This window comes from Micropterus dolomieu, linkage group LG01, assembly GCF_021292245.1.
Source record: "Micropterus dolomieu isolate WLL.071019.BEF.003 ecotype Adirondacks linkage group LG01, ASM2129224v1, whole genome shotgun sequence".
NCBI lineage: Eukaryota > Metazoa > Chordata > Actinopteri > Centrarchiformes > Centrarchidae > Micropterus > Micropterus dolomieu.
The window spans coordinates 31,541,425-31,613,513 of record NC_060150.1 but is presented as its reverse complement, the minus strand read 5'-3'; the positions used below and the strand labels follow the sequence as shown (position 1 = coordinate 31,613,513).

At 40.0% G+C, this 72,089-nt stretch overlaps 4 protein-coding genes across 6 annotated transcripts in view; 1 reads left to right on the top strand and 3 right to left on the bottom strand.

Annotated features, from left to right (window-relative positions):
* ctnnd2a (catenin (cadherin-associated protein), delta 2a) overlaps positions 1-20,984 on the bottom strand; it is a 280,580-nt gene extending 259,596 nt beyond the window's left edge. Inside the window, exon 1 of the mRNA XM_046065452.1 lies at positions 20,722-20,984. The gene's annotated coding sequence lies outside the window, so the exon portion shown is untranslated. The remainder of the gene's footprint in view (positions 1-20,721) is intronic.
* A 15,622-nt stretch (positions 20,985-36,606) lies between these two features.
* Positions 36,607-46,165, bottom strand: zc2hc1a (zinc finger, C2HC-type containing 1A). Of its 2 annotated transcripts, XM_046065228.1 has the most exons (10): positions 46,049-46,159; positions 45,239-45,312; positions 43,879-43,995; positions 43,027-43,053; positions 41,637-41,778; positions 41,023-41,165; positions 39,996-40,101; positions 39,762-39,831; positions 39,121-39,225; positions 36,607-38,478 (listed from the first exon to the last, which is right to left on the bottom strand). In XM_046065228.1, the coding sequence occupies exons 1-10, from the start codon at positions 46,065-46,067 to the stop codon at positions 38,343-38,345; spliced, it is 939 nt and encodes a 312-aa protein (XP_045921184.1). In that variant the 5' UTR covers positions 46,068-46,159; the 3' UTR covers positions 36,607-38,342. The 2 variants fall into 2 exon arrangements, with proteins under 2 accessions (XP_045921184.1, XP_045921191.1); XM_046065235.1 differs by lacking the exon at positions 43,027-43,053 and having other exon boundaries at positions 46,049-46,165.
* A 4,750-nt stretch (positions 46,166-50,915) lies between these two features.
* pkia (cAMP-dependent protein kinase inhibitor alpha) lies at positions 50,916-54,733 on the top strand. Its single transcript, XM_046060937.1, has 2 exons — positions 50,916-51,066; positions 54,376-54,733. Exons 1-2 carry the CDS (start codon positions 50,916-50,918, stop codon positions 54,450-54,452), a joined length of 228 nt encoding a protein of 75 aa, XP_045916893.1. The 3' UTR covers positions 54,453-54,733.
* A 3,479-nt stretch (positions 54,734-58,212) lies between these two features.
* On the bottom strand, positions 58,213-65,181 carry bco1 (beta-carotene oxygenase 1). Of its 2 annotated transcripts, XM_046066222.1 has the most exons (11): positions 64,773-65,181; positions 64,543-64,671; positions 64,228-64,357; positions 63,767-63,914; positions 63,515-63,665; positions 62,687-62,907; positions 62,236-62,493; positions 62,035-62,140; positions 61,830-61,924; positions 60,283-60,394; positions 58,213-58,679 (listed from the first exon to the last, which is right to left on the bottom strand). In XM_046066222.1, exons 1-11 carry the CDS (start codon positions 64,834-64,836, stop codon positions 58,507-58,509), a joined length of 1,587 nt encoding a protein of 528 aa, XP_045922178.1. In that variant the 5' UTR covers positions 64,837-65,181; the 3' UTR covers positions 58,213-58,506. The 2 variants fall into 2 exon arrangements, 1 of the variants encoding a protein (XP_045922178.1); XR_006827761.1 differs by lacking the exon at positions 61,830-61,924 and having other exon boundaries at positions 58,541-58,679.
* Positions 65,182-72,089: the final 6,908 nt, after the last annotated feature.

Here is a 72,089-nt window from a genome sequence, read left to right as displayed (position 1 = left end):
TATATTTTTGGCATATTTGCTAAAACGGTCATTACATGACACAGATAATCTGTGGAAAAAAATCAGATTCCTTTAACTCCTCCTAGTGCTCCTAATGCCAATTTACAAGAATCCACCGCGCCCGAGTTAAAATAACCAATCAGAGCTAGAAGCAGTCTCTAATGCAGTGTCAGTCACTACTCGTGCAAACGCTGCACAGGCCCCTCCTCGTGCATATATGAACACGTCCTGGCTCCAAGCAGAGCTTCGGGCTCACTATGTCCAATGCCATTCATATTGATATTGACGAGTGGCAAAGAGGTGTGACAACAAACAAGTGCATGGTGTACTAGCCTCTCATCCCTGCTGTTTAGAAGTTGTCACAGCTGCCTCTGAAGCCTGGGGTGCTCTGCCCTGGGCTGCAAAGCGTTGGTGGAGTCAATGAGATAGGGACCGGTGTCTTGGCAAGACTTTTTTGCCATAGAAAGCGAGCCCTAGATAAGAATACAAGGGATATATAAGGGACAAGGTTTTGCCAGAAAACAGGCTCCTTCTGCTGCCGAACGAACCTGTGGGTTTGGTGGGAAGGGCTTAGCGGAGTGATGCGAGCAGCAGAGAGAGACGCGGAAGGTTTTGAATTGTATGTTCAGTTGTTACCGACTGCTGCTTTAATTCTTCAAAAAGTGCAAATAAAAAGAATATAAATTGTTAGACATGCCGTGAAGGCAATTTAAATAGATATAAATATAGGGGAGAGCAGGGTGATTTGAGCCCGTGGGGAAGTTGAGCCACCCCTTGTTTTTTGGCAACCATAGGCAAAATTGGTCATGCGACCACACATTTTTGAAGAGTCATCCATTTTACTCATCCTGTAATGGAGAGAGGCCCATGGAATAAGTCCTAAGCACATTTAAGATAAAAACTTTTTTTTTTCGTTCAAAGTGATTTTTTTATGTTCAAGGAGTCCTGATTCTTGTGTCTGAACAATTACAGACAGGTTTGAGAAAATCTTATGCATGCGTTTGCTTTACGAAGTTACAATATGAGGCTATATGTTTAGCATGACATTACCCTTAAACTGCTGGATGACACAAATTTGTTAAAATGGCAGGATGGGGTAATTTTAGCCAAAAGACCTGGGGGAAGTTGAACCAGATAATTGACTGTAATTTTACGTTGCATTCTTATGCATCACCGAAATGATGTGACATTATGCATTTTAGACCAGAAACCATCATGTCATGCTTCTATAAATGGAACACAGAGAGGCGTCGATTCCTATTGTGGGTTTGGACAGAGTAGTGGGAGAAGTACAGAATGGGAAGTCCATTCATCAGGTGGCAATGGTGATGATAAACAGCATGACTTTAAAGCAATACATTAAAATGAAACAACTTGCCGACATATCAAAGTGCAATTGAATGTTGAGTCCACTTTTTTGGAAAGCCGTATTTTGAAAACAGTTTATTTTAGATCCAAATTGATTATTGCCAGGGATGCACCAAAAAAATCCTAAAATATATGTACATATTTTAGTTGGAGGTTATTACTGTCATGTCCTCACTTTAAAGACACCGCAAGTAAAAACTGGTTCAACTCAACCCGCTCTCCCCAACAGGTACATCTATGTGAACAGTTGACACCCAGGCGCATAAGCCCCCACAGGGAGGTAAAGGCACACATGGAAGGCTTGGATGTTATTTTCATGCTGTTCCAGCTGCTCAGAGCTGAAAGTTTTCCTGCTGGTAGTGTTTGATCCCACTGAGATCCCGTATCTGTCAGAGGAAGGGAGATACCGCTGGGGCCGTGCAGCTTCAGTCAAATGCATGATGTCATCCTCTCGCTCTACTCTCCCTCTCCTTCTCTCTCACCATCCCTCTCTCCCTATCTCCATTTGCTGGTCTCCATCACTCCTTTTCCTTCCCTCTCCCATCTCTTTCTTCATTTCTTTCATGTGCTGTTGTGATGTGCCTGCCCTCGGAGACAATCATCTTCTGTACAAAGAACAGTTCTGCTGCAAGTGCAGAATTTGAATTTCTTTTGCAGTTTTGTCATGTAAATCAATGGGCATCAAAGTTCTAATTTGTTTCCTAGCTCTATAACATCTTTTTGTTTGCTGCTGCACCCGTCATGTAGCATCTGCCCCATCGTTACCAGTAATATAATAACAGGATTCTAACATGTGAATGTGCAGGTGTGCATGTGTATGCAGTGTTCAAATGTGGGAGGCAGCTGTGTGTGTGAAAGAATTGTCGCTGTGCTGGCATTTCTGTTCTAATGTTGTTGTCCTATTCTCCTCCTTATCAGCCACAGAACACATTCCTCCAGACAAACGCATGAACGCATGTCTGTGTGTGTGTGTGTTAATTTGTGTGCGCACGCGCCATTTTAAGCCATAATTGCGACTGTTTGTTTGGCAATGCCTGAATAAGTGCGCAACATCATGTGCAACTATGTGTGAGTCTGTCAGAGAGACAGTGAAATAGGGGGAGATAGGACAGCAGAGAGAGTGAGAGACAGAGAAAGATAAAGGCATTCAGTGCTCACTCTCTCTGGGTCCAAAGCCCTTGGGTGTCACAGAAGAGTTCCACTGTGTTAATCTCTGTGTAATAACTGAATCACAGAGAAAACAATAGAGCTCTCTGTCCCTTTTCACAAGCCAAAAGGCCTTCAGGCAGCTGGTTAGTCTGTCTAACTGTGTGAGTACAGAATGTGTGTATGTGTGTGCGCACACATACACACGCATGAAAACTGAAAGCCAGACATAGAGTGCTCTGTCTGATCTGTATAAAGTGAGCGAGGTTAGGAGATGTTTCTGTCTGAATCCTCAGTCGTGCTTTCTAAACAGGTTTCTGCGAAAACAAACACATGCAAACACAGGCGGGCCGGAACATTCAATTCATTTCAAATCCAATGCATTGTGAAGCAATAAGAAAAAAACAGAGAGACGATCAGAGCGTATTGTTCACAATGTGACTTTCTGAGATGCTCTGTCAAGTCCAATCCCTGCTGCTCCATAGTTACTCATTAAAAAGCATTCAGGATATTTTTTCTCTTTCTTTCCATCCATTCCTCAGAGGTGTGATCAGCCTTCTTAGTAACTGCTATTGCTGCAGGAGACATATGGGACCTCAGTGAGCTGTTAACCTCCTGGCTTGGCTGTGCCCTCTACCAGTGAATGTGTGTGTGTATGTGTGCGAGTGTGCGTGCATGCTCGCGCGCGCGCGTGTGTGTGTGTGTGTGTGTGTGTGTGTGTGTGATAGATGGACAGAGACAGACAGAATACACTGCTTGGTTTGGGGGGAGAGAGAAAGGAAAAAGTAAAGCACCATTAACTGATTGTTTGCCAGTGCACTTCACATTGAAGCTATTGTACAGCTTGGTCTCCTACCTGAACATGAGAACCAAGCTATCAAGATTATTTGAGGGTTGTTTAAGCCTGATACAGTGAGTCTTTTCCAGTGCTTCTCCTAAAAGCATCAAGAGTTTTAACACAAAGATCAACAAAACATTCCGCCCCCGTGTGATGACCTTGTTATACTTCAGACGATAAGCACAGTGAGTCTTGTCGCATTTGGTGAACAATGGTTTCCAAGGAAACAGACAACAAATCAGGCAGGCAAGAAAATAGAGCCAATGCATGAATTAAGGGAATACATGATCTTTGGGCGTTTCTATGGCTGCCATTTTATCATTATGCTTATAAGTGGAGGAAGCAAGTGTGTGTATACGTGTGAGAGGAGTTGCGCTGTGTTTTTGTTCTGTCCTCTGCCCAGCGTCAACTCACACTGAAAGCGTTTCAGAAGTGTTTCAGCAGCAGAGCATTTAGCCTGGCCTATGTTGTTGGCTTGTTGTTTATTTATTTATTTATTTTCTTGTGCTTCTAGTAATGATCACAGCTCTGTGAACCGGTTTTGTTCCGTTCTTTGAACCGGCTTCGTATCCCACATGGAGCATTTCAGAATAAAAGCTTTTTGCCAGCCTGATTTTGCTTACTTGTTTTTGTGCTTCTACCATGGTATGTATGCTACACAGTTAAATTTCTCTTGTTTTATCTGTCTTAACTGTGTTTATTGTTGATATTCGAGACTTCGAGGGAATTTTATTTTGAAAATCGTCCAGATTCTTTATTCCGTCTCTGTGTCTGACTTCCTGCCAGGTTCATCTGCTCTATGCTGCTTGACATGGTTTCCGTCAAAAAATAGATTGGCAGCATACTCTCTCCAGAGCTGAGCAGATGTTTCTGGGACGCGCTGCAGCCCTTCAGATGTGAGCACAAGCATTGACTAGAATGGCCGTGATCAGCTCCGGCAGCCGCAGATCAGATTGGACTATTGGCATGAGTCCGGGGTCAAGTAAACTTGGTATAAATTACTTGGTAGCAGGTGGGCCCCGTGATGAAGCTCTGCCCCCACTGTGAGGAGTGTCTAGCTCTGCTCCTACTTATACTGCTTTGCTAAGAGGAAAATTATGACATTTTTTTAATATGAAGAATAAATCAAAGTCTGCAGCTACTTATACTACTTATTTGTCCAGCTAAATGTTTAATGCAATTCTCCAAAAAGACCATCAATATCAAAACACTATTTTTAACCACCAACAGTAAGTCAGTCTGTCACATGAACTAAACTATTCAGACTGTGAGAGTGAGAACTGGCTAGCTACCATCAGAAAGCTGTTTGGTTGATGGGAGAGATCCAAATTTCGGAGATCCAGATTGCCAAACTGCCTTTCAGCCATTTGTCCTTGTTTTTGCTCTTTCTCGTCAACAGTGCAAAACTGCAGTTGCAAAGCACCTCTGCACAGAGAAGAAGAAGTGGAAGAAGAAGAGAAAATGACACTGCATTCTCCTCTGTTTCCCTTCATAAAAACACTGCATCACACCCACAAGCACACAATTAGGCACTGACTACATGACTGTTAGACTGACTACATGACTACAGAAATGCGTCTCTCAGTCGTAAAGGCAGCTAGAATAATCAATAGCAAAAATTAACACCGTTTTGATCACCCAACCTCTACCATTTATACTTTATGTTCATTTGAGCAGTTATAAATATCAAACCATTTACCTAGGTCTGGATCAATTGTGATTGGCTGAATGCAGTTCATTATGTGAAATTAGACACCTCTGAATGAATGCACTTCAATAACCAAATGGATTTTGTTGTCTACCATGTTGCCTTTTCCTGTACACAGCTTGGCAACAGGAAAATACTACGCAAATAGCAACACACAATGACTATGGATGCAATTTAGAGTTAAATTCATCTGATTAACCTTCTATGTACTCCTCCACACTGGTACCCTGTCATTTAATGAAATTATTGATTTTGCTTTTTAACACAGGTCTGCCTCAGAGATTTGATTACAGGTAACTCTGTTATTTTCAGGCTTCTGGCATTTCCTCACCAGTATGTATGACAGACCGCTACTATAAAAATTCATATTTCCCCTTCAGCAGGTCATAATGATCCCACTTTAATGATAGATCAGCCCTTCCTCACTAGGCCACAGGTAATGAGATCTTGCCTCTCTGGGTATTCCTACACATGCCTTTGTCACATGAATGAATAAATGTAAAACAATGAATATGAATGAACATGAAAAATAAAACCCAGCCAGGCCGTGAGAAGTAGACACAACACACACAGATTAAGATTAATTCTAAAAGAAAAAAATATACTAAAAAAATATACATTTGTTAGTATTGTCAGTATGACAACATGATCCGAAAATTCTAAACTAAAGCCACTTCACCAAACTTGTACTGCATACAGAATCTACAGCCATGTTAGTGTATTATTGATCAAACAGAATAAGTACTTATTCACGCTGTACTTTGATGTACAACTCGAAAAAATCTAATCCCCTCCCTCTACTTGCCTATTATATCACTCCTTCCCTACAATGGGCCACTGATCTCTATGCTGTCATAGCAGCCAAACAACCTGGCTAATAGTTACCAAGGCTTCTCTACAACTGGACCTGAATGGCACCCCTGGCTCTTGCTGGTAACCTGCTGACCCTCAATTTACCCTGAGTGTATGTGACAAAGACAAAAAACAAGAGAGCGGGTGTATGATTTCTCAAGTGATTATGGTATTCGCACCGGGATACATTCGCTGTGTGTGTGCATGTTGCCGTGTGTCTGTGCATCACATGTACACCTACAGCATGTGCATGAGCCAGACACAGCATGGAGCCGCGTCCACTAAGCCTCCACCAGTCAGCCGACAAAGACTGTCCACCGCTGGGCATGAGGCTGAGGGCGGTCAGCCTCCACTGGAGAAGCCGGTGGAGACCTCTGTACTCTCACTGGCCTCCTGCTGTCTTAGTGAATGTGCCATAATGGGAGAAAGAGTAATGCTGCCTGACTAACCAATTTGCTGCGTAATGTGTTTGCAGAACATCTTACGCTGTATACAAAACAGAAAAGTCTGTTACATATCTGTGTGGTTGCATCTTATGTGTGCATGTACCTGTGTCTCAATCACAAAATTGGCTTCACTGACCCATCAAAATCATTCTAGATGGGGGGGGAAAGAAATTGACTCCTTCGAAAACAGGGTTTATTGCAATACTCTCCTGGTGGAAGACATGGAAATGATGTAACGCTTTGAAACACTTGACGGGATCTAAAAACGTCCGCTCCTTGCTCGCCCCCACCCCCATCATAACAGTTTAAGGCTTGGCGTGCTGGCGGGCTAAGAACCTCCAAAAGATCAAAGTCAGACACCTCACTGTGCCTTTGGTTTCATTAGACCTTGTGATCCCACATTTTTCAACAGTTCAACAAACTTGTCACGCATCAGTTAAGAAGAGGTTGAAATCAGCGTTCCATTTCTTAACCTTAGCAGAATAAAACTGATTACAACTTTCATTTCTTATTTTGGAAAGAAGACAGCTTTTCCTTATAAATAAACACTTGGTGGACTGTGTAACAAAAAGTAAAGACAAAGGGGTGCGGGTGAATTGAGAGACACTCTTTCATTTGAAAGAAAGGGGTTCAAGCGCCCAAAGAAGATTGGGCGCTTGAACCCCTTTTGATCAAACGCACTATGAAGTGCTGAATGCCTCCCAGCTTATGGTGACACTGTTGTGTAGCTGATTCTTCCCTCTGAACTTTTTGATGGGGAGTATAGTAAAATGCTGGTGAAAAAAAGTTCCATCTTAGAGCTGTTCCTAACCCAGCTTACAATGGGATTCATAAATGGCAAATGCCCTAACATAGAAATCACTTCTATGTCATTTAAATATGACCTTTTGAATCTGGAAACACTAATATTGACCGTCTACCAGAAATAAAGGTGCAGATAAGGTAACTTGCCTGCAGTAAATGTAATCCCCAGCTTTTCTTGCTGCGTCTGTGAAATCAATATCATTTTATTTTATATATTGGAGAGACCCATATGTAGTCCATTTCAGTATAAAAAGCTTTTTGAGCCGAAGGTTCCTTTGTAGAGACAAACTGGGAAAGCATCTTCCATCATTCCATGTCTGCAGTGCAGGTCAAATTAGTTGAATTATTATCAGGTAAGCAAACTGGTAGCAGTGCAGCAGGGAGCTACTAACTCAATCCTCCCACCTCCACCGATTTCTGGCAATGGCTCACTCTGTTTCCTGCAGTGTCTGTGTGTGTGTTTGTGTGTATGTTTGTGTGTGTGTGTACAATTCCCTGGCTGCAAAGTGGATTTTTGTTGCAACTATAGTGTATATAATCAATTGTTTGTCTCTTGGTTTTAAAATATGTGTCGTCTTGTCTATCAGCAGTCCACAGAGAGAAAGCGAGGGGGGAAAAGAGAGCTGAGAGTGACAGAAATGGTGCGTGTGTGTGTGTGATTTCTGTGCATTTCTGGAATTCTGCGAGTCTCTTTTTCTCAGTCCCTTTCAAAGGCCTCTCTCTGACACATAAAGACTTTCACTCCAAATCTCTGGCACAAGCCCAAACCCAGCAGATTTCGAGCCTAATTGGCCTAAACAACAGCGAGGGGTATCTTGTCTTTGCAAATGACTGTAGCACTTTGTAAAGAATGTGCGAGCAGCCTTTGTTTGGTGTGTTTAAAACCTTCCCTAAATATAACTGAACCTCAAAATTAGCAAAGTAACGTGCAGGTATGATACATATTGTATAACCCAAGATAAATTAAGCGTTATGACAAAATAAATGGCTGCTAAAGTTGAAGCTCAGATGGCATTTTGTCATCATCTGTTTTTTTTTAATTGGAGCATTGTCAGTATCCAACGTGTAACCAGTTTTTTTTTCAGTCACCCTGTCTGCGTGTGAAGCCAGTTGTTGTTAAAATTTCACGTGCGTACCAGCGAACAGCCCTATTCTGTTTTTGGTATACAGTACCACACATATCTCCAACAGATTCCAGCCATAAGTGGTATACACAACAGTAAGGTGTGGCTATGCTTTGCAAACATTTAATGAAAAGCCTATGGGTCACTTTATTATTTTTCTTACCCATTTCATGATTGAAAACTTTCCAAAACACAATCTGTTTTCCACTCCGTTTCTCACAAGCAAGACAGAGCCAAGCTGATGTACTACTGTGGTGCCAGTGTGTACATAACACCGTTAGAAATTCATGAGCCGCACAATATAGTTAATTTATATGCGGAGAGTTGCTTGATGAATTATACATAGCAGATGCAACCCACAGAAGACAGATGAGTGAAATTAATGTGCGCTTGCACTTCTAGATACTAGCCATAGTTGGGATCTCGATGGTATACCCATGTATCACGTACATATCACAGATAATTAAGAAGTAACATCAAATGCTACTTATGAGGCAATTTGATGCCAAATGAGAATCCACAGAATTTCCTTTGCTAAAAAAATATCAGAATTCTGTACTTCCCAATAAAACACTGGGGGAAAACAAGGTTTCAGAGTGTATTTGACTGCAGTCTGGTGTGGTGAGTATGTTCTACACTGAGCCGCCAATCAACTTTGAGGCTCAATAAGACATTGTGCAATACATTGAAACCCCTGCTTAAGGACAGCTATAGGAAGAGACACGGCTGGTTTAGGGATGTTATTCTCCTGTTTGCCTGTGAACATTTAAAGCAACCCCACTGCAAACTAGAGAAAATTACAGGGGGGAGTTTTTAATAAGTAATTCCTTTAAAATAGTAATTCAACCCTAACATTACTAATTAGTGTGCTCAAAATAATTATTGTGTTCTCTTCATACATTAGAATTACTTAAAGCTAGGGTAGGCAACATTGGAGAACTAGTAAAAGAAGGCTAGATTTTGAAAGTATCCAACCTAAAAATCTTCCCTTCAGGCCTCCGTCCAAGGTGCATTTTCATGCACAGTGAGTGCACGGCCAGAGTGCATGCAGGTGGGCAGTTAGAAAGGCAGATCAATCTGGCCGAATGAAATGGCTCATGGGCTCATTACAGTCCTACAACAGCCACAGATAGTGTTGTTTTTTGTTTATTTTTTTCTACCTCAGTTTTAATTTGTCCCACATTAAATTGTTCTTGTTCCCTTGACAATTAATATGCACCTGTAAACTTATTACAGTTTTATTTTTTGTTCTTGAACTGAGATACATGGATATATTTTGGCTGTTAAACACATTAGGTTGTAGCATCCCTTGGAAAAGGCAAATTCCTGATTTTTCATAAAACAGAAAGGGAAGGGACAAATTATGCGATTTGTGGAAACAGTTAAATTATTTAAAAGGTAAAAATAACTAAACTGAGAGACCGAAAAAACCATACGAAGCACATGATTAGTAATTTAAAGGGATCATTTGTAATTTGCGGGCACAAATTACAAAACTGATGGGACATTTCTCAAAGGTTTCTGCCCTGACACCTCACAGTCTGAAAAAATGGTAAAATAAGAATATCACTTTATTCCTCCATCATCTGGTTGGTTGAATTTCATTGCAGAGAACATCCAGCATCCACTGCATGCATACTTACAGTTTTTTAGCATGAAGCATTCCTCTTCCTGAAGTCTGTGATATATAATTCATAGCCCACCACTGGCTTCACAACAAAACATACACCTTCATCTTCATCGTTCTTTACTCCTGAATAACTTCATGTTTATGTCGCTCTCTAGAGCACAACAGTCCATGGGAGTTCCACTTATATTTTAATCTGAAAACACCCAAAAGAAGAAACCTGTTCTGTTAAAAGAAAGCATTTTGTTGTCAGGCATGCTGTGTAACAAAGGATGCCTCAGGAGGAACTGGGCATAAATAAAAATGCTGAATATCAGGATAGAGCATAATACAGCTTGCAGTGACACAAGCTTTACTCGGAACAAGCACAATGTGTAGCTAGACTGAAAACCTGCCTTTGTTAACTCAGGGACTGTGAAATGAAATCGAATAATGTGGACAGCGGGAGCTGAGGCTCGACTGTGGATGTAGCTCTCCAGTGTCAACACACATCAATAAACAACCTAATAAAAAGCCCCATGGTCAAAACATTATTTCAGCTGCCGTTCCTCTTTCAGACGTGCTGAAAACACTCACAGCTAAATCCTCACACAGTTTCTTCCTTACAAATTGTATTATGTGGTCTGTGTCCTACAGGTGGTTGCTTCTGATCTCTGACGTCACTCTCTTTCTGTAGCCATACCTTCTTCTTTCTTTTTCCATTGATCGAGGTGGACACAAATCCGCACACACATAAACCCTACACACCACGGCAATAAAATAAAGTGGCTCGATCCATAAACGGGCCACATTGGTCTAATCTCTATCTCTTACTGAGTGTGTCTCTCCCATCATTTCCATCAGACCCTTTTCTACAGATATGAGACAGCGTCTGATTGACAGGTGGAAGTAGCCACAGCAAAACATGGTTGATAAAGATCAGTGTGTGCTGCTGATGGGCTGTCTGTTGATCCGACCACAGGCATTGGGTATGGCATTTATACCACTTGGCTGGCCTCAAGCTTTTAAGATAGAAATACTACTGTGTGTGTGTGTGTGTGTGTGTGTGTGTGTGTGTGTGTGTGTGTGTGTGTATGTGTTGATAGGGGATCCATACTTACCCAAGATCTAGTGAATGAGAAAAGTTCAGATATTGTCTTTAAGTATCCTTTGGGCTCTGCACAGGCACAATCACCTCACCGATATCACTGATGCTCAATAGATGGGTTATCAGGGATGTTCTGAGCGGTTTTAATCACCCGCTGCAGAGCGCCCCTGTCCTGGGCCGTGCACATCCCATAACAATTTGTGTTGTTTTCAGTCAAGATGCTTTCCTCTTAAAAGGTTCAGATTCTTTAGAAACCCATCCCTTTGATTAGTGATTCTTTTCTCTTTTAATAATCAAAAACTGCCAGTGGCTATGGAGACAATACCCTTAAAAGGGCTTTTGACTTATTGACTACTGACTCTTTGATCTCAAAATTCATGTTTAAGCGTGCAAACAGGCTGTGCATTGTACTCTACTGGTGGTGGGTTCTTAAAATGCACTGTTCCTCTGACCCATTGCATGTCCTCTACATTATAGGCTAAAATGGAGAAAACTAGAGAACCAGCTTCTATAGATTATTTCAACGATTCATCGATGCGTCGTTTAAGAAGAACTTCTGCTTGACGGCAGCGGTGTTGACACTGTAATTCAAGAAAATACACGTGAAATGGGAAATGGGAAATGGGAAATGAGTGATCCTGCACACGAAACAGCTGTTGTTTGTTATTATTGTTATTAGCAATTATAAAGACAAATTATAAAGACAAAGAATATGGGTGAAAGGATGGATTAGCACACGCAGGTAGCAGGGATTGTCTGAGCTACAGAGAGAGCTGGAGGTGAGTAAAGGTGTAGCCCCCGACACCCAGTTAACTCATGACTGTGATGTTACAACTCACGGCCCAAAAAGGAGAACAGCAAACGCACGTGTGTACATTTTCAGCTGAGGACTGCGGCTTACTTTGGCTAGCCTTCAACTCAACAATCAATCATGATTTCAGTTAAATGCTAAAGTTGCTGTTACTGTTACCTTGTCTGTGGTCCACTGGCAGAACACCGGCTGCTTTTGGTTCAGGTGCCGTCATGCTGTTGCCGAGGCGACATAAGTTTCGTTTTACGGTGGACGGACGGCAAGATTACAGAGTTGTTGTTTTCTTTAGCTTGAAATAATCACATACTTTGGACACTTTCACACAAAAGAATTTGCATCGATGCATTTTAGTAATCAAGACACCAAGCCATCTGCGAAGTAACATGAGGAAGCGTTCTGTATTCAACACGAAAGATGGGAAAATCATGAATAATGGTAAGGCTTATGCAAGTGCCTTACAGTAACTTTAACCCGCCACTCAAGTGAAGCAGCAGAGACACTGCAAATGAAGAACATCATGGGGTTTCAGTAATGCGGCTAAGGATTAGGTTATGCAGGTTGTGCTCAAATTAATTAGAACATTTGCGTGTTAGTTCCCATTTGTTCAAACTTGTATTTTATTTTAAAAGTGATTATCCTGATTTGTAATGTGTGAACCCTCAAACGCAAGCGCGCACACGCACGCACACACACACACACACACACACACACACACACACACACACACACACACACACAAACAGCAGCAATCAAAACTGCAGTTGCAACAAGTGTCCAAAATGAAGCAGCTATTATTTTTGTTGCCTGTAGATGGTTTAGGATTAAACTGCAGGATTAAAAAGTCTGCGACTGGATGACAATAGCTGGACTTGATTTCAGGTGGTGAAGCACATGGCATCATGTGCCCTTGTGTACAAAGAGAAGAGCAATGATGTGTGCGGTAAAAGAAGGGAAAAGTAATAAACATACACACAGTTGCTCACCCTCACATACACATCTAGGTGCAGGTGTTCATTTCCCATTAAACACGTTATTTTCCACTTGACCAGCCAGCAAGATAATACTACGTTGCTGTGCAGAGAGACTATAGATGAAGCCGACAACAATAAACCTCCCTTCTTCCGGCCACGTAACATGTCATTATGCCAAAGCTTTTTTTCTCTCTCTCGCACTTTCACTTCAGCTTAAACATTTTCTCCTGTGAGGCAACTTGCAATGTCCTCACACCTGCTTATTTTTAGAAATAAGACCAAACTGGAGACTGTCTAATTACTTTCTTGCACATATAGATTTCACCGAAAAGGCCGTCGCGAAAGTTCAGCCAGGAAAAAGGGCAAATTCAATGTCTTAGCCAATAACAGTGGGAAAAAAAGAACAAATAGGTGTTGAAGCAATGGTGCAAACAACAGCATTAACACAAAGTCCCGCACGCCCTTGTACACACACATGCACTCAAAAGCACACGCGTACATAGACTTCCCAACCTGTGGACACGAATATGTGGATTCTGATGACAAACCCCCATACATGCAGTAAAGGTCAAAATCACACACATAGACACCAACGGATGAACAAACAGGCACACTTGCACACTCAGTCCTACACGCACAAGCCAACTCTGGGCTTCATTTTCGCCCAGGGAAATCAAGATGATCTGTGCTCCAACTATGGCTTCTCTTTGATGCTCAATTAACTCAGGCAGACCTGGCTAGCTGAGCCAATTATTAATTCAGCTTAGCAAGTACATTGTGGCTGGCACAGAAGTGATGTCATGGCTAGGCAACCACAGACACACTGCTCTCACTGTAGGGCCTGCACTAAATAAATACCATTAGGTTTTAATATGCATAATTTGAATTTTTGACAATGGCAAATATAGCATGGTGCAATTCTGTGGTTTCCCTCATCACGGTCTGCAATTTGTTCTTCGCACCTTTCTGTCACTTCCTGCTATTTAATGATTCCTTGCCTGGGGTTCTACCTGCTTATAAGCCATTCTTACTCCCCAACAAGCTCTGTTGCTAAGCTCTTCCCACCTCTGTCTTTACTTAATTTATCTCCCCCCAACTTTTTCACATTTTACCCCTTCCTTCATCCCCTCTTCTCTCACATGCATCCTCTCTCTTCAGTTTAAAAAAATCATTTATTTCCTTTCTCTTCATTTTGTCTCTTCCTTTCTTCCCTCATGCCTTTCTTTGTTTTCCCCTGCACTAAAGACTGAAGGGAAGGAGGGTTGATAATGGAGCAGAGGAGGTGGGGGGGGGGCAGTGGGTGACAGAGGGAGTCCCATCTGCAGTGAGCTCATTAGAAGACGGGAGGAGAATCGGCGGCAGAAACACACTAGTAAGCATCCACACACCCCTCTCTAAATCTCTCTCTCTCTCCCTCCCTCCCTCTCTCTCTCTTTCACATATTGCTGCCTTGCTGGACTCATTCCAACAGTAACACATCGCTACTTCCTCTCTCTCTCCCTGTCTGCTTCCTGCTGCGCTCCTCAAAGTCCTGCTCTCATTAATCACTACAATATACAATACACAGCAATTGGTGAATGGTTTTACCTTTTATCACCTTCCAGTACTTTGAGGCCATATATTTTTTACTACATGTGGCATCAGTGGAAATCGAGCTATAAATCCAAAGCATTGTTAAAGCTGGATGACTTTTCTTCTTCTCTTTCTTTTTCTGTGAAAGAAAGGGAAGTGTGACACATTACTGATAGGGAGATTTAATGCTCAAGGACACTAAGGAAGGCTAAATCTCTAACTGGTGCCTGAGCTTGACCCTACTTTTGTAGATGATGCCATGAACCTTCCTGACAGATGATTGGAAGAATTCTCAGCAGTGCCTTCAGTCTAAAAACCTGCCTCCCAAAGTGGGGAAAAAGAACCACCTACTTCTAAGTCATCGTACAGTCACTTTATTTGTCCAAATTATACTGCCATTTGGAGCCACTGTAATGTAAAGTCGCCAATTGCAGGTGTAAAGAGGCAAACCATGCCCGTTGCACACTGTCCACTCCTTAGGATACATTAATGGAGCTGGAAAGCATGAAAATAGGGGGTGGTGTCATATCAGCAGAAAGCCTGGCTATATCATCTTAAGTCTTTTGTGTAGCATTCCAAGCACTATTCCCATATTGTCCATCTTCTTGTAATTTAACAGTATTTTTTTCAACTGATCCCCGAACAGGGAAATTTCTCACTGCGTCCCCTTCTTTACAAAGAGTCCAAAAGGTCAGCGATAAACCAACATCCTTTGAGCTGTGAGGTATTCTGTGGGTTGTAATCTGACATTAAAACGATCCACTTGCCGGGTTTGGCTATTAACTCTGAAGGCAAGTATTCCTATTCCTACTTGAAGGCTCCGGGTCGGATTTTCCGCGAAATCCAGTGACTGACACCTGCGTGCGCGCTCCTGAGGATCTCGCTTTGTCTACTGACTTTGCACTCAGCAGTGACGACACTGCAACTTACGACATGGAGTCTGCTAACACTAAGAAACGACCTGCTCCCAGCACAACACAGACTCCAACACAAACTCCACATAAGGATAAAAAACAATAAAAGTTTTATCTGCTGAAGCTCATCAGGCCTAATGTGAATCAGATCAAAAACACGGATCAACATCGGCAGGGCTTTTGAATCATGGAGAAACCTCCGCTTTATTTTGGGTATAAAAACAGACCCAGAGTTGGCTTTCATCCTATTGGACAGGTAAGCTAACATTACTACAAAGCATGTAAAATATATTTTGATTTTGTGCTTCAGTTGGCTCAAGTTAGATAGTGTTAGCTCGCCGGCTAACGCCGAGCAGTTGCTAATGTTGTCCAGTGCAAAGTTATATCGCTTTCACATTACTTATCCAACTAATGTTTGTTTTTATTTACTCTTTTGTACAGCACTTTGTGATTTTATCTGAGAAAAGCGCTTTATAAATAAACTTTACTTACTTACATGTTACTTTCCTCTGTACCACTGTTATGTCAAAGTGTCAAAGCCTGCAAGAAATGATGTAATGGTAAAAAGCTAATGTGGAGCGATTTGTTTACTATCCCATAGTGATGCAGCCACGAGCAGCCAGCAAACGCTACAGTAGCTCGGACCTGCCGCTGTTTGCTTCATAACGTTCAATTTAGATTTATTGCCTTTTACTGATACTCAGGTACACAGCTTCTCCACCTCTCAGTCGCTGTAACTAACATGACCCACATAATATACAACCCAGAGGAAGAGCCATCCACTAACACTACAGTAAATGTACTTACTGCGGTCTAACTGCTATAAAGTGTGACACAATCTCGTTATAATATTCAGTCCAGCTCACTAACAGTTTCATTATCATCCAAAACATGTAGCTGTGCTGAAATTGCTGAGCCTCCGGTGACAGATACACAGATAGTAAAGACAGTTACTGAAAGCAGCAGGCGAGCTAACGATGTAGCACGTTGGCTAAATGCAGTGTAACGTTATCATGTAACGAGCATGGATTAGTTCAACATCAAGCTGATAAAAATATTACTGTAAAGTTGTAGTGGGAGTTTAGCTGAGTTTCCAGCATGTTGTGTGAAGCTGGCTCCCTACCTGTCTATAGCCGCTCTCACTTTGCCTTTTTTCGGGAGTACTGTGCCAATATGCCAGTGTCTCGCTGCGCTGAATGAAAGGTACGGCGCCAGTGTCGATCCACCTCTGAGACGGTAACGATGAAGTAACAGAGCCTGAACATGTCTGGAGAAAAGCCACAGCCTGCATGCTGGTGTTCCTGTGTTTACTGCATGATTTCTGTATGAAAGCGGTTGTGTTTCGGATTCTGCTCGCTCATGAGTTCAAGCGAGCACGCGTACAAGGACACGCCTGGTTGCAATCTTAAAACCGCACCGCTAGTGGCCGCTGAAAACTACATAATGCCCCTTTAATATGCAATGAGATCAACTAATCAAGAGGTCCACTGGAATGTTGTGTCCCAATATATTAAGGCGCAGTGTTGGCTAGTAATGTGATTATTTTTCATTAAGAACAAGCAAAGTAATTTAATTTAGTAATTACATTACAGTTACTAATCCCAGTAATGCTCCATTATCTCAACATTTTGTGGGTTGGCATGTTGCTGTCCTAGCAGGAGTTTGATGGAGAGTTGCTTATACAGTAGTTTCCAAACTGTGCGTTCAGGGGACAGACTAGACCGCGATGTGTTAGCTTGGCACAGGGCTGGAAGTAGAGGGAGGGGACTAGCCTCTAAAAAGAAGAGGAATGCAGCTCCTACAGCTCCAAACTTGTGTAATTTATATGCTCTTGCTGCTGGGCAGCTGTGGCTCAGAAGGTAGACCAAGTCGTCCACTCATTGTATAAAAAAAAGGCTTGTTGACCAACTCAGTGCAGCATCACCGGCAGGGGTGAATCATATTCATGATGGGACAAGCTGCTAATGTATTTCATTCTCACTCATTTCATTGACACACTGATTTATAATTGTAAAGAAGGCAATGCCAATTTCACTATTTCATGATTTGGACATGTGAGGACAAGGCATAACATCTAGAATATTATCATGGCCATATCCCCATAAGATAGCCATATTGGGTGCACTGCACAGCACCCGTGAGAGAAAGAAGAGTGATATTACAGGTTTAATGGTCCATAACATGTATGTAATCTTGTAACAGTTTCACAGTAATGGGGATATTGTAAAAGTGTCCATTAGCAGTGGCACATCAGTGTTTTTATGTCATTAAACAAGCTCATAAGCATCTAGTTACTAACATTGGCATCAAGTCAGCTGATTGATGAGCACACAGAGGCTGTCAATTAGCTCCTCCATTGTGCCCATGAATAAGCAATCAATGCAATCGGCACATGTCAGCCAGTTGCCCGAGGCCCATTCACATTGCATTTTAGTGAATCTATAGAAGAAAAGATGAACAACATATCAGATAACAGAGCTCACGGACATCAAAGTGTTAAATCAAAGCATTCATTTTCATCTTAATGGTGCTTCATGTTCCACAATTGTCTCTACTCATAGTAGTAATAGATAGAAAGGACATGAATAGACCTACATACTTTACTGATACTTCTCCATAAAAGAAAACAGCTATTTCTATGTGTTCAAGGAGAAAAGGTCATAACAAGAGCTTAATTTGAAATCAGAAAATAACTAGACTGCTAATAAAAGATACATAGTTAATACAACAATAGTTTTTTCTCCACCTCATGTTGACAAATGAACAGCATCAGATGTTGCCTCTGGGCTTGTGTCATGCCTCAAAGAGGTACCATATTTGCCACCGTGCCTCAGAGCTCCTCTAGAGGAAAGCCATTTGTTCATTCTCAGCAATTGTGTAAAATAATATTTAGATTCTTAAAAACAAATGACAACAATACACTACTGGGAAGACATACTGTACTCTCGCATCTTTAAGGAACATGTCTGAATAAAAAGGTATTATTACAGGAATGTGGGATGTTATCTTGAGTCTGTGTTAATATAATAAAGGTACAGAGTGACACTATGGGGAAGAACTTTTTGGCCATTGAAGGTCAAAGGTCAGGTTTAAGCATAAAACAGAACCCATGGCCCTGGTAGAGATTCTTCTTGTCTTGCTTAGTGACAGGTGCTCCAGGTACTGCTAGTGCAGGAGCCTCCCTGCTCACTGCGCTCTCTTACATGTCACATGAATTATGAAAAGTCCGGGAACAAGTGAAAGTAGAAGGGATTGAAATAGTCTCGTCCCATTGAAAGATTTCTGTGTTGTTATCAAGCGTATGATGAAAATCAAATTTGACTTAAGAATCAAATCAAATTTCATTTTTGACATGGATATTTTACTATTCTCAACGTCAATGGCGAGATGGTTTTGATGCCAAAACCATCTTTCAGCACACAATTGGCCAAACACCCAAACATCAAAGCAAAGATTCAGCGGGGAATTCCTACCCCTCTTGATCTCAATCTTTGCTCATTTCAAGTGTAGAATTGGCCTCAGGTACAGCATGGTAAGTATTTTTTATGTATCCAATATGTCTCTCATACACTGCAACATGGATAACAAAGTTTGACAGTCACAGAATGGTATTTGATCTGTAACACCGTCAGTGCACTACACCCCACTATCACTTTCTAATGAAAATTTAATTCACAACAGTTACAGAATTTTCAAATCCTCCCTGACCCTGGTCTGCTACCCGGAGGATAACTATAATTCAAATTCTCCCCTCCCTTCATCAGCTCTATAAGGCAATCCCGGGCAAGCTCATTCCAGCAGCTCTTTGGACTGTCGTCAGCACTCCATCCTGTGGATGCCTGCCAGCAGCCCCTCCGTCCGATCAATAGGCACCGGCGGCTAGCTTTCCCCCTTTGCTCTCTCTGCCTCTCTCGGCTACCACAGTATAAAGACTGGGCTGTTCTGTTCTGCCGGCGCAGCACAGTGATTAGGCATTAGGCCTACGCTGCTGTGTGAATTAGCTTAATCTGTGTCCGCGATGAAGGACGAAGCTTTTCATGCCCACTGGAGACATTCACTGGACATAAAAGAAGCTAATCTTTAGGAAATTTAGGGAGGGAATGGTGTGCGTGTGTGTGTGTGTACAGTGTATGTGTGTGAGAGATGGAGACACAGTTCCCACAGTGATAGGTCTTTTGTAATGCTGCTTATCCTTCCAATAAAATAAATCTATTGAATTTCTTGAAGACATGTGCCTCATGGGCAAGGAGAGTGGTGTCCTGTCATCACTTTAAGTACTAGAAAAAGTGAATAACGTGCTGGTTGAAACAGATGGAGCAGTGGCTGTCTGTGGAGGACATTGGAGGGAGAAAAAAAATCTATATCCCCTATATTCCTGTACCAGGGGTCAATATGAGGGGAATTAGAGGGGATTCTATTCTCCTTCTTACACGGCTGCTTACGACACAGAGGAAGCTGGCTAACCTGCAAATCTCAAAGCAAAGTTGTATAGTTTCAAAGCAGCACGGACCATAAGACTAAGGGTTTAATGTGATACAGACCTGAGAATGCACTAATATTCTTTCCCTCTCTTTACAACTGTGTCTCAGCTGTCCATCATGCACCTGTGCTGACATGCAGTAGGCTGAACATGTATCCAAAGCATGCCTAAAAGCAGCCCAGCCCTCCTCCTCCTCCTCTCCTCCACATCATCTGCTGGATATATTGTACGCCCTTGACAAACTGCCAGCACACAACCCCCCCTCCTGAAAATGTCTATTGATCAAAGCACAAGTACAGCTGTGGGAAAGGTATGGAGTCTAACCCATACTCTTATCCTTGTGTCACCTCTCATGCCCCAGAACCTTACAGACAAAATCCCATGAAATTTAAGGAGTATCAGCGGACAATGACATTTATAAGCAATATACCATGCCAGGATACCTGAAGCAGAAGAGTTTGGTCCAGCAATAAATCATATACCATATTATATACCATGACATCATGTCCAGATATCTTGGATATAAAAATCTTGAATATAAAAACAACTTAACTTTTGGCTGTGAATGGAGTTGTTAAAACAAAATAAACATCATCTGGAAAGGAAGAGCAACTACACTCATTCCGTTTACAAGGTGCTTTTCACACGTTTAAAGCACTTTTACGCACAAGCAATGGTGAATTTGGTTCAGCAGCCAGCTGGGGCCAAATATCTGTTGTGTGTTGGGTGATCTTGTCACAGTCGAACACTTGTTTCTGAGAGGAGCTTCGCAGTATGCTCGGTATCATAAGCAGGACATCTTCCCAAAATCATCCAGCATGCATGATCCAGAAGTCATGTTCAGATTTCCTGCGCAACTCCACATTGCAAGACCTCTCCCACTTAACACACAGGCATTTGAAGACCTGTCACCCAATCCCTGTCTGCCCAATCTTATTAAGTCTACAGCAAAGAAAATAACGCGATGACTTACCGAAATGAGATCCTGGCCGCTGTCAGCGACCGGCTTCTCCTCGTATCCCTTCTGCCCCTGGTCCGCCTACTTTCAAGTCAATCCGCAGCGTGTTTAGATCAGATCAGAGCGGAGCGGTGCGCCTTTTCGCTGTGTCCTGCGTCCAGAGTTGCCGGGGATGGAGCGACCATTTGCCGGGATGCTGGGGCGGGGGTGCGAGGCTGAGGCATCCGCAGGGAGGAGGAGAAAGATTGTGGATGAGACAGGGGAGGAAGAGGCGAGGCGCTGGGTACGAAAGCTAGAAAGGAAGAAAGAGAGAGAGAGAGAAAAAGAGAGAGGGGAGAGCAGCAAATCACTGCAGCGACGGTGAGGCAACACCACCGGAGAGGAGGCAGACAGCGGCTCTCTGTCTCGCTCTCTCACGCACTGCACGTGCAAGCGCACGCGCAGGATCGCCATCATACAAGGGTATGGAGCGCCATCTTTGGGTGGTGTGTCGTACGAAGAGGTTGGTATACAGTATCTCCTACATTTAAAGTGTGTCATTTGTGCACATTCCCATAGTGATGTCTTTGCTTTTTTGACATCCTGGGAGTGTCAGTGTTGCTGCACAGGTCGCTCACGGGGCTTATTGCACCCCCAGTTTTTCCTGTTTCACACCTTACCCCTAGAAGGTGTTGAGTTTCACAGCACACACTATTAGAAAGTCACCCATGGTACCAACCCCCCTTTCACACACACAAGCATCCATTTAGTCCCTTAAGATCTACCCAACCCTTTACCATGACCATAACCACTACATCCATAGCCGACCTAACCCAAGCTCCTACCCTTAACCTTTAACCAAACCCAAGTCATTATCAAAGTCATAGTCAAACCTAATTTACCTTCTATGTGCATTTTGCTCCCAAGTGAGGGCTGAGTCCCCATTTGTGACTGTGTGAACAAATCCCCTGAATACCATCCCCACCCATGTTGTTGTAACCTACCACCCCCCCTTCTGCACACATACACACCTCCATGGCAACTACATCCCTACTGGGTTATGATGATTATAATATCACCTGACCTGCACTCCATCATCTTTCCAGCCCCCTATTCCCCCTGGCTTCCCTCACATACACCTGGTATCCCAAGGTCAAGAATTGCTGAGGGTGTCAGATATGTGGCTACATGTTCTGCACACTAAGTTCTGCTAGCTTGAACGGACTGAGAATTTCCTAAGTCAAATGTGTCTCTCCTTGTACACATTAAAACATGTTCATTATGTTGAAATATGACCATTGTGCACACTGTCTCTTCTGTCTCCTTTTTTAACCCGACTGTCTCAAGATGATCTTTTCTTCTTACATTAATTCTATTTTTACGCAATTCTTAACAACGCAATCTGAATTGCTGAATTGTTCTGTGGCATTAAGTGACTGAAATGCTTGTTTGGATGTAATATTTAAATTAATATCTCAAAATGAATGTTACTGATGTTATTATGTCCATGAAGCACCATAGCACCATTAAAGATTGGATTTAGTAATCCAAGTAAGACCTTTTCATTTATTCAATGTGATCAATTTATTTCAGAAAATGCAGTGTAATATGTGGAAAAATATTTGTATTCTTTTTTCCATTTTTATTTTCATCTGTAAAGCAGAAATTGCATTTGTACTACGCAAAATTGGTTTGTTGTGTTGGATCAGATGTTACTATAGTTGTGGGATGCAGAGGTAAAAAACAAAACAAAAAAACAATAATGAGCTGTGGGACACTGCGCAAGCAACCTTCTTTAATGACCATATTTGTACAGACTAAATATGAAAATAGAATAACATGAAATTGCACTAATTTGGGTTTAAAATTAGTAACTCCAGTATCTTCTGTCAGAGGTTCACTGTGTTAGATCCACAGTACTGTTGTTGTACCATGTGTCACCTATCAACAAGTGTGCATTGCCTAAGTTAATCAGATGGTTGAGCTAGCAGGGGTAAATCACCTGTTTCACGTTTTACATTCTGTGATTTACAGTTCAGGTGTAAATATGTGTTTATTTTAAATTTGGCAAACACACACTACATGTTTTATTCTCAGTTTTAATAACAATAGTAATCTAACCTATAGCATTTTCATGAAAGAAACAGCTGTGTGTTTGGAATAAACATTATAATTACTGAGAGCAGCTCCGCAAGAAAAGAAAAGTGTCACATATAGAAGCTCAAATATCACTAGAACCTTTTTGTATTTACTGCACATAAAGGTATATATTTTGAATGGCAATAGAATGACTGAACACACACACACACACACACACACACAGGAATGGCATCCCCATGGGGTAGATGTATTTCTACAATAATTTTACTATAATACGTGACCAGATTCCGAGTTTGTCTGCTTTGCAAAGTAACTTGCCGCAGTCAACAATGCACTCAAAGTCAAGCATCTTTGACCAAAGGTTGATTTGGATTTGGACAAAAAAATATTTTTACAGTTACAATTGTTGCCATAATAAACAGTAGCCCTAGGTTTTGAAATTCTAGTTTCTTAGTCCACTAAACATGTAGAATGAAAGGACAAATGCTTTAAAAATGCTCACAAAATTAAAGCAGATTCAATTAATATTGATGACCCGAAAAGGCAGTTAAATTAGTGTTTAATTGATTTAAAATACTGGCGTAAATAAAGGCTTATATTTTTTCCAAAAGTATGGATGAACTTTACCAGTTGAAACTGTGGCTCTAAACAATAATAGATTGAATTATGTTATTAGGTTTCTTGATAGCATTATAAACCATTCCGAAATACTAATATCCTCAGTTTGTGACCAGAAAGAATGACCAGCAGAATACATTTGGGTGGGAATAGTGAAAGAGCATTACGGCTGACACTGTTGCAGACTGGCTGCTGGAGAAAGCCCAGCAATCAAGATTCTCATTAATTATTATCACCATTCATCTGTCTTTCAGTTTCATTCATTTACGGCAGGAGGTTCTGCAGTCTGCTTTCAATGCCTGACTGAATTGTCTTTCTCTTTGTTTTGTTTTTCCCTCCTCTGTAATGTCACATGGAATTGTTAGTGTTTGTTGTTTTCATCTTACACATATGGACAAAACAGACATATTTCACTTTTCCATTCCATTATCCCATAACAGCATTGCAGCATTACAGCCAAAAGGGAATTTGAATGTAAATAAATAAATATATATATATATATATACCAAAATCTCTCCCATATTGCCATTGCATTGAGTTTATTCTTTTGCATATCTCTGCCTGCTAGTTACCAGCCTGTTTTACAGAATTGATTTCTTACAAGATTGATAACAATTGAATAACAGTTTTACTTTTTGTTATTCTGTTTATTGTTGTCTTACAATAAATGTACCTTCTTTAAATTTCTCAATGTGTCTTTTTTTTGTTCTTTTCTCCCAGTCTCTGTACATGTGATGTGCCAGGGTGTGCGTGCACATGCATGTTTGAAGAATAGCCACTAGATGGTGCCACTAAGCTGAGATACAACTTGTTATGCAAATCAGTTGATAAAGAAATCCAGTTTTGAAGGCACCGGCATTACATTTTAGCATATTTTCTAATCAAAATTAATACTAAATATTCGTTTATTCGGTGGGTAGTGTAAAAGCTGGCTATTTTTTGTTTTCCTATTTGTAGAAGTCTCAGAAACAGATGAAAAATCCTTTTCATCATTAAGAATATAAACAGAGAAAACGCAGACATAAACCTAACCAATCCCGCAGTGTCCACTTGCATTTAATTTTCTTCTCAGTCTTGAATGTGCACAATTGTGAGTGTGTGTGTGCACTGAAGACCTGAAGGTCATGCTATGATGAATTATAAATAGACCCTTACAAATGTGTTCCGTACTGTAATAAAAAAAAAACAGTTGTGATAAAGTCTCTCCTTTAGATGTTTTATTTAAAATATTATTTTTTCTCCCTTTGGGCTGCCTCATTGTACAGTTACTTCATTGGCATGTTTGTGATGATTTAAGCATATGCAACGGAAACTTGTGAAAATGGACACTTTTCAGACATTTAAGTGGGGATTGCATGAATGTGGAAAAACCTAAGCAAAATGGAAAGTCTGTGAAAACATTCTACACAGAGATTTCTTTTATAAAACAAAGTGTGGTAAAGTCCATTTGCTACACTTCATTTAGCAATGGGTTTGTGAAAATAGACAAAACAAGCCGCAGCACAAAACTCTCTTTTATTTTTTACTTTTATTTACACAAACGTGTAAAAAGATGTTGCAGCACAAAGTCTGGTTTTGGATATGGCTTTTTTTATGGTGAACTGTGGCATACCGATAAATAATTTTATACAGGGGAAACAGGACGGTTTATCTTCTTGATTACCATGATGGTCTGTGCTGAGCGATTTATTTTTGGCACCACCTTCTTGAACTCAACTTCTAAATTAAAAATATAGAATTTAAATAGAAAAGGTAAATGCAATTCATTTCTGGCATCCAGGAAATTTGTACTATAATTGTCTTTGAAAACTTATTGAGCAGCAGATGAGCGCACAGAGAGGCATCACTGCCAATCCTCCCTCAGGGATTGGGAGAACAGAGCCCACAGGAGGAGGGAGCAAACCAAAAGACATTCAGCACAGTGGAAAGAAGTGAAGCCAAAGGAGCAGGAGCAACAGCAGCAGAACGCAGCATTGTTAGATTGAAGGGCAGAGAGGGAGTCGGCTAGTTTGGGGTGAGTTTTCTGAAGTGGGAACTGTATCTGCTTCTTATAATGGTGGTGATGCAGAGTTTTCTGCCTGAGCCATCTCACAGGCAGTGCTTTATTTAATCAGCAAGAAGTGACAAACTGAAACGCTCAGAGTATACTTTTACAGTAAACTAAGAGATATACACTACATGGCCAAAGTAGACCTATGAACAAAGTATGTGGACAGTTCAAGGTTACACCCCTTGACTATTGAACATCTCATTCCAAAACTGTGAGCATTAATAAGTTACAGTAAGAGCCTCCACTCTCCTGGTAAGACATTCCATCGGATTTTGGAAGCTGGCTGCAGAGATTTTTCGCCATTCAGCCATAACAGAATCAGTGGTGTTGCGCACTGATTTTGGGCAATGAAGACTGGCTTGCAGTGGATAAGACACATGCCTCTGGAAGACACTTAACCCCTAGTTGCTCCAGAGCCGTGTGACCTCTGACATACTTAGCAATTGTAAGTAGCTTTGGATAAAAGTTTCAGCCAAATGAATAAATGTACTGTAAGGATCCAATTCATACCAAAGGTGCTGGATGGGGTTGAGGTCAATCGCTCTGCGCTGGCCAGACAAGTCCTCCCATGGCAAACTGGAAACATTGGTGAATCAGTGTTTGTTTTGTGGAAGTAGGCCTATGACAAGTACTGTGTAGCTTGGCAGGTGTCATTAAGCTACATGGAAGAAGCAGTTCAAGGCAAACACTGGAATTACACTGGTAAACTGCACATATACAGTGTAAATATATATTCTGAGATAATCTGCGGGGTGTTTTCTTGTTCCACCACACTATTTTACATTTGGATGGAAACACATGCCAACAACTAGGTTCTGCAAAACACAGAAGGAATAGAGACAATTTTGTGCAATGCAAGACAAGGTTTCCTGCCTATGACACAGTCTCTCCTATAACGGGTGGATAATATTACACAAGTTTAAGCAAATTCCTGTTTTTGGTCTGATTTTTTATTCATACCACAAACCTTTGTTAAAACCTCCCCATTCATAAAATGTGTTGCAACTCAGTTTATGGGAAATTGTCTCAGTAATGTATCAAGATTAAGCAACTATCTTTTCCAGGATGTGTTTCAAAGTCACACCCTCATGTCTGTCTGTCACTGTAAGAAGCTGCATACAGTACATGGGTGTGTAAAAACTAATATTGATTGTAAAAGCTTAACTGAACAAATGGCTAAATGTCAAAGATGCAACAGGATGATGTCCAGTCAGCACGTAGCGTGGACATACATTAAATTAGAGGGGTGCTATGACTGGCAAAGAGGGGAGACACACACAAACTTGGTAATAATGATCGGATATTTATTGAAGCAAATTACAGCAATAAATGAGAACATGTTGCATTTTCTACGACAATGTCTAAAGGATACAGACAATGTTGGACAAAAATTATTTAAGGGAATGGTCTACAACTTTGACAAAAAATTGTCTGTGCTGTACCTACTATTCTTATAAGAGCTGCTGTTAGTTGACTGCCTCTGCAACATAGGTGACTGTATAGCAATGGTGATGGTTTTTTGGTGGTCAGCAAGTTACAGTAAGTTCCCTATGCATGCTTTGTGGTAGATGAGCTGTAACAAACCAAAGAGCTGGTGGGGTCATTTAATTATCCAAAAGAGAAAAACACAGACGGCCAACAAACCACATCTCTCTTAAGATAACATGTGATCAATTACTGTGCGTGTCTGCCTTCTAACCTACTCTTGCAAAGAAGAGATTTATGTGAGATTTTTCCCCTCACTCAAACCCTCCACCATTCCCACAGAAAATGTCCTCCCAACATTTTGACAGACGTGTTTTATATCAGCAGCAGTTATCAACATGTCCCTCACCACTGGTGTCTTCTCATCTGGTTTTGTAAAAATAAAAAATCCAAACTAAATCCTTTTGTCCTCAAACAACTACAGGCTTTTTCAAAACCACTTACATTCCTGAAAATTAATTATACTCCGCATCAGTATTTGTGGAGAAATAAAAATGTTTTAATTTTTTTTTGTGTTTTGAGCATTGTCATGCATGGTGATCACTCAATTCAAGTAACAAAATTACATTATGCGCCCAAATGCAACCTGAGAGGGTTTTCCTTGTCGCTGGTCTGTGGCTTGGTTTCTGTCGGTCTTAAAAATGCTGGAAATATGCTTTAAACATAATTTCCATATAAAAAAACTTTTGTCATCATTCGAATGCCACTGTGGAAATATTAATGACCACTTCGATTTGATATTCAGGTTCTGTTACATTTTCAACCTCTTCTGTCATTAGTTACATTATTTATTTTAAGTGCCTTGGGCAAACTACATTTTCAAATATGTCGCAGTGTTTGGTCCTATCCTAAGTAGGCCTACAATAGGTGTCACACAAAGTGTCTCTAGAAAGAAGACACAAAGAATGGTATGTTGAATGGATCTTTGTTTGATGTATTAGACAACCTAAAAATACTTGACTACATTCCTGTCAGCACATGGCAAACCTCACCCAACCAGAACTGTACTGTGGCCACAACAATTACCATTTGTAGAACTTTATGCACTTGCTCTAATGTATCCTCAAAATTACAGAACGATACAAAAAAAAAAAATAAATAAAAAAAAACAAAGGACAGCAACGAGCATAACAGAGGGAAAGTTTGCAACAGACAATCACAGTGAAAGAAATGTAACAATTTACCACCTTTTGTGTTCTGTGTGTTGGTACACTCCACACATAGTTTGTCAGTGAATCACATCACACCAGGAAACTGAGAGGAATCCCGCTGTGTGAACGCCACCTGTGTGTTTTATTGCTGTTGCCATGGTAACCCTGATCACATTCCGGGTCCCACCATGCGATGTTTCTCGGCACCACTGTCATGATCTGATGGATGGCTTTAATTACTGCGGGCTCAAACGCTGTAACACACATACACACAGTAATACTTTTATTTACGTGCCAGCAGAACACCAATATGTGATGACACAAACTCTGTTCAATATACAAATATTTTGTTTCAATGCAATCTAACCTTAATTTAAAGACAGATGTAGCAGCATGTTTGCCAAAGACAGCAACAGTCATTTAGCTGAGACACATGGCATTACTTTGCAAGTAAGTCTGCCATTTCTTAGGCATTACTGCATGCATGCTCCAAACTAAAGTTAAAACACAACTTGCTTTCAAAACATTTTCTTTCTGCTCTCATGCACAATGACAGCAGCTGTGCATTGCTGTGCAATACGACTTTTCCACTTGACTGTCAACGCCTGATTTCAAAATTGACAGATTAGAGGGGTAGGCAGTAATTAGCCACTAATCTAGCATTATCTGTAAAAATGGAAATGCCATAATCCTAAATATATTAGAAACAAAGTGGGAGGAAGTTTAGTTTTCCCCTGCAAGTTTCAATCATTGCATGTTTATGTAGCAGTAAATCCACCATGAGCCTCTGTGTCTCAGCTGCAGGATGTCCGTCCCGCTCCCTCACTCCTGTTCAGGTTGAAATTTAATATTTCGTGTGGATAATATTTTGGAGTGTGGAAGCCAAAATACATTCCTATTGTGGTAATGGCAAACGATGTGAATAACATACTGTTTTTAATCAACCTGCTATGTATTTCCCAGTGTGAAGATGTTGAATTTTTTTCAATCCCACCAAGAGCCTTTTGCCCTCTGTAATCGCTTGTCATCTATTTTTGTCTACCTCTTTGCTAGCGGAAGGTGGGATAAGGCAGTGACAGTCAATAAGCTGTATAACGTACAGTATGCCACACGAGTGAGAGCTTACGGTGGGATCCAGCTCCAGTGATCCACTTGCAGTTTATAAAACAACAGAAAAATAGTTTGTAGGATGACAGGAAAACATCAGATCTCACAGCATAGTCCTCTGATAATTACACTTCTTATGTGCGTTTTGGCAAGTGGCTTGTGTATTTTATTGACCAAGCTACTAAAAGAACATTATTAAAAGTTTTCCTAAATAGCCTAATTAAAGTAATCAGTCATCGGCTGTTCAAATTCCAGTTGTGATATAGTTGGGTCAACATGGTCCACATATAGAAAGGTAGACAATGTGGACCATATCCTGAGTAACAGCAAAAGAGCCTCTGCCATAAAGCGTGTTTACCGGTTTTTTATTGCTGACATTTATTGCTTCTGCTTACTTTTCAGAGTTGTTATCTACTGCAGGCAAGTTCAGTATGTGCATAGGTGTAGCCCTAGACTGGAAGACAAAATTGTTGCAATTGCTCTAAAGGTGACTGAATTACTGCAGTAAGTGCATCTAAATTCATAATTCATTCATTAAAGGTGATGGGTGTCCCCGAATGTGGTTTGTTTTTCAGAAGGTGGAATAGAACCCAGCAGGAAATAAAGACTCAAAACAACCCCCCCCAAAAGGTATTCCAATGCCAGAACTGTTGCAGAAAGCACAGTGAAAAGCAGCAGGCATTTTTATTCATTACACTTTTAAAAATATGATAGTTCGGGAAAGACAACTGTACCTTTTTGAAATAACAAATACTGTTAATTTGACACGTGTTGAACTTATCAATTTTGCAAATATATAATAATTCAATATCCTAATCATGGCCTGAAATTCCTGAGCATTTACTCAATACCTACTAAACCACAGTGAGGTGGTGGGCAGTGAGAATGAATGAATGAATGAATGAATGAATGAATGAATGACTGACTGACTGCAGGTTTAAAGAGGTGAGCTTGTGTGACCAGAGGAGTCTACCTCAGACCAACCCCAAAACCCTGAGCAGGGGTCAGAGGATTACTAATAACAATCACCCCTGGAATTGCGCACGGCACTTCATTACCGAGGGCACCGGTGCTGTTTTGGTTTATACAGCAGCACTCAGTGTGCCCACATGTCATGTCCACCCTTGTGTGACACAATCAGTCAATCTGCCAAGGTATGTCCCGTGGGCGTGCCTACCTAAAACTGCCCACCACACGAGCCACAAAAAAGCGCGTTAAGCCTAAAAACAATTTTCCTCCGCCAATCACAACAAGCAGTGATGTCAGCAAGGACTAATACTTGGGGGTTAACCAAAAACGTTTAACACGTTAATTCATCTTAGAGTAAAGTGAAACCTCTCCTTGTGAGGACGGAAGTCATATCACATGCTGTGGTTGCACATCCACGCTGCGCAGGACGTGGTTAACAGAAAATCTCTGCGCGCCAAAGCCTCAAGGACCGCAGCAAAAGTGAGAGAACGACTGCGACTGAGTGCAACCGAGCGCCTAGGCAGCTATGAAGACAGGCGTGAGAGCGTCAGTTTCCAGCTCCAGCCCGCGGTGAACATGAATGAAGAATGACCAATGGTAAGTAAGGGGAGCGTAGCCTACTTCTGCGCGGAGGTTTAAGTGGCCTAAAGTGAGCGGTGACGCACTGAATTAAACTTACATTAAACCCACCAAAATTCGAGCCGAAGTCAGGTCAGCGTTGGTGCGGGGACGATATCACACACATACAATGTCTGTCCCGTGTAAAGCAGCGCAGTGAAGTGTTTTCGAAACTTACCGGGAGCCGAGTTCACACGCGTCCGTCCCATTGCCTTCTCCGTCGAGCGACTGGCTGACTATTGAATGTTGGGACTCTTTAAGGGTTTTCCAAACAGGGGAATCCCGTGCGAATAACTTCCCATTTACCAGTCAGAAGGAAAGTGAAATAGATTTAGGATTTACGGGAATCGGCTTCTGGTTTACAGGCATTAGGCAGAATCCGTGTAGGACTTAAGTCAATGTTAACGTCCAGTAACGGGTAAGATATTCATTTGTTCATATAAGAGTAGGCCCTACTAATATAAAAATGTGAAAATGCTTCGTTATGAGTCCTTCATTCAACTTTTCATTTTGGTAAAAGTTCATTAGTATTCTAAAGGTCAAATATAGTCATAATTCTACAGAATGGCCAGAGAGGTGTTTTTATATTGTTGGAGTTTAATTGCTGATGTAAGCAGTTATTATCATTAGCATTATAATCGTGTGGCTTGTGAAGATGAAGCTATTTCCAAATACTTTATACACTGCATCATATTTTACAACATTATAACATGTTTTGGATGTTTATCCTGCAAACTAGTAACATTTACTCAAATATAATGGAGTAAAAGGTGCACTATTTCTGTCTGAAATGTAGTGAGGTTTAAAATAGCATTGAATGAACATACTAAAGTTCAAATAAAGTACCTCAAAATCTGTACTTGAATGTACTTACTTTCCACCGCTGGATCTACATATGCCATTTTGACATTGTATTCTGCTTCATGGAAGTTAGCAGTGAACTTATTTAGCCTACAATTATAACATCAGGCACGAATTGTGCAGCTGTGATATTTTGACACTGGTTTTTAGAGTGCAAAGTCACACTAGAGGACGCTGAAATAAGAATTTCAGTTTCTTTGACAAAATGAAACAAAAATAAAATTTCCCTTTAGCTCTTATGCATGCCACTATTAGAAAAGAAATTAAACTGTCTCAGCACTAGAGTGAGAGATTTAGACTACTTTAGACCAGGCAGCTGCGAGGGGGCGCAGGCATGGATATTTAGAGCCAAGTCTTATCGGGGTTCCATACATGAAGAATGTACTGTACATGCAAATATGTTTTGGATTAGCTGACTGACCTCTCTGTCTCCCTCTCTCCCTGTATGCCTCACACTGTGACCCTACACTCTCAGCCTCTTCTCTGCATCAGTCTCCTTGCTCTTCTGCTTCTACCTCTATCTCTGTCCTGTGACAGAAAAAAGCCTCCCATAGAAGTTAGAAACGATTACATGGCAATCGTGCAAACAGATCTCGACACCGCAGTAAGTAAGGCACCAATTCTATTCATTTATATGTTTATTTTTTATGATGCTACACACAAGAGCACTAGACTTTTATTGTCATCCAGCAAGAAGCAAGCATTGCAGCTCAAGGGATCAATCCCATCTAATGTAGAACGGATGCACCGCAGTCTTTGAGCTCAGGATGGATTGACTGCACAATGTGTTGTTGACTTTAAGACTTTTAATCCGTTCTCTGGTTAAATATAATCATTAAGAAGGGGATGGAAACACTGTAAAGAGCAGCAGATGAGTTGGTGCAGCACTTTAAAAAGTGCTGTGACACTGGAGATGTGGATCGTGCAAAAACAGCTGCAACCTAATATTAGGTAGGCTATTAGATATTAACAGTTTTTATGCAGCCAGTCTTACAAGGAAGGTAAAGCGAAACAAGGAAACAAGCGTGAAGCCAGATACACTTACGGGGTGAAAGCTGCTGGCTCACCATTCCTGTCAATGTCAGGAACTGAACCAGCGGTCTTTGGAAATTGGTTGTTGTACGCTGGCTCTACAATTTCAGATAGTTGCTCAAAATATGACATTGAAACTATAATGTAGATTACATAATTACATTTGAGCAGTGTAATTATTTGCTCTTGTGTAAACCTGCTTGGTGGGAAGATTTTTGTTTTGATTTTATGGAAACTGTCACACGTGCAATTTCTTTTCTCTATATTGACTTTTAAACCCTTCCCACCTGTCACCTAGCTGGTACATGCAGGTTTGAGCTTGTTCTAAATAGGCTGTTTCACAATTTTTGATTATAACCAAAAAAGGTCAAAAAAGGTATTGAAAGCAATAAAAGATTTCCTCAAAAATGATGAATAAAAGCTTAGACTTGAAACTAACAAATCTTCATGTGCATAATTAATATTTATAACTGTAATGCTTTCATTCATTCAAGAGAAGAAATATCACAACCTTGCTGCAAAACTCATCCTGTTCTCAACGGAAACACAAGCTACATGACTGCACAGACAGCACAGTGAGTAATAATTATTCTGTAGTTGTCAGCTAAATGTTTTTTTTTTATGTCTGTCCTTTTTATTTAATGATTTGCTTGGTGTATACAATTTAGTAATGCTTGAGTGCTTGAAAGATTAATACAAATACACACTAAGACCGTTAAAAACAAAAGGCTGTGTCCCTGCTCATCCACGTGCACATATGTCGCTATATGCAACAGCAACTCTTCTACAACTTCTTTACACATGAACAGATTAAAGAAACTCACAAACTAAAAAATGACTCTATAAATGACATTAAAGGGTTGGTATTTTTCAACCTGGACCCTATTTTCCCATGTTTTTGTGTTTGTGACTAACTTGGTAACCCTTTAAAACACCAAAGTCACACAATAAAAACACAAACAAAGTAATTAACCTAGGCAGCGGTACACCAGCAACCCCCGTGTTATCTGCCAGGTGCAACTACTGTTTTTATCAATGGAGTCTAGTGGCTTTGTCAAGAACAATATATTAACTGTTTCTGGTTAAACAAAGAGGATTTTACTCTTTAAAAAAGATCTACCTCTGTAGGGATCCTTCCACAATGTTGTCAAACACTTATAATAACAATTTGAGCCAGTCAGCGGCAAAAACAAGGACTTTAGTTGACGTTCTTTGATGGGGTGCAATTGCCCGCAAGGATTACGTTGCAGCCCTGTCTCGCTGCTGCCGACTGCAGCATGCTCGCTCAATACTGGAGCAATTGTCCCAGTTAGTCGCATAGACACAGAAATATGGGGAAATAAGGTTGAATAATACCAAAGTTACCCTTTAATGATCAGACCAGAAAAGTAGTTATCAATCTTATTCAACACATTTTGATGAATTTGCTGCAAGTAGCATCCACCCATCATTTAGCCAACTGCAAGAAGAGCTTTTTTTACTGCACTGTCAGCTGTTGTATTCATTGATGTATGTAAACTGGACCCCTATACCTCTATTCTGTAGGATTTTGTGAGCACCTTGCATTACCTAACCTGCAAAATGAAGAATTTAAGGCTTTCCGAGACAGATCCACTGGTCAGATCTGTACTAAACTCAATATATTGCCCTTGTCCTGAGAAACCGGTAAGTCAAGGTACATTAATTTGTTCAAATTGTAAAAATTTAGATGTACATTCTTAATAAATGTAGTCTTTTGTACTTTTCTAATAACATTTTTGAAGGGGCAGCAGCACGGTGAGATGTTTACATATTTATTTGACATATAGTGGAATGTTGGCTGGCTGTAGTGTTTCCTTCTGACACATATTGGGTGACTCACTGGAGGGTTAGCTGGTTGGCTGTGTGGCTGTATCCAAACATGAGCCTATTTGCTTCTTACACAAGTTAGTGCCAGGCAGAGACAAGCTACAGCAGATGTAGTTTGTGCAGAAGGAGATATTCACATTATGCCTCTTTGTGCGGTGCCACGAACAAAACCCTTGAAACGTTTAGAAGCAGAAGTTTGGATTTCCAAGTTCAGGGTTTCAGGTGTCTTTCTGAGTCACACTGAAATGCCATATATTCAGATGTCTGGACTGAGTTCAGACGAACGTATTTGTTAAAATGCAGCACAAAAAAGTTGGAATTTAACAGTAGTATATTCCCAAAATTTCATGGGACACCACACCTTCTTTACCACTGGATCAGCCATGTACTTCATTTTAAACAGCGCAGGATCAGAATCAAATTTTATGATTCAGGCTCATAGTTAAAGTCTGAGTCATACAGTAGAGAACAAACCAGGACCTCTTTAGAGCCTCAGGCCTCATTACACCAGCACAGGTTTAAAAATCTGGCTTACACTGTAACGTGGTTGGTTTTGATCCTTTTTAAGGCCGTCTCTCGCTTTTCAGAAATAAATTGGTATTCTGTGATTAGTGGTTAATGGTTGTCAGAGGTCAGATTTGTAATGGAGCAAATCACTAAAGGTCACTTTAGAATTGAGCATTATAACTGATGGTCATGAGATCACTGAAAGGACTCAACACTAATTAGAACATTGTGTTTGTGTTGACTTCTGTTCACAAGACTAAAGAACCCAACATGAGCACGACGAGGAGACGGGCCACAATGAGAAAAAGGAGGAATGAGCAGAAAAGAAGTAGGATGGAGCAAAAACGTTGCAAAGCAAATGCGATCCTGTCTGCCATGGCTGAATGCTACATGATGCTGAATACAAAGTTAATGGACACCTGATTCTGTATTCTGAAGCAAAAAACTGGAACATCCTGCCAGTTTTTCCGTACTATTCGATTCTTGATTGGATTACACAAGAGGAAGCTTCCACTTCATTTAAGCTATCCTGTCCAGAACCAGTATATCTCTTTTGCAGCTGTTTTGGGTGTTGTATGACTACTGACTCTTTCTAAGCTATACAGGCACAAGCTATTAAGCCAACTTGAAAAGGAAGTTCCAAGGCCATCCACCAAACAGGAATCCCTTAAAAAGGTGCACGCTGCGCAGCACACAGAAGCTCAGAAGAGAAGCTATTTTTTAAGATTCAAAGCTGCAAGTGTACATCAAAAAGAACTTGTTTTAACAAATTGGACTGTAAAGAATATGCTATCCCATGTACTTGGATTTAGAGATGACTGCTCAAGCATAACCAGGACATATTAAGTGATCAGATACAGTTTTGCTTTCACTTCGGATTAGAATGACTATCCCTGGTGTATTTTTGTTATCTTAGTTATCTGAAGTGCCTTTGTTTTTCCGTCTGGGGCGTTGTTTTAGGCTGTGTATGAAGCCATTGGTACTCTTGTTAAAAATGACATTGTGTTGAATAATTATGGAGTATGATTGATATTTTAAAAGCTCATTCTGCCACAGATCGCAGAGTTCAGAAAACACAGCCGACTCCGTTCTGGGACACAACTAAGAAGCTTTCCTGTCATGCTCAGTTGGTGCTTTGATTAATGGTACCTGCCTAATTAAAAATAATCAGGAATTGTCTATAACTTTGGGTTCCACAATGCAAAACTGCCACATTTGTTGCTTTACATTATTTTAAGTGTGTACCAGAATGGCAAAAACACATCAGTATGCAACCCTTGTCCCTAGTTCCAGCTACCACTTTCAGTGCAGCAGCTATTTTCTCTTCCTGTCAGGGACCATGCATAATGCATTATAATGTAACTAATTTCCTTTTGTAAAATGTGTATTTGTTTTGAAGCACGTAATGCAACCATTATTGTATGTGACCCATGGCTTGTGTATTCCAAATATATTTATATCTAAAACAAAGTAAAGACTTATGTGTTACTTACCCTAAATGACCTAAAGTATTGCGTAACCAATGTTTTCCTTTTCCTCTCTTTTCAACAGACATAGTCACAACTTCATCACACCTGTCTTCATAGAAATTTATTGATGGTGCATATACATGTCATTGAGTGCACAAGCATATCCAGGCTAACTGTTGCAATCAGTACAGGAAAACACACCTGTCCAGTCTGTTTCAACATTTCTTGTCAAGTAACGTAAAAATTGCTTACTTCTTGGAACGTGGAACAAATGCCTTACTTCTCAGGGCTCCAAGATTATCATACTCAATCACTATTAAAAGTTTTGCATTTAATAAACATTAAGTGTGCACCTTAGGTAGAGGCCTTTCCCTCTTAGTGTCCCACCTGTAAATGAACGGTTTGGGGTCATAAATAGTGTCTGATATACCAAGCAGAGACATTAACCATATCCATACAGAGCATTTTAAAAGGACTATAGCGTTATCCTCCTATTGACCCTAAATACCTTAATGCAATACTGACTCAATAGAAACAATGTCAAAGAAAAAAACACTGCCACACATCCAGCTGCATTTAGGTTTCATACAAATCGAAATAAACACATTTTAATTCTGTAGAACATTAACAAAACGGATGCAGTCATTGTTCATTCAGCAACAATGAAAGGGAATAAGAAAATAAATTACTCATTACATTGTATAAAATGAGGAAATAAAGGGGTGTGAGTAAATGCTACATTTGTGTAGAGATGTCAGGCCTATGATGGTAACATCAAGATAGCTGGAAACAAACTGTCCTGCCTTAAAGGGAGCATTAAACTTTTAACAGCTAGTCAATTTTTGGACTGGTCCCTGTCAAAACAAGGTGATATCGTTCCAAACTATCAACACGTTTCCTTTAAAAACCACATTGTCAGTAGTGAATCATATTGCACTTCAATAGGAAGATATTCTGTTTGGAGGGAAGTGGAGGCAAATGGGATTAAGGAATGCGTTTCAGATCCCGGTTGACTGGGGATTGAGATACAGGGGCAATCACCCACCTATAATGAGTCACCCAACACTTTTCCTTTACCTCCTTTTCCACGTCACAACCCACCTCTTTGCTTTTATCTTCTCTACTCTTTAAGGATGCACCAGTAGCTTTCAATTGCTGATACTGACTCCGCTCTATTGGGTACTATTTATTATTGTCCAGTAACTCGGACCGCATTACATAGAGTCCCATGACCAAAACAATAATCCTAATTGTTTTTTTGTTTTGTTTTTTGCCTCTAGTTTCACGGCAATAATATTCATGTGTATGTGCTGGTGTAAACTGCAGCGATCCAGCAGCAAAGGAAGCTAATTAAAAGTAGTGAGCGGCATGGGTTGTTCCTGTGTCAGACATAATCAGCTACATAATCAGCTACCTTACCACAGTTCAACATAACTTTATATCAGATCAGTTCACCACTGACATCCATCAGTCTCCAATCAAAATAAATCATAGTAACTAAATGCAAAATGTATTATAGATGGTTGTTGTGAAAATGGCAGAATTCATCCAACTCAGAAATTTCACACAGCTGTTAGATAAGGCCAGGGGTATCTCGGCCCACAGTGGAATGGAACAGCAAATTTCATGAAGGCAAAACAGCAATTAGAAAATAAAACGGCACCATAGGTTCGTCTGCCAGTTACACCGCTTTACCGCCGTGAAATTAGACCCAAGTGTAAAAACAGAGACCAATCAGTTTTTGTTTTTTAATTTCCATTAGCTTTGGTGAAACTCTCTAATGCTAGTTTGAGTACTGGTGCATCCTGATGTTCTCCTAGCGTCGCTTTCTTCTGACCTCCATCAGATACACATCCTCTTGACTCCACACTCGCAGCAGAATTTGGCGGACTCCACAGGGTACTTGGTCCCACAAGCGTGACAGAACTTGCTCCTCATCCCACCATTTCCCACTTCATTGTCGCCACAGACATCATTCCTGAGAAATTCAGCAAAGTTCACCAAGCAGTAATGTAAGAAACTAAGTTCATTAAATTGTTATTAATTATATTTTACTACAGGGCTGGTGATACTGTTGAAAATGTTAAGAGATTATTAAAGTTTAAATAATGTAGGGATTTTAAGATAATCTAAAACATCTTGCTAAATGTATTATGAGTATAATTTAAGTCAATAGGAGAGACGGAGACATGACAAGCAAACAAAAAAAATACTTAAAATCCCTTTAAGTGGATGAAGTTAATGTTTAAGTGTTGTGATAACAGTAGGTAAACATGTCAATTAATAAAGGTGTACTGCAAGTGTTTCATTTATTCATAGCGGTTGTATATCATGTGTTTAGCTTAATTTCATTAAATGGACAGTGCTACTGTTATCTAAGTAATCAGAACCTGGGGCTGTATGGCTTGCATATTTGTTTACATAATAATTATGCCAGCTGTACAGTTTCTTTTGTTTAAGCAATCTGTCATAACTGCGAAAAGCATGCATTATTTTTGTACAACAGGTTACAGAATGGGAACTGAATGGATGCTCCAGCTGTATGCAATACAACACCAAACCACAAGGGGTCATTCTCGCAGTTATCTTTTGGAGCAAACGTAATAGTGAACTGACTCACCTTGATATGTAGGTGTCCACTTTCTTCTTGTTGAGTGCTATTCCAGACTGAGTGTTCCTCACAGAACCAAGGCCAGAGCTCACTGTTCGGGTCTTATTTCCCACACTGAGAGGAAAGACATAAGAGAAGAAAGACAAGGTTGTGTCAAATGCGAACCGATTGCAGGGCTGGGTTTGCAAAGACAGACCGAAATGCAGGTTTGACGTTCAAATCTCACATTTGCGCTGCCACTGACCCCCTACAGTATATTCACAGTTTGGACATATTATGCTTATTATTATACCATGAGTCAAGTCAGTTATGGTATTTATAAAATCTTCCTATCAGCACACTCCAACAAAACATAAACTAATTGTCAGTGAATTCAAGCAACAGAGAAAGCACAAATGGCTTACTCATATCAGGTTAGCATTACTTTGAAATTACTAGATCATTATTAACCTAGAATGACTTAAACTTTTTTTCAATGACATGCCTATGCAAAGTGCTTCAAACTCATATAGATAATCTATTCTGCACAGTAAAGGGTAAAAACGTAAAAGTACCCCTTAGCCATCAATATATTCTAAACAAGTGAAGAACAATGCCTCTGACTTGTTTGTGAGGTGATCTTGCGTGTGTGCGTGCGTGCATGCACTGACCCTGATGGAGGGCTCGTAAGGCCGGAAGGATTATTCCTCAATGCAGAAGAGACCTTACTAGATGGGATTCCTTGAGCAAGAAGAAAGTGAAAAAAACAAATGAGTAACACAGAACATGTAACTGTAGTCCATGTAATAATCTTTTCCTAACCTGTGTCATTTCATTTAAAAATAACTGTCATAAAATATAAACATATATTGTGAGGTGTGAATGCAACACAGCTGTGCCCTTACCACTGGGCTGTCCAAGGCCGGATCTCTGGGGTAAACGAGAGGAGGCCGAAGGGATTGTTGACACAGCAGGTGAGTTGGTCTTCTTTACGGAAGCAGGAGGCTTGACCTAAAGACAAAGAGAGAGAGGGGCAATGAAAAATAAGTACATAATACACAAAATTAGCTATGGAGGTCATGGGATTAAGCATTCACATAGTCGCTCTACTTGGACACACAGAAATAGGAATAGGACACACAGGTATGTATCACTAAACTTAAGACAACGTGACAAAGAGCAGACCATAGATGGAGTATGGTTATTAGTAATGTGTGTGAACACTTGTTATGCACTGTGATACCTTGAAATATGTGAACATGTGCGGGGGTTTGGCTTTACAAACAGGTATAATGTGTTTCAAACTGCCATGAGGAAGAAAAACTGACTGAGTTGCACTGGTCCATAGCAAATATAAAAAATGTGCTCCACCATGGCACAATGGGAAATCTATGTGACATAATGATCAACGATGAAGGTTTTTCTCAGTATGATGGAAAGAAAACAGAGCTCTTAACCAAAATGGTTTGGACCCTGCTGTTTTTATTGGCTGCCAAATTAACTCCCCAGTCATGTACCATAGCTGTTGCTAAGTGACAGTGGTAAGTCTATGCCTGCTGCAAAGTGGGTATCTCACCATGGTAATAACAGACAAGGAACTGTTATGGATTTACGCACAACACTTTAATGATAAAGAATTGGCAATAACTTAGTAGTGGAGCGAGAGTGGCTGTGTGGCCATCTACACATACACACAATACTGTACGTAAACAAAGCTAGTCATAATGAGAAGAAAGATGCACGCAATGCAGTGCATTTACTCGGGTCAAATCATTTTTTCATACTATCAAGTGTGGCTAGCTTAATCGCCTTCTCACAAACGAGTGACAGAAACGTAAAATATTTTCAGTTCATTTTGAAACTATGGTGGAGCAAATTAGACTGAACACTGAACACTCAAAACACCATTTTCCAACATAAACACACATGTACCTGTGTGCGAGCAGGAGGCTTCTTTGTATCTCCTATCTTGCTCTTGGTGGGTATCCGGGCGGCCTGCTCCTGGCAGAACTTGATGTGTCTGTCAGCTGCACTCTCGTTGAACCTCCGCTGACAGAAAGGGCACTGAACATAGTCTAAAGACAAAACAGGTGGTGAGAAAATATACCTGTAACTGCATTTATTGTAAAACCACTACAGTGACACAAATCCTGTATATAGAGAAATTAGTTCTCTAATTAGAAAAGTGCTGCTACGTGAGGGAGATTTGACTTGTACTTTCTTTTTGTCCTTTTCTCTTTCTGTAAACTCAATAAGTTACATTTTCACGTGGGGTGCCACATTCTGAGGCAAAATTATTTCCAGATAATATTTCTAATTTTGTCAGTAATGTTTTCTACTTTCACCTACTGTACTGTGTCCTAAAAAATTATCATTACTTGCAGACATATGAGAAGTCTAGAAAGGAATCATGAGCCCTGGTAAGCAGCTGTTTTGTTCCCAATTATAAAGAGTTTCTTAACAATAATCATATTACAGTAATAGTTTTTACTTTAATTCTTCTGTTCTTCTTGCTTAAATCCACTCTGCATAGAGGTGCGTGTTACCTGGGTCATAAGTAGGTGGCGGAGGTGGGGGTAGTGGTCCCCCATCCTTCATGACCTGAGTGAGGACTTTGGCAGCCCGGATGGTAGCAATGAAGTCCTCATGTTTCTTGCGCCAGTTGGATGGTTTCTTAGGCGGTTCTGCCTGGCAATAGGCAACACAGGAGAGGCTCTGATACAACAGCCTATTTGCTTTTTTTTACCACAACCTTAAACAGCTATTGTTGCTTGTCATGGTAAACCTCATCAGCCATTCGGCTGGGTTGTCATTACTTGTAATGAATGTGTCCTCATTATTTATGAGCAGACTGATAACCGGATGTTTTGAAAATAAGGTCACCCCCCCCCCCCCTTTTGATTGTTCTCTCAGTCTCTAGTCACTCTCTGTCTTGGATGACCAAAAGATAGTTGTAACCTGAAATGTTCTCTTGACCAAAACTTTAATGATTATGTTCTTATTTAGGCCTGGAAATACATTTCAAGTCTCAGTTTTACAGCACGCAGCTCTCTGACTCTCTCTTCAGCCTTGGAATGTAAAAAAAAAAAAACCAAAACCTTTCTTTCCATAGTGGCAGTCTGGGTCTTATCTAAAGCTGATGATTTCTGACAGAAGTAGTTCACTGAACTGAGTTGCTTCTGTGGCAACCTGATAGCCCCGCTGACTCCCTGCTTCTTCCTATATGGTTACAGTCAAGTTCATTAAATAGTTTGTCTGACAAACACGGATGATTTTGAGGGAAATGAAGCTAATTTTCCTTCATTCCCTCTAACCATGCACCATTCATACATGCCTCATTCCTCAACACCTGATTAGTTTACACAGGACAGAGTGAGTGTGCAGCAGTTAAAGCCAAGACAAAGGAAAGAATTATTTATTCTTTTGAGTTGACATCTTAACAACTGCCAGGCAACAGACCTCAGACTGGGCACTAGGATTAGCCTGTCTTGGCTACTCAGAGTGACCTTAGGTGCCTTGAGACGTCCTTACAACCTACACAAACAAAGCTCTGTATTTTAAGGTGCACTGTCAAAGAGTGAGAGTAGGAGTCTACGACAGGTTCAAAAGAATTAGAAGAGAGGTATCTAAGAATGTCAATACAGTAATGGTTAAAGAAAATGAAAATATAATGGGATACATGATATTGTCAGTTGCAGATTGTTGCAAGGTAAGGAAAATATCACAGTTTTAGTTTTTTTAAACTAATAGCACCACCAGTATGAGTTGATGACCTCCAACTATAGAAGCCAATGATTCAAAGCAAGGAAATCAAATTTTTAAAGGCAGAAACAGTGAGTGAATACTTCTTGGGCTTCAGCAGATTAACTGTGCCACTAAAAAAAAAATCACATACAGATAGAAAGGACAAATAAAAAAAAAGACTAATCAACTTACTTTCGCAGTAGAAGACGAACTTTGTGACTGAAATACAATTGAAAGTGATTTACATTTGAAAATAACCTGCCAACACAGAAGACTGAATGTCCTAAATGGAACAGCAAATATTAATAACACGAGCTGTTCATCACAGTAATGATCATATTGTTGAGCAGATCTTCACAGTTGAATCTCTTCTGGGTCCTAAGTTAAATGTAGTAATTATAGCAGATGAGCCGGGGTAAACAAAGCTATAATGCTGTTTTGAGCTGTGGAATGGAATATGTGTATCTAAATTAGCAATGTACACAAAACTACTCTAGGCATTGCATTGTAAATACTTATAGTGGATAGATGAATGAATGAATGACTTCAGGTTAAAGATAGAGAATGTCATTTTTATCATGAAAGTAGCAGATGTAAATTACAATATGTCAAATTCAGCTTAAAGCAGGAGTAGGCAACTTTTTCAGAAGCATTTTTATATTATATTATATATGAAATTCTGTTAACATCCCGGGTTCAATTAATAAATCAAATGCTCTGACAGAAAAATGAAAAAACAAACTGGTATCTGTGGCTGTAATAAGCACGACCGATCATCAAATATATACATCTAATCAAATGACCTGATTGGCACACCTACCTGCCTTCATTGCTAATGAAAACATGCTTTGGAGGGAGAAAGGGTAGGTGTGCTATTTCTCCAACGTTGCATACCCCAGCTTTAAATTCATCAAATTTTCCTACAGAGTTTCCCGACTGATTTGTAAAACTTTGAGCAGTTTCTTTTTCCTATTAATAATCAAATTGAACTCTCTTGGATATGTTGTGTTGGATTTCCATCTCGCTCGTAAGGTGTGGTCTTACCTTTGGTTTGATGGGTTTGAGAGTGGGAATGTCTGTGCCCTCAGCTCTCTGTCTACTGGAGTCAAAAACCTTCCTCCTTTTGGTCGCTGACTTTTGGCAGATTTTAGCATGTTTCTCCTGTAGAAAGATCAAAGGTGCACCATGCGCAATAACCACACGCCATAAAAATCTGCTTCTACATGTTTTTAGAAACATTTGCCATCATTTCAAACCGCTGTCAATTTGTTTCAATCACATTTCCAAAGTTTTTTGTTTTCTTTAAAAGAGGTAGAAAGTAAGACACACATGATTTCTGTGACTGCAGCAATAAGGTAAAGAGTAAGAGTAAGAGTAATACAAACACTTCTAGCTAAAAATTAGTTTGTGTAACATTAATGACACCAGTAATACACTGAATGCTGCATCCAGTTGTTCCAAACCTCCGGATGAAGACACAAGCACAGATTCCCCCTACACAAACACACATGCCAACATAATAATGCGCTAATGCATCCTGCATTAACGTACCCATTGTCAACTAATGAGGCTGAGTGCTTATATAAAAGCACACATTGTGTATTTGCATTACTGGGAAACAATGTTCCAATAACCTAATGAAATCACCATAGCTTTGATGTGGTAAAACCCAACTCTGTATAACATGGTAAAGTTATGATGATAGTGTGGTGGTGATAATAAAAATATGCATCATAGTCATCTTTATTTATGTGTATAACTACTATATAAAAAACCATGTGTCCATAAAGTTTTCCATAATGTCCATAAAGTTTTCATTTATAAATATACAGAATCTTGTAAACAATAAATAAGTGCTGTAAGTCATCTCAATAGTGCGTAAATCCCATTGTTAACAGTGGCTCCTACGTAAAAGTGTAAAAAAGCAAGGTTTGATTTCTTTTCTACTACCATTACCTAAAATCTGCACTCCTGGATATAAATTTCACAATGCACTTCAGCACTACAGCAGAGCCTTTGTCAGGCTTTTAAACCATGCAGTCAAAAATCTTACATATTTGCTTTACTACTGTGTTACAACCCTCCCTATAAAGAGCTCTTCACAGGGTCCTACTGCCTATTTGGATTGTTGCCAATGACACATCCAAACAGCTGATAAGCAGCTGATAATAACTGTGGAAAATATTGTCACCACAGAAAACATCAGCACAATAACACAATAATTGATCTTTTTAGCAAGCAAGAAATACTTTCAAGTTGTAAATTTTAGCTGAGCTAAATCCACTACATAATCTTCAAAATATGTCTGCTCTTAACACAGTATTTGTCTTGTGATTATTACAGTCTATAACATAATATAGCAATTACGAAATGTTAAAAATGACCACTAAGTAGTTATTTTTACCAGGACTTTAGGGAAGAACCATCTTTTACAGGTGTTGCATTGAGTCAGATCCTCAGGTGGAGGAGCTTCGCAATCTGGAAGAATAAGAGATTAAATTCAGATTGTAGTGGGGGAGGTTAAATGTCACCTACACCAGAAATAGACCAAAGCAAGGCACCTTTGTCTTACTGATGAAATTATCATGAGTAGCCAAACTTTTTTGTGTTTATTATGTAACAGCCAATATCTGATACAGGGTCAATGATACCTTCATAATCATAGGTTAGGATTTGGGCATTGCTCTTAACAAGCCACAATGTCGTAAATGGTTGCCTTGATTTATTTGTTAATCTTACACTAATTCCACCAATCACTTCCAAATGCTGGAAAACTGAGGTGGCTAGCTATGTTTAACGTTACATATTCATAAACGTCGTTCAAATACCCATGTCGTCAATATAACCGTAAGTACTATTCAAAACAAATAAAACAAATAACATCGAACTGCTCCTTGAAATACTAAGGTTTAATTCATGTCAAGGTTCATTAGTTAGCAACATGCTAACACTGGATAGCCCCTGTGGCTAATGTAGGGATCACACCCATTCAGGGACAGTCTGTAGCTAGCTTCATCTTTGGCACTGACGTTACCTAGCATTAACGTTACTTGGGCTAACCTAAATCACAAAGAAAAGAGAGGTCGCTGACAAAAACTGGTAAAATAGTAGCAGTAAAGAATCCGCCAATTTAGGAGGATAAAACGGAGAGGTTGTGAGCTCGATATAGCAAAAAAACACCTAAAATAAACGTTTTAACGACAATATCTCTCACCTTCAAATTCCTCCATCATTAGGTTATCTCTTGTCTGATACTGCTGTTGTTACAGACGGCCAAAACTAGCCAGAGGAAGTGAGAGGATTCACCCTTGCACACTTCCGGCTTGGCTAAAATTCAGACGACCAGTTTCAAGTTTGTGACGTTACCTCTGTTTCTCCAAAATATTGCAATACATGTGGAATACAGCAATATGTTTGTTTTATGTAAGTTACTGACAGTGCTCTGTCAGCTATACATTTTGCTCCGCATGTTTCTCCCATTTATGGGCAAAGCCTGTTTTATACAGCATATGGGGCAATGTATTGTGTCTTACATTGTGTCGGTTATATTACGAAGATTTCCTCATACATTATAAACGATACGATTCTAAATAATTGGTGATAATATTGTTTGTAGACTCTTGTACCCATGTGCCATTATAATTCAAGTCTAACAGGTCATAGATCGGGCTTGATGAGTTATTACTCTCTTGACATCACTGATCTTTGGCTACCAATAGCAACTGGATTGTCTGATGGCACTTCACGTGCTAACATCCGCGTATTTCATTGGCTGTTACTGCACAGTGTGGGTTAATGCTGTGTGTACTGCGGGTGGGCGTGGTAAGCAACCCCTTTCTAAGCTTTCCAATAATTATTCCCAAAATATGGCATTTTGGTGAGATATCACTTTTGCAATTTTCATGTCAGGTAAGGAGTCCCCCTCATTTTACTGAAATCTAGTAAATTCATGTAGCATGTTCATGCGCGGATAGCTATTTCATGTCATTGTTGGTGGAAATAATAAAAACATCTCCCAGCGGGGGGTTTGTAGTCGCTGAGGACCAGATCAAATGTAGGCAGCGGACCAAACCACTGTGAGGCATGTGAGGGGGGTGAACATCCTCTGAAAAACGCATTGGACTCATTATAGAGAACAAGAGCTGTTAACGATATTGTCCTGCCAAACATTGACTAGACGCTGACGGACAACAGTGGCTAGCCTAGACTATATTTAATTGTTTTGATCAAAATAATTACTAGGGACAATTCTCCTTTTTTGGTTGATTGGCAGTATTGATGGGAATTACGATCCTCATCGTTCACCTAAAAGAGCCGGCTCACTAATTTAGCAGAAAAAAATGAACGAATTTGGACATTTTTTTTACTCATGGCAACAGGGAATGGCCATCTTTAGATGATATAATACACCCTGTTAACACGGCAAATATGAACGTCAAAAGGCGTCATAAACACCTTAACACACCCTGTTAATACCAAATTTGAACATCTTTGACATAAAATATCCTGTGATTAATTTGGTCTATTAATAATTAGGCATATGTGGTTGCTTACTGAGAAAAACGTAGCTTGTAGGCTTATACAATATCATACACATAGGCCTATTCATTTAATAAATCTAACTTTCGTCCTTTCATGAACAGACTGTTGAATAAGAATCACTTTTCTTGTTTAAAATTCTGATAAACAGACTGAATGAGAACACACATACGATCTGGTGTTCACCTTCTGGATAGAAATGAGAACCCGTTGAGGATGTAGAGTAGGCTACATGGCTAGTACATGAGGTTTTTTTGCCCTTTGAACTGATTTTAAGGGCATCTACTAAACTCGGAAATAATATATAATTGTTACATAAGGCTATAATGTAAAATTCCTGATGAAACAAACAAAAAACTTTTTTTTCCTACTTTGGTCAATCAAAATAGGCCTTTTCTACCAAAAGGCCTATTTTGCCTTTTATTTACTTTCTATTTCAATATTGTATGGTGAGAGACATCATTTCAAATATGATTATGAGCTCCTAAACAATGAAATCTCAAGTTGCCTTTGTTGGCTCAAACACTTTCCCAAAGCATTCGGAAGTTCCCAGTTTGGCATATTGAGCACAAGTGTCATCTGAATGGATTCATTCACAGCCAGCTGTTATGAGACTGCAGTAAACATGTTAGCCTCTATGCCTTCATCACAACAAGATCACTGTTCTGTTCTCACACTGGCTCTCTGTGATCTCCTTCTGTCTGTCTGTCTTTCTCTCTCTTACACACACACACACACAGACCTATACAATAACTGCCCTGTCTGTTAATCTGTAATCTGACCAACAGCTTTCATTGATAATTGTTGGACAACCTGAGCTTCTTTTAGACATCTTTTTTAACAGTAGTCTAATATTTACTGATAACTGTACAGTTGGCATTAAAGTGGTTATTACTGTGATATAGGCTATGTATTATATTAGCGTAGTTATTTTATTTTACCAATATGAATTGATGCCAGTACCAATCTGGTTTATTATATAAAGCCAGAAGATATATAGAGTGCAGGTAACTTGGCCGGTGTTGCAAAAAGTTGCTTTCAAGCCCCGAGTGTGAGCCTACTTCACAAACAAGGGCTTTATTTTGAAATGTGTACCCGGAAGCCGTAGCATTGTGGCATCGTTTTGACGCTGGTAAATCCTCTCTGGTGAGCGCAATGGGGAATACCGAAGTGGCATCCGAGCTGATGTGATTGACCCCTGCGAATCTTCGGAAATCCTTTAACCCAAACAGGTACCCTACTGATAAAATAGCAATAACTATAGGAATAGAGTGTGCATGTGTAATTAAATGTGTAACGTTAATATCCACGCATTGTGCGTTTACTGGCACTGACTGAGCTGTGGGTCTTTGTCATCAGAGAAAGACGTGTATTTATTATTGAAATCAGTTTGAGCATGTCGATCCTCCTGCAGCATTAATGACTTGTCTTAATGTAAAGGTTAGGCCTTACATTGTTGACACTTACTGTGTCAACAATACAAGTGATTTATTAGAGGACTCAATTACGCACGACTATACCTGATGCATGCAGCGCGTCCACTCAGCCCATAATAGATGGGAAATGTTGGAAGACATCTATTTAGACCATACTCTAATAAAGGTTTTCACTGGACTAATGGTAGCTCACACAGAATCATGACAAGGGCACTTAATACATTACTCCATACATCCTGCCACAATCCTACAGATTAAAGATTTAATAGGATGCTCTGGAAATCTGTGGAAAACACTTTACTCCACTAAGCTCCTATATAAATGTTATTGAGATATTATATATTTGGGAATAAAATTGTACATTTTCTAAACGGCTGTGTAGGAGTATTGTGCATTTGTATGTCTGCCTAAGAGAGAAAGAAAGACTGCTGGGCATCATTCCCAGTTACGCCCAGGCCACCTAGAATAACACTGGCATAAGTTTCTGGGACTCCATTCCTGCACTCCCCTCATCACTGCCACACTCACTGCTAATTTTCTGTTTGGCAGCACAACAAATCAAATGGTTGAAGAGCAGGAGCAGCCAAGTTGTTTTACTTTTTATTTTCAGTTTTTAGGAGGTGACAGAGAGAGAGAGCAGATCACACTGGCCTTTTGTATCATTTGGTGATTTGATCATTTGTCGGAGTTTGTGCTTGATATATAGTTGTTCAGGCCAGCTGAGCTCTGGTTCCCACATGGGATCAGTGCCATAAGGACAGCAGGAGCATGCCTCTGCAAGAGCAGGACACAGGACACACACACACACACACACAAATAAACTGCCTATTCATGGGTGCAACAGTGTGACTAAATTATGTAAACTGTAAAATTAATATTTAATAGAATATGAGAACGGGGAAACACATGTTCTGAATGAAGAATGTTCTGTCATGTTTAGCTGTGTTCACTTTATATGTCTTTATAACTTTTGCCTTGGAATTTGGTTTGAGCCTTTTTCCATTTTTTTTAATCAGCACTAATTATTTACCAAGAGAGATGTCCCTGTGAAAGTACTTATGGAAAAGGTCTGGTTATGTAAAGATCCTCATACTGTTTTTAAAATCCAGCAATACATTATCATCACTGACTCTGATGATACACTAATTCCCTGTCTATAAATTATACACAGTCATCTTGTCTGTCTTGCGTCCCCATGTTGAGTCTGACAATTGCACATGGACAACATCTTTTTGGTCTTGCCTATCTTGACCCCATTTTTAGAATGACAGCTGAGTGGGTGCGTGCTCAGATGATGACAGAGAAGGCGTCCCAAAATAGCCATGGTCAATCAGCCTGCTTGGCTCTGCAAATAGCCACAAATGGATGTGGGAGCTAAGGAAATTTTTGCAAATTTCCCTATTATTTATAAATTCAATATTTAGACTGGAGTAAAACTAAACTATCCTTTGAGTGTCCAACAGTACATGAAGTCTCAGAAAAGCTTGTTTTTCTTTGTACTCCTACTTTTGTTATAATTGCATAAATTAAAAATCGATGAAGTTAAGAAAATCACAGACTGATGGATTTTAACTAGTGTAAATGGGTGGAGGAAGCCAGAAACTGCTCAGTGCTGAAGGGCAGCCTCACCCAGGCAGATTTATATGAGAATGTCAACAGAGGGGTTTAACCTAAATCTCCGTGGCAACACAGCTCCCATCATGCTCCATGCTCACTCCAAGTGGGATGACATGTGAAAACAGTACCGTCCTCCCTTGTGCCATAATTACCCCTCTGAGTGTGTGTTTTTGGTTGCTGTATTTCATCAGCTCAAGAGCACCCTCATTTGTGTTTCCATTCCACTTCTGTAAAAAAAACATTCTCCTGTGTCAATGGTGTCGCCCATACCCTAGACTGAGATTAAAATAGATTAATCAGGGATTAGGTCACAAGATAAGAGGAGGGAGGGATGTATTGTATGAGTGCATGGGTAAACCACTGTGTCACTTTCATCATGTCAATCAAATCAAAGGAAATGTTCATTTCTGTGTGTGTGTGTGTGTGTGTGTGTGTGTCCATATGCACTGCTGTGCATGTCAGGCCCTGCTATGGTGAGCTGTGTTAGCGATGACGGATGTGGAGGCGACCTATGAGGACTTCATTGCCTCTCGACGGTCCGGCCGCAGGAATGCCATCCATGATATTCCAGCAGCCCCTGGAGCGCAGGGACCCACGGACCCGTCACAGAGTCTGGCACAGCTCAACATCAACAAGTCAGGTAAGAAACATCACTGTCATATTGACACATATTGTTTTACCGTAGCCACAATAAACAAGTAAGAAGGGATTGGTATCGAGAACTTGGAATAATTCAGTGTAATTGAGAAGGATCATATAGTATTGCTGGAAAATAATAAAATGTGTTTCAATTGCTCGTATCAAGTACAGAAGTACAAAGAGTGCATAGACGGTGCAGTTCCTTTTTTAATACTACCACCAGGGGATGCCAAAAGCCTGAAAGTTTGCATTTCTGTATATAGTTTCTTTAATAATGTCTATTTATTGCAAGAATTGGTATTGTATGAATGCAAAACAAATGTCTCATTCACAACCAAGGGAGAAAAAAATACAGTAAACATTGTGCCCTTAGGCTCAAAAGTATGCTATGCTTATTGTTACATGAATTGGACGTTTGACTTCCCATGTATGGAAGGAGATATGTGCAGAGTTTGACACTGGAAGGCTGTTTTCACACCCAGCTGCTGAAGGGGGGAGGGTTTTATCTGTGTTCACCTTAAATCTAAGATTAAGATATGTGCGAACAAGATGGTTTTGTGACATCACAACTAGTTTGATCATAGCCAATCATAGTCTAGAATGCAAGTGTATAATACATATAAGTGTATAGATGTCTTCTTCTAGTGCACATACACTGAGAACGGACTTTACAGCAAAGTAGGAGACATCTTATGTCTTGGTGCTTAAATGTATATCAGAATCAGAATCAGAAATACTTTATTGATCCCTGAAGGGAAATTCTGTGTTACAGTTGCACACATTGCACCAGGGCAAAGGAATATAATAAAGATATTGGTATATAGAGAAGTAGAGTAAAAATATAAAATAAAATAAAATAAGGAATGTGGATATGTACAATATTTACATAGTTAAAGGAATTGTTATGATACAGTATTTACATAATTAAGGAATTGTTATGGTGAACAGTAATAAGGAATAAATAGTAGCAGCAGAGTATTGCACATTATAATTTAAGCAGGTGTTATTGCACAAAACAGATAATATTGTCCAGTTTGAAACTAACTAAGTGTCTGTGTGTCAGACACTTAGAGGGATGAGTTATAAAGTTTGATGGCCACAGGCAGGAATGATTTCCTGTGGCGCTCTGTGGTGCATTTTGGGGGAATAAGTCTTACACTGAAAGTGCTCCTGTGTTTGAGCAGCACGTCATGGAGTGGGTGGGAGACATTGTCCAAGATGACATGTAGCATGGACAGCATCCTCCTCTCTGACACCACCAACAGAGAGTCCAGCTCCACCCCCATAACGTTGCTGGCCTTGCCGATCAGTTTGTTGAGTATGTTAGCGTCTGCTACCCTCAGCCTGCTGCCCCAGCATGCAACATGCAACCTCCTCAGAAAATAGAGACAGCTTTGGCCCTTCCAGTAGAGGGCTTGAGTGTTTTTGGCCCAGTCCAGTTTATTGTGTAAGTGCACTCCCAGGTATTTATAATCCTCCACAATGTCCACAGGGACCCCCTGAATGGAAACAGGGCTCACTGATGCCTTGGCTTTCCTTAGATCCACAACCAGCCCCTTAGTCTTTGTCACATTGAGCTGTAGGTGGTTCTGCTCACACCATGTGACAAAGTCCCCCACCACAGCTCTGGACTCAGCCTCGTCACCCTTGCTGATACATCCAATCGCAGCAGAGTCATCAGAAAACTTCTGAAGATGGCAGGACTCTGTGTGGTAGTTGAAGTCTGTGGTGTAGATGGTGAAGAGGAAGGGAGAGAGGACAGTCCCCTGCAGGGCCCCGGTGTTGCTGATCACGCTGTCTGACACACAGTATTGCAGGCGCACATACTGTGGTCTGCCTGTCAGGTAGTCAATAATCCAGGACACAAGGGGGGCATCCACCTGCATCACTGTCAGATTCTTACCCAGCAGGGCTGGCCAGATGGTGTTGAAAGCACTGGAGAAGTCAAAAAACATGACCCTCACAGTGCTCGCCGGCTTGTCCAGGTGGGCGTAGGTGCAGTTCAGCAGGAAGATGATGGTGTCCTCAACTCCCATTCGGGGCTGGTAGGCGAACTGGAGGGGGTCACAGCTGATCCAGAACCAGTCTCTCCAGGGTCTTCGTGATGTGGATGGTCAGTGCCACAGGTCTGTAGTCCTTGGAGTCACTGGGACGCGGTGTCTTTGGCACAGGAACGAGGCAAGATGTCTTCCACAACACAGGGACCCTTTGGAGACTCAGGCTCAGGTTGAGGACATGGTGAAGGACTCCACATAACTGGGGGGCACAGGCTTTGAGCACCCCAGTGCAGACACCATCAGGGCCTGCAGCCTTAATAGGAGTCTCCTCAGCTTTCTTCTCATCTGGTCAGCAGTGAGGCACACAGAGGTTACAGGTGGGGGAGGGAAAGAGGAGGAATCGTCAGGCTGGAGAGAGCTGTTAACCTGAGAGCCGGAGGAGGAGGGAGTAGGGATCTCCCAGGAGGAGGGTGAGGGACAGTGAGGAGGAGGGGGGAGTAGTGGGGTTGGAGGTGATACAGCAGCTGAGTTAGTGGGGGGATGGGCAGTAGCCATAGCATCAAATCTGTTAAAGAACAGATTAAGTTTGTTGGCCCTGTCCAAGCTGCCTTCAACTCCTCTGCTGCCAGCCGGTCTGAAGCCAGTGATGTTCCTCATGCCGCTCCAGACCTCCCTCATGTTGTTCTGCTGGAGTTTAAGCTCCAGCTTCCTCCTGTACTTCTCAACAGAGGGAAACGTATATCTGTATAGTTACAGATTCTCATGGCTGATGTTCATAATGCTGAATTTGGGCCAGCCCTGGGCCTTTCCCCACATTCAGGAGACTGATAACCAACCATGTGCTTTGACTTATCAGCCTCATCATTAGTTTCCTCCACTCTGGTCAGGTTCTGCGTCGTTAAAGTGAGTTATGTAGTTACTTCAACGCCTTTTGTCCGTGGTCAGAAAATGGGCTTGTGGTGTGGTCTCTGTACATGCGTCCAGTTAAGCAGCTTCAGATTTATTATTTATTTATCAAAACAGTATTTTACTTGTCTTAAAACATGCCAGGAAGGGAACACAGACTATTAATTTTAAATGTAAAATACAGTCTATAAAATTTCTATGAAAGGGTCGGGGGGGTGGGGATGAAAATGTCAATACAGTTACATATGTGTTATGAGTTGATTTTTCACTGCTTCTGCCATGTAGACTTCTATTCCTGTTGTCTTCATGGGGACTCTCCCGCTGATTCAACCAACCTCATTCGCATCGCTGACTTCACCCGTAGTAACTTATGTATGAAACTGTCTCTGTCTTTCCCTGTCTGTCAGGTGATGAGGGAGAAGACACTGAGAAAAGCCAGGACTCTCCAGCTAAAGAAGAGGAGACCCAGGCTGAGGGCAGCTAAGCAGCAAAGACCTGCTGATATTTGCAGATTCAAACAACCGCTTCCTCTTGTCTAGCTGATCCCTGAATGCTAGGCCTCTAACTGGCCAGTTGCATCTAATGACTATGAACAGACACAGCAATATCCTCTCCTTCCACCACACTGCCATCAGGAAGTCATCGCCATGGTAACCAGAGTGCAGTTTCCCTTCTGCCCTTGGGCGTGTTCCAATTTCCTTAAAAAGCCTCCTTTCCTTTCTGCCTTTCCTTCATTGCTGCTGATAGGAGATTGGATGTGTTGCATGATCAACACAGCAGGACGTCAACAACCAAAACCAGCCCTGTGTGACTGTCAGTGGTCCTGGGAGGAAAGGTGACAAGGGAAAAGAGGCCATTCAAGGTTTTTGTGGCAGGCTTAAGTGTTTCCACTGAATTCAATTTTTGTCTTCCCTTCCCCCCTTGCTTTCAATCAATCACCAATTCCAGGGAACCAGGCACAGTGATTGGACACTTCTCTTCCTCTGCTCTTCTTCACGCATCAACTCATGCACACACTTTCCCCTCTGTCCGTGCTCACTTGTGACTCCCTCAATGATTTGTTTCTGTATATTTGTTTATTTTGGGCCACAGATCTAGCTTTATCCATCTATTGGGGTGGTGATGGCGCATAGATAAGATGCTTGCCTTTGGTGTGGGAGACCTCGGGTAATTTCCCACTGTGAGACATCCACCATTGTGTCCCTGAGCAAGAGACTTAACCCCTAGTTCCTCCGGAGGCGTGCGACCTCTGACATGTATAGCAATTGTAAGTCGCTTTGGATAAAAGCGTCCGCTAAATGTAAATTTATCGCATTAGCTTCTTGGACACCATTACAACTGCACTCCAGTGTTGTCAAGGTTAAACATCCCAAGGGAGGGTGGTATTGTATTTTTGTATGTGTTGTTTATCCGTGTCAGGTTCGATATCTCAGACATTACTGATTCAGTTCGAAAGGAATGTGAGTAAATAATCTTGCCGTCTGGCATTTTTAATATTACATGCATTGGTCAGACACGGCCAGTCCAGTTCAGGTCAAAACACAGGACATGCAGCATTTATTATTGAGTTAGGAACACAATCGATCTGCTCTCTCACTCTGTCACAGTGATCAAGGCAAAAGCTAATCGAAAGAGCAACAATGTTCTGTTTACTAACCCATAACCAAGTTCAGGCCTCACAGATACAGCCAGCATGTATTTCTACTATATAATGCATATTTTCCTCCCTGAATGCAGCATTTTGAATTAATTTTGTTGCCAATGCAAGTGGTCTATTACCTATACTGTTATTTATATTCAGAATTTTGTAATTTCTAGGTGTTTGTATATACACAGAAAAAGATTTTCTGATGTTTCAGTATTTAAATGCAACTTTCCCATGATTACCAAATGTTTAGTAAGCAGTTAACTTCAAGTATTCATTGTGAGATTGACTTTCATTCTTGCAGTTATTCAGATGGTAGCTAATAGTAATGGAATAACATTTTTCAAATAAGGTTATACCCTTACCATACATCATATGTAAAACTTGTTTGGTTACTAAGTAGAGTTAATACAAAAAGTGCCCATATTATACCGCGTCCTGGTTATCCTAGATCAATACACTGCCGTTTAGCATATACAAATGTGTATCTGTGAGTGTGTGTGTGTGTGTGTGTGTGTGTGTGTGTGTGTGTGTGTGAGGATGTGTGATTTGGATTATGTTGGGTAGTGAGAAAAAGGATTTATTTGCTGGTGGAGATGAGAAAAGTTACAATACTGATTGCACTCAAGTACTCTAGCGTGTTATTTATAATGTATTACTGTTTATTTCAGTTGTGTATTTCTTTTTGTTACAGGGTGTCTGTTTGAATGATTATTGTTGTGATTGTATAGACTTCAGAAAATAACACCCATCTCAGTACTATAATGGTACCTTTAATACACTGCCTTTTACTATTACACCAATCACTGAATTCATACAACACTGACATACTTTTGTGTGGTTATTATTATTATCAAAACTGATGACATCAATTGGTTTTCCTTGCTTAATTTATGAAATCTTAGCTACATGTACTTGAATATGAAATTAAATGCCTTGTTACAGGGGCATTTCTACATTGTATTTAAGGTCAAGAATAACTTGTACATTGAATCAAGGTATAGTGTGTACAGTTGCACTGTAGGTGACTTAGAGCACCCATTGTCATGTTTTCCATGTTGTTCTTTTGTGCAGCTCACTCATGAGTTATGTGTGTCACTGTGTTGTCAATGACTTTACTGTATAATGCCTTGCTATTTTATTTGAATTTGTTAGTTCTAATGTGCAGTCTCAAAGGTGAAAATTTCAAGGCGAATTCATGTTACATTGTCCTGTCCACAGGTGAGAGGGCTGAGTAAGAAAAGGCATTGTCTCCCTCTAGTGCTCAATAGTAGCCCTATTATTCAGCCACAGAAAAAACACTTCACTGGTCAATTTACTTTTACTGTAAGTTGTTGTGGTGCTGTTGTGATTTTAGGATAGATAGTGTGATTGTTGGCCCATGTGATCGGATTGGTGATTATAGATCGGTGCTAGGCAAAACACAGTGCAGTAAAGTGTCATTTTTATTCACCACTTTTCAAAAACACATCACAAAGGGTTTTACACATTCACACTGAATGCAATAAAAAATAATGTTATAATTGTGAAGGATTTATTTTCCTTCATTAAGGGTAATGTCACACAGGTTTCCCCCAGGCCCAATAACATCTTCACACCACTATAGATAGTTGAATAATAATCTTTTATGGGCATATAGTGATTCTCTGTGGCCAGTCTCCTCCGTTGACCTTCATTAAACAAAGCTGTGTAAGACATGCTGAGTTACCTGAGACCTTCAATAAGAGTTGACTTGGCCACAAGAATTTCCATCGCATTAATAGCTCATGGTAATCAGGGTCCTCTTGCGGTGAGGCCAGCTGGGGATATGCTTCCACTAATACATAAGTGGACAACAAATATAGAAGAATTCAACAAAGAACTCCTAATTAGACAGATAAGTCACAAAATCTCCAAGTCATCGTTACAGTGTTACACTGTTATCTTTAAACATATTAAACAATTTCATTGAATTATGTATTTGGATTTTAAAGTTCAACTTCAAAACTGATAAATGCATTAAAAACTCTATTTAAAAATCTGGAAGCTAATGCAATTACACTATAGATCTGGTGAGTGTAATTTAAGTGTCTGCGATCAAATAGCTACTGTTGTTAGTGGGTTCTTTAACTGAATAGATACTGTGGGTATATATCTTGATGATGTAATTGATACTTACACAAGACAAAGTATATTGGATTCAGTAGTGGGACCCCAAATTCTCTTTTGTGTATTATCTGTTGGCCCTTACAGGATGGAAGACCTGAAAACATGAATGGCATTCATTCCTGTTTTCTTAGGTTACTATGGTATATAATCTTTCATCACATAGCTCACAAAGCAGTGACACAAGGCAACTTTTACTAGTGACGCTTGAAGTTTACGTTGAAACACAACAAGCCTCATTTCATGTAAAAACAAGCAGTCTTGTGCAAATAATGTCTCTGTGCTGTATCTAAAATAACCAATGAGCAGGCTGAATGGACTTTACTTGTGAGTTAACTTATCTTAGATTAATAGGTTAGGCGTTGCAACATATCACTATGATTGCTCTTGGAGTGTTGGTTGGATTCATTCTTATAATCTTGTCTAATTTAAGAGTGGGAATACATCTCACAGCTTTCAGTTACAGTTTTTGTTTTAATGAAAAGGGTGAACACAAGTACAATAACAGTGATGGCAGTACAATAGAATAATGTGGAATACATAACAAACAGTGATATAAGCACGCTTAAGTGAGATTTTGAACCACACACAATGAATAAATCTGCATGTTTCTTAATAAACATCCCAAAAAATGTTTGGATACAACCACTATAGTTTTACAGAGATGAGGAAGTCCATGAAACCATGTCCATCCTTACCACGCTTTTTTTGGGTCTAACACAACCATTCAGCAGTGTGTTTTTCATGTTTACATATCAACAACTGACAAATCTCCTTGAGGGATAAAAAAGCCATGCATATCCTTGTGGAGCTCAGTGTTCACGTTTGCTCGAGCAACTTCTTTGAATGTTCTGCCATCAAGAATCAGGATGAAATTAGACTGGCCTGGGTTGGTGTTGATGACTTGTGTTAAGGCCACGCCTGCAAATGGAAAGGCAGAGGTTATTGTGAGAGCGCAAAGCAGAATGTCAAAAATCTTATCGGATGATGGCAGGTTTTAAAATCGACTTTCACTTACTTACAAAATACAGTTTACATACAGTCTTGTCAATACAGATGTGTTCAGTGAGGGCTCTCGTCTTTTTAGGCTTTCTGTCCATTTGTACTCTGGCTGACTTATAGTGTATACACACACCACATATAAACAAGTCATACATTGTGCACTGTAAAAATGATCTAGGTGGTTCAACTTAAAAACTTTAGTTCAATTGCTGCCTTAAAAATGTGAGTAAACTCAACTTTAAGAAAAGCTTTGTTTCAACTCATGATGTTACGTTATACAATTTGTTTAATTAATGATAATTTGGTGTTTGAACTTAATACTGTGAGTTAAAACAACTATCTATATTACATTGTCCATTCAAGGAAACTTGCTTTCACTTGTCTAACAAACATACAATTCTACACCCCTTCAACTCACATTTTTAAGTTCAGATAACTCAACTTGAAGATTGCCTTTATTTCAACTCATAAATTTAAGTTCATAAAGTGGATATAACTACAGTGTTCTAGTTGTCCCAATCTTAGTTAAATGAACAAGTTTGAGTTATTCTAACTCATAGTTTCAAGTTAAAGCAACTTAACCAAATTAATACTACTTTCCATTTCAAGTTAAGGGATTTAAATTCCAAATTTGTTTCAGTTTACATCTATAAAGGGCCTTGAAGACAGACCACAACAACAGCACCACTGTGCTATTATCTTCAATGACCTGTGACAGGGCAGGGCAGCTTGCTGGTGCGATTGTGTACGCTGCAGTCAAAGTTCAAAATAGCAGCAGATGTCACCTCCTTTCTGAAAGGGCCTTAAGGCCGTTGTCTGGAACCCTTTCCACCGGTCGCACTAGTTTTGTTTACCACAGAAGTGTCTATATTTTGGTTGGAATTTGAATATATGACTTATCTGCAGTGTATAATTAGCAGGGGTGAGCAAGAACACCAAATTTTCTGTATCTGTACTCAGAATTGGTGGGGCTTAATCTATAAGTGGGTGGTATAAACTGGAAGTTATTTAAGCCTGAAATTTCTATCAGAACTTGCTATACTTATTAGAAAACCATTTACAGAACAGCCTCAGAATTGAGCTTCAGAGAATAGTAATTGATTTTTTTATATTCATATATTTATAGTTTATAACAATACAGATATTGACACATTTTACTCTGATGATACTCATAGAAAGTATCTGTACCGGATACTCGTTTTAACCGAGTACTTGCTAAACCCTAATAATTAGTTGATTATGTATATGTTTTTCTCAAACTCAAAAGACGCAGCACCTAGGCAATCCTCATACTCTCGCCTTTTTTTTCAACTGATAACTTACATACGTAAGTTCAATCAACACGACAAAAGTGTCAAATAGTCAACACAATGAATTAATGCAAGTTTAACTTTCTAAAACTCATACAGACTTCAAAATCCAAAACTTGTCAGAGCTATTTGAGTTAAAAAGAAGAAGTAAGTTGACATGACTAAATGGGTCTATGATTCTTTTCAGTGTGCACACCACCCAGTATTCTCACCATCGTCCTCCGACTCTCCATTTGGTCTGGGAATGAAGATGGGCTCTGACGGCCAGCAGTTGTCCTCACTCCAGTAAATCCTTTCCTTGGTTTCTGTGTCAAACTTTGCAATCTACAGTGAATGTATAGATTAGAACAAACTAGTAAAACTAGCACTCTTGAGTTCCTCATACTGTATCTGATTGCTTATACCGTCAGAAACGCTGGGATCAGCAATTATTCACAAAATAGAAGAATATAGAATAGAACCCAAGGAGCTTATCTTGCAGGCATTAACTGCCAGTGCAGTACTTTGTCCCAGCTGCAAGCCATATACTTGGAAAAGAGCTGTAAAGTTATAAAAGTTGACCATCTTAGTACAGCCAGTAGGGTAAAGCATCTTTGCTTAATTCAATCAGCAAATAACAACAGTTGTACTTTTTCAGCACATTTCAGTCATATTAGTGTTCCTCATAGTTGATGTAATAGGGGGAAGCATAATACATAGTCATCTGTTAAATTCATTCAAGAAAAGAGGGTATTTTCACAAGACTATTGTGCATGTTAGCATGACCAGACTATAGAGCAGCTTCATCCCCCCCATCCTCAGCATTCCACCACACAATATAGTTCATTTCTATATATAATTTTATCATTTTTGTATATGTTTGCTCTGTGAGAAGCATAAAAGGAACTACTATTATCTACACATACTGCAGATACCTCATTATATAACCCTGTTGTAAAATGACAAATAAATTAACCTTGTACCTTGTATGTATGAAAGACAATATTATTAGTTCTAGCGAATGTTTTTGGGGCGCTAAATAAGGCAAAGGAATCACCTCAACCATGAACTTCTTAATTTATCTATTTGTTTAAAATATATTAACACATGTTCCAGGTCTGAAGAAAATGTACAAGGCCTTGTTTTCCTCAAAGGAAGCTCACAATGATGTTCATAAAATGTTTCCTTTTGTTCATCCTTCTTTTTATTCATATCCAAACACCAGTCAAATTCAAAGAAAACCCAAAGCTCTTCTCTGTTGTTGAGATTATGTGTCAAATGGGAATAAATAAACATATCAAAACTGTTTAAACAAAGATGTTTCCTTTCTTACCTTCCTCTTTGCAGACAATGTACATCTGGACTGTGTGTATGCAGTGAGACGCAAGGGAAACTCTTTCAGAATAAAGCTTTGTTTCTCAAGACCGTAAAGCCTCACCGAGTTTATTGCTTCTTTCCATTGTTTCTGGCAGTGGCTCCTTGATGTACAAGTGTACCCAACGGAAAGGGCATGTGGGTATTATGGTATAAATCTGTAATTCACACTTCAACAAAGTGTTTCCTGCCCTCTGCTGTGCTGACTGATAATTCTCAGTTCTGAAATTTGCTTCCTACCTAAAAACAATGTGGCCAGGAACAAATTATTTCCCAATAGCCTTGCATTTAAAATCTCTGTTCTTCAAGAGTCTGCAAGTTTGCGTCTGTCTTGGCAAATAACGCTTGTAGGAAATGAAGAAGACGGATGTTCCCACCAGCTCTGTTTTGCAAAACCAAATGTTACCTTTAATGACAGTGCAGACTCCTCCACACAGTTCCCGTAGACAAACCGGTGCCTCTTGCCATTGATGTCATAATTGATTCTGGGTAATTCAAAACCTGATGGAAATATATATATATATATATATATATATATATTTATTTTTCTTTACCAGCAAATCAATTACTCTTAAAGACACAATACACAATCAATGATTACTTGATTTTACCTTCACAGAGCACCTCTGCCTGGCACAGTAGTTTGCCTTCTTTCTCCTTCACAGCACTGGCTGTCGTATATTTGACTGTCACTATGTCCTCTCCAACCGCAATACCCTGCAAAATCCAGTTAACAGTAAAAATAAAGTGTCAAAGGAACCTCTTGTCTAAATTTCAGGATTAAATCAATTCCACATTTTTTAAAAGCCCACCTTGTCTGAGTGGACGGGAAGTGCAAATCTTCTGTAGCTTGGTTTGGAGTAGGTAACGTTATAGAGCTTGTCGTTTTCCTTCAGCTTGCTGAGGTAGAACGCATCATAAAGACTGTTATCATTGTAGGCGATGACATCAAAGATCACATGACCGTTGTCCTCGAAAGCATTCACATGATGGTAGACGATCATTGCTCCAGTGTAGTACTTTGTCTCGACCTCTTTGCCAGTCTTTCTGTCTATCAGGTGGATCACAGTCTGTTGAAGAAACAAACATTTAGAAAGACAGCACACAGTTACCTTAAGAATTTAGATCTACAGTCTACAGTCCACTGGTAGACTCGTGTACACCCTTTCCCCTTGGTATTTACAGCTGCTTCATTCTTAGTCCAGAATTGTGAATATAAAGAACCTGACAATAATCACAACGCAACCAGCAGCGACACCTTACCTTTTCCTCAGGGCAAAATTTCAGGCAACTCGACCAGCTGACTCCTCTCATGTATGCAGTGGCCATCCTGAGGATGTCCAGTTTCAAAGGCTGCTCGATGAAAATGAAGTAGTTGTCCGTCATGCCGAAGCTGTGGTAGTAGCTGGGTGTGAGGAGCGAGTGGCAAGGAATGGCGCAGACCACCTCCACATTCTTCAGCGCAGGGGCATTCTTGCCTTTGTCTGAATGTTGAAAGTGAATAGCAAAAGAGACAAACAAATTCAGAGAGACATAAAAAAAGACAGTTAAAAGTCCATCAAAGCATTATGTCCATTTGCTGGCATATATATATAAATAATATTCAATTAATTAGTAATAAAGGCTCTTAGAATGTATTAGTAGTAACATTGAGACAATGTAATATTTTATCAGCTCCTTTGTAAGTGTATTGTTAAAGACACATTGTTGGGTTTCAAGGTTTGATGCGGCAACATTATGATGGTTGTAACATGTAAGTGATTGTGTGATGATCAATCATTGCGGAATCTGGACCTTTAGGCCTACAGTGTGTACTAATATTGCCTATGCAAATGCTTATCATGATAAAGCAAATAACTACAGAAGAGCTGAGATTTACATCGAGCAACAAACAGTCTGCAAAACAACTGCAGTGTATTCTCATTCCAGGAAGGAACGCATTTCATCTGTTTTTCACCTGCAAGGCATGTGCTATCCTACATTTGAATAATCTTGTGTTAAATCTTAATTTTCAACATCTTCTACAAAGCACAGCTGGTAGGAAGAGAGAGCACGACATGATAGATAGAGAATGTTACAAGGTGAATCTACCTTTCTCTGAAACAGCGGGGACTTTGAACAGTACGTATTTAGTTTTGCCCTTCTCTGCTATTGAAGTTCCGAAGTTGTAGGAGTTGCCCTCCTTGTCATAGTGTGGATGGCACGAAGCCATGTTAACCGGCAGGTACTTCTTGTAGTCCACCTGTGTGAAACAGTTCAGCAACTCATGAGCTCTGAAGGGAACTCATGTGGAGGTGGGTTAGGGATCACTGGGGAGTGATCAAGATCAGCGGAGGACGTTACCTTGTCCAGAGTCTCCAGGGTCACAGGATCAATCTTACGGATGTAGTTGGTTTCAGAGGTGGCATAAAAGTCATTTCCGTATTTAATAAAATTGCTTCCGCCATTGTCAGTGAAGTCAGGCACTGTGTGGTTGAGAAAGGTAACTGCCCTGAAAAGATAGAAGACATTTAGAGAAATTATACATATTAGAAAGGGGTGGGGTTCTCCAACACAAACGACTGATCATAAGGAAACCTGAGATCTTTTAGAAATGTTTTTGTTGCTTGCATCTCAATGCCTCCCACTGTTTTACAAGACTGTAACATGTTGTTTGTGTATTGCGGATGTTAAAGAAGATTCATATCAAGTTTTCAAACGACCGCTACAACAATACAATAAGAGGACTGAATTAATAATAAACAAAATTAAATAATAATAAACACAATAAAACTAAGTGTGACTAAAATTAAAAGTGTGTTTACTTCACAATAAAATTCTTGCTTGGATCTGGGTAGGCCATTGTCCCCATTTCAGACACCACTATCCTGTTTGCACTCATGTTAGCATTATAGGTGTCACTTCTCAGAAATCTGCTCCTGTGGGTCACTTCACCTGTAATTAAAAAGAAAAAGCTTTATTGCATGTACATGCCTACATGCCTGTAGTATGTTGTCTTCAGTTGCAACAGAAAACGTGTTAAGGTCACAGATCAACAACTGTAAAGGCTTTATTTTTTATTTTTAAGACATAAAAAAATTATACCGGAATATCAATCAAGTTAGAACTGCAAGACCAACCGTCTTTAAAGGCGAAGCTGTGCATGATGGCCATCCCATCAAACCAGTGGTTATAGCTGGTGTCCCCCACAGAAAAGATGCCGGGGCCATTGCGCAGTAGTGTGCCTTGCAGCCAGCTGGGAATAGTCCCTAAACGAGAAGAAATACACACAATGTTAAGCGATGTACTTCAGCACATGCATCTGTTGGTCATTCCGCAGTGTAGCCTCGAAACTCGACCCATAGCCTACCTTTCACTTCTGCCAGAAGGGGGTCCGGCCTCTCTTCTGCATTCTTAGAAAAGTCTGTGGTCATGTTTGCTGACAATGATGTGAAGAACACGTGGAGTCGTCTGAGAAAGAACTGCAGTTTCCCCCTTTAAATAGCTGGTCGTCCTTTGGGGACTGACGACGGATTTGTTTATCACTGCGGTCACGCTATCTACACTTCGGAGAGTGGAAGTCGTGTCAGCGAAATGCGCTCCACAGGGGAAAAAAAGTTGAACTTTGACACGTTTTGAGTCATCTCATGTAATAGGGCCATTGTAGATAAAAGATACCGTAAATAAATTACGGAGCCGGGTAGTGTCGTACAGTCACGATAAAAACCTTTCTAGGCTATTATTTCTCTCTCTCTCTCATTGTCTTCTCTCTTGTCCGGCTTAGGTTTTGTTTTGTTTTGTTTTTACCGTAATGGCCCTGTGGTATGTGACTGTACGACACTTGGCCCCGTTTTCCGACATTACATAATCTCCACTCTACTTTTATTGACCAACATTTGTATTCCCTCGTGTTGTGATTGACAGCTGTTGAGCTGAATCCTGCATATTCATGTTTTCTGGCTCACCTAATAAGTTATGCAAATAAACGTGTAAAAACAAACACATTTTATTTGTATTTTTTTAATAACTGAGCCTGCTAAACATAAGTGTAGGCTAATACTGTTGCAGGGAGTTATAGTGTGAATTCAGATGATCTTCGATCTTAATTACTTTTATCTGTTTGGCCAGATTACAATCTTGCTTTATTATGGCCTTATATCACTGGATAGTGATACTTTACATGCTGTACTGTCACATACATGTTTTTCTCTGTGGATTATGTTTTCTTGGAAAGATCAGTAGTGACTCCCATGGTAAACAGTGAGCCCTATCAGCTGCAGGGCTGGTAACAAGGTACCTGATGCACCTTGTCTTTGCTGCAGTGATGATGATGCTGTTTTCTGTTTCTCTGAAAGGTCATTCAAATTCCATAAAATGTGCTTCAAACATTGATACTAATATCAACTACAGCCCTCAATAGATAGAATTAATTACCCCACCAACTCAATGATCAAGATACAGATTTACATTAAACATTAATTTCTTCCATCCTCATTAACAATTTGTTTCACATCAGATCATTTTTATGATTTTATGACTGAGATGGGACATGAGCTATGCAGTAGCAAGCTTGTTCTAGACTGAGTGGATCTCAAATTGTTTTAAATTATTGTCATCATCTAATTGTGGCAACAACAGTTATTTGGACATATCTCGCTCCATAAACTATCTTTTAACAAAGTTATGTCAAAGTTGTGTGTTTCTTTCTGCATACAAACACAGAAAGGAGACAAACAAGCCAGGGGAATATATTTCAATCAGAAGAAAGCTGACTGAGTGAAAAACATTTATTGACATGTGATATGTTGAATATGAGAATGTGAAAAGTCGTTTGGCGATTAGACTCCATTGTGATGATGTGGTATTTTAAGGGGGTGGTGAAGACACAGAGGCATAGAAATCCCCTTGATGGAGTCTAGACACTGGTGGTGGTGGTGATGAAGGGATGAAGAAGATAATGGAGCCTTGAGGATGAACATTTCCTTCAAGGAGAAACCACAGGTTCAAACCCTGCAGGCAGTAAGCATCGGCTCAGATAATCACTTGTACTTTGGTCCCCTTTTGGAATAAATACTCTCTCGTTTAAACATATTTAACTCAATCTGATAAAGGACCAAGCTTTCTGTGACTGACAACAACCCAGACACTGAATCCAAAGTCCCCTGATACAGTTATATGAACACATCAGGAACTCTTCGTAAGTTATTTTCTGCACACAACACAGTATATTTATTTTTACTACCGTTTACAAGCTGTTCTCCTGCTGCACTCTTTTATGTCTTTATCTCTCAGATTCTAATAATTTCTAAAAATTCTATTCTTATTTTTATATACATATTTGTGAGCTGTTAGAGGGAGCCTGAGAGGGAGGGAGTTTTTCCACTTTTGTTTAAAAAACAAATCTCCGATTTGACTATTAGACTATGCCAAATCATCAGGCGGACCCTAACCCTAATGCCATTTTGGCCAATCAGAAGCCTGAAAAAAATATTTCTGGTGGGCTGCCGTTTTCCTTTTTGAAAATCTTCACCCTGGCAGGAGTTTTCAAAAAGCTTTGTTTTCAGTGACCTAATTGCATGTGGACAAAAGGCCAAATTGCATAGAAAAAGCTACGTTTTCTAAAATTACCCGTGTATGTGTGGACGGGACGACTCTGTTGCTGTTACATCACCTGAGCTGAGCTTTACTCATCTCCCCACTTGCACCTCATTCCTTAATCACCCTTCACTACATATACCGGTTCACTTCCTTTCCTTCACTGCCAGTTTGTTATGTTGCTGTGTGCTTCATGTGTTGGCGCCCTGTTTCTGTCTGCCTTACCTGTGTTTTAACCTTTGGGCTGAGCAGATGAATAATTTAAAAGTAAAAAAAAGGTAGCCTGATAGAGAGGTGTGGATAGATTAAATGTCTCTGCATGGGTGCAGCAAAATTATTGCTCATCATAAACCATTCTCTAGTGTCCCCTGTGCAGCTGCGGGTTGTACATGAGCTTGTTGGCTTAAAAGCTGTGATCCTGCCTCATAGTGGTGCTGAAATGCCACACTCCATCAGTATTTCCACAATCAGTAGAATTCTGCCCTAAAAGCAGGTCACGTAGTTGCAGCCGTAACAGTAAATGTCAACAGGGAAACCTGCACTACAATAGACAGTAGAACGTCAGACTATACATACATCTTTGGTTTAGCCTTTTCATTGATGAATATTAGAAAACAAAAACCTGCAAACCACAGCAATAATGCAGGATGTAGTGCCTACAGATATCTCAAGTGAGAAATAAAATACATGACAACACTGTCCCCCTAGTGGTGTGTGTGAGACATAACCTGAAGCATGTCATGGAGATTGTTACAGTCAGTGGCATGTTCAGACTTATGCAGCTACCTGCTTTTACCATTTCTGTCTCCACTACTCTATCTACTTTAATTACTAACATTGCAGTATCATACAGTTTCTTATAGATCAAAGATAAATAGACCACAACATCACAGAGTAGCACCATTCGAATGTAATATAAAGCTCACATACTTTTTGCATTAAGTCCTCAAAAACAAATTACCTCCACAAGCGGGCTAAATACAAAAGAAAACAATGCACGTTCAAAAATACAGGCACAGTGTAAACAAAAATAAAAAATAAACGTGTGGACAAAATATTATCCTGAAAGAATTCTGCAAAACTTCAAATCTACAATACAAATTTCTTAAACGGAATTACTGTGTTTGCCTGCAACGCGGTTATTATTAAAAGTCCAGATTTCTCATCAAATAGTTGGTTTGCACTAAGGTGCCACCTCTGACCTGGCAGATAGCTAATCACACTTTAGGATAATAGGGTGGCCAATCAGATTTCAGGGGTGGCCCATGCCACTCCCTGATTATGCCCCAGTTACATTAGCTCCAGTCATGACACAATGTTCAAGTTGGTTATATAATGGTCTGATTGTGATATATAAAAAAATGTTACTCAGGGCTTTAAGATGTTATATACTTAGTTCTTACATACTGTGGGCAGGAAATGTGAACAGCTGGAACATGAGCCAATTGTTGAAAGGGAATAAATTAGCAACCTGTGGCAACCAAAATGTTGTAGTGTTATTATTTTTCTGGGCGGTTTGGAAAATGAATATGATCTGAAAACAATGTAGAAAACATCTCTGATCTGTCACCTGAAGTAGCAGTTTGATTATTGCCACCAATGTCAATGCAATATAAAATGGTAACCGTTAATGGTGTTGTAATGCCTCGATATTGGGCAGCTCTAAGTGGTAAGTTGCCATGAAAGTGTTTCCAACAAAGAACTCAAAGAGCTGCCAAGTAAGGTCACACATACAACTGACAAGTAAAATTCTCTCAAAATATTTATTGACATCAAATATTTCCTGCATTTTGCTTTATCAATGCAAATTATATAATATGACAGAAGACAATCAATGCCTTCAAATAATGGTGAGTAAAACTAATTAGGCTTTTACGTTGACACGTCTGTAGTAATAATTTGATCATGTTCTTGGTAGTATAATCGCATCCATACTTAAGACATCAGAGGCTCATTAATTCTGTGCTTCACGGTGCCAAACATGTTTGAACCTGAATGATACACATCACATCAGTTAATCTGGTATTTATTGTAAAGAACAAATGAAAATGTAAATGACAAATATTTTCCCTTCTCCAGTACATTCATAGAATGTCACTAAACACTACAACTCATAGCTCTGCTCCATACAACATTCAGAACAGAAACAGCAACACCAGGTTTAAGTAGCTGACAGCAGCAGCACTCTCTCTCTATTACCGTATAATCTGTTCTGTTTTATGTCTACTCTTGCATTAATAAATTAAAGACAATGGTATACATATAATGCAGGATGCTTATAGGATTTTATGTTTTTGCACTGTCCATTATTTTATGCAGTGCTGATAAGTATTCAGTTATTCCCTCACTGATTATGTCTGTGCTGGATATTATGCTAGTCTGTGGATAAATGTAGTCTGTGGACTACATTTTGTGGCACAGTGCAAGGACAATGTTTAAGTAAACATTATGTACATGTTGCTAAGAAAAAAGAAAACAAAGAGTAAAACTTGTCAAATGTATGCCATTTTGTTTACAGTGCAATCGCCATGCAATACCACATGCAGTTATAGAGGGTGCATGAAGAAGAAGACCATATTGACCATGCATGACCTCGTATACACAGCCACCCCTGATTCTGCCAGAAGTGGCCTGCAGCAGGGTTTCCCACAGAATGGCATCAATCTGATGTTGACTGTTGCTCCTTATTTTACTGTTCTTGCATTGCTTAATGCCAGTGTACTCACTGCACTGACGTTCATTTTCCCAGTACTCTGTACATCAGTCTCCTCTTCATTAAAAACAGTTATCTTTAAATGTTTCTTTGAAAATCTTTTTGCCTCGACCCCAGCAAGACAAAAGAATTGCACTACATAGCTACAGTGTAGTAATGCCTGTTCAGTCCTAGATTATTTAAAATAACCATTCAAATACAAATAAAGACTCACCATTGTGGAGGAATGAATGTTTTTGAGGTTTCATCTCAAATCCTTGCTTCATCATCAACATGAACTAGGCCACAGTTATAATGCAAAAAAAACATTTTTAAGTCTTTCCTTGAGCACTAAGTAAAGAACGGTAAAGTTTTTGACAATTTGTTGTTGGGCTAACAGTCCATTGTCCAGGGACGACCTTGGTAAATTGTTCAAGAGAAAAATAATTGGCCATGCACACAAAGTATTGCTAAGAGGTCATTTCATAGCTTCAGGACGGCCAGTTAAACGGTCAAGCACATCTCAGTGACTGTGCCCGCGTTCCAAAAAAATAAATAAAGAACGCAATATCCCTCATTACTTTCGGTTCTATAACATCTCCCCCATCTTGTGACAGGTCAGTATCCAAACTGCCCCAAAGCACTGAGAGTGACGTCACTGACCGTCCGCAGTGAGAGGAGGTCGCGGAACTACCCGACGTGCTTTGGACGGTCCTAATCGTTCCCTTTGGCTGGATGAAACCAGACGCTCCGACGGAAAAATATATGTGAATGGCATAAATAGCATGTCATGTCTTATTAAGAGGAGCCTATCTCCCCTGTAGTTCGCACCCTGCTTGTACCACAGGTAGGCTAATTGGTAAAAGACGTTTCCATAGTTTGGTAAGAGGCTTTGCTCAAATTAGCCAGCAAGACATCGGTGCATGACATTGCTAATGTTGGTTGGCTCAACCTGCTGATATCTACTTAATTATGCTTAGGCCTATCCATCCATCCATCCATCAATCCCAGCTGACATCGGGCGAAAGGCAGGGTACACTAGCCTGCATGTCTTTGGAAGGTCGGAGGAACATGCTAACTCCACACAGAAAGGCCAAGAAACGCCCCTCCCTGCTTAGGCCTATGTTAATTTAAAATTAATCCTAACGCCTATGAAGTCCCATTAAAATTACCACCTGTTTGAATGTAGCCTAAATAGGGATATGACTTCATACAGTCCAGTGTTTCAAATTTTCCCCATCCAGTGGGGCGACTGTGGCCGCGTTAACCGGAGGGTCGGCGGTTCATTCCAGCTCCTCCAAGCTGCATGTCTTGAGCAAGATACTGAACCCCGAATTGCCCCTGGCGGCTGTGCCGCCAGTGTATGAATGTGTTTGACTGGTGAATGCAGATGTAGTGTAAAAGCATTTTGAGTTGTCGAAAAGACTAGAAAGGTCTTATACAAATATGGAACATTTACAGTGCGGCCTGCCACAGTTTCATAAGTAAAAACATTCACAATACTTCTCATAATAATATAAAAGGTATCTAACATTTGCGTCATTGCTTTGGCAAAGTATCTGTCAAATGAAGTAAAATCTGGCTTTGTGCCCTGATCAAATCGCAAAAGACTGCGATTTAATTAAATAAGGATAAATAAGAGATTGAATCAGCATAAATTAAATAAAAGTTATTTTAGGAGGTTAAAAAAGTATAGTAATGTTTACTCTGAGTAAATTTAAAATGAGCTAGCCTAATTTTTACTTTTACTTGAGTAGATTTTATACTAGTAACTTTACTTGTACTTAAGTGAAAATTCATTAATGTAACAGTACTTTTACTGAAGTACAATATTTTAGTAATCTTTACCTCTGCCAGAAAGAAAGAACTAAGGTAAAGAGTACAGTAACTGTGTGTTCAAACCAGCTAGTGGAAAAACTAAAATCTGAAGCTTAATGTTATAGTAAAGTTCTGAATGTTTACATTTCGCTGTCTTGTGGGGATTTTATGGGAAATGAATCACTTCAGTATCAGTGATTTACTATTGTGTAATTTTATTTTACTAAAATAATAGTTTTTTTCTTGTCATTCTACACATATAAATGTTTTATACATTTACATATGTTAATTAGCTATTTTTTAATGTCTGCCATTGGTTGCAAAGAGTAGCCTATATGGTAAAACCAATCAGTCCTTTCCCTCTCTAATTCATATTATGTGTGGGAGAATGTGTCTTTGACACATTTGCTAGATAAGATGCTCATCGACAAGGTTCCTAATTCACCTCTTACTACATAATACACTGAAACTCATCAACAGTCTGGTGTAAATGGCGTGTAAAGTTTAATTTTAAGTTTAAGTTTAAAGTTTATTAAAGTGTAAAATCACCAGCTGTGTGGTCCCAGTACACTTTACAGAAAA

What these genes read in the sequence shown, in the direction of transcription:
- zc2hc1a (XM_046065228.1), bottom strand. An exon ending in GTTCGTCTTCTACTGCGAAA is followed by an intron (nt 41,779 to 43,026) that starts GTAAGTTGATTA and finishes GCCTATTGCCAG; the next exon opens with GCAGAACCGCCTAAGAAACC. An exon ending in GCCACCTACTTATGACCCAG is followed by an intron (nt 41,166 to 41,636) that starts GTAACACGCACC and finishes TTTTGTCTTTAG; the next exon opens with ACTATGTTCAGTGCCCTTTC.
- pkia (XM_046060937.1), top strand. Translation starts at nt 50,916, where the DNA reads ATGACGGATGTGGAGGCGACCTATGAGGACTTCATTGCCTCTCGACGG. An exon ending in GCTCAACATCAACAAGTCAG is followed by an intron (nt 51,067 to 54,375) that starts GTAAGAAACATC and finishes CCTGTCTGTCAG; the next exon opens with GTGATGAGGGAGAAGACACT.
- bco1 (XM_046066222.1), bottom strand. Translation starts at nt 64,836, where the DNA reads ATGACCACAGACTTTTCTAAGAATGCAGAAGAGAGGCCGGACCCCCTT. An exon ending in AGTCTGCACTGTCATTAAAG is followed by an intron (nt 60,395 to 61,829) that starts GTAACATTTGGT and finishes CATTCACTGTAG; the next exon opens with ATTGCAAAGTTTGACACAGA. An exon ending in TGGAGAGTCGGAGGACGATG is followed by an intron (nt 58,680 to 60,282) that starts GTGAGAATACTG and finishes TTCCATTTGCAG; the next exon opens with GCGTGGCCTTAACACAAGTC.